Source organism: Quercus suber, unplaced genomic scaffold (assembly GCF_002906115.3).
Source record: "Quercus suber isolate HL8 unplaced genomic scaffold, Cork oak 2.0 scaffold_128, whole genome shotgun sequence".
NCBI classification, from domain to species: Eukaryota; Viridiplantae; Streptophyta; class Magnoliopsida; order Fagales; family Fagaceae; genus Quercus; species Quercus suber.
The window spans coordinates 745252-817340 of record NW_027069591.1 but is presented as its reverse complement, the minus strand read 5'-3'; the positions used below and the strand labels follow the sequence as shown (position 1 = coordinate 817340).

General features: G+C 32.9%; 1 protein-coding gene, 1 long non-coding RNA gene and 1 pseudogene across 2 annotated transcripts in view; all 3 read left to right on the top strand.

Annotated features, from left to right (window-relative positions):
* The window catches only part of LOC112009204 (probable LRR receptor-like serine/threonine-protein kinase At3g47570), a 32935-nt gene extending 24934 nt beyond the window's left edge, over positions 1-8001 (top strand). Inside the window, exons 2-5 of the mRNA XM_065776094.1 lie at positions 4348-4849; positions 6259-6834; positions 7106-7547; positions 7660-8001. Of these exons, the coding sequence (XP_065632166.1) occupies positions 4348-4849; positions 6259-6834; positions 7106-7547; positions 7660-7672 (1533 nt within the window). The 3' untranslated portion in view covers positions 7673-8001. The remainder of the gene's footprint in view (positions 1-4347; positions 4850-6258; positions 6835-7105; positions 7548-7659) is intronic.
* A 30962-nt stretch (positions 8002-38963) lies between these two features.
* Positions 38964-43465, top strand: LOC136068672 (uncharacterized). Its single transcript, XR_010629995.1, has 2 exons — positions 38964-41234; positions 43255-43465. It is a non-coding gene; the product is annotated as an uncharacterized LOC136068672 (long non-coding RNA).
* A 629-nt stretch (positions 43466-44094) lies between these two features.
* Positions 44095-46866, top strand: LOC112009203 (probable LRR receptor-like serine/threonine-protein kinase At3g47570; annotated as a pseudogene).
* Positions 46867-72089: the final 25223 nt, after the last annotated feature.

The window sequence follows — 72089 nt, the reverse complement described above, 5'->3', positions numbered from 1 at the left end:
TAAATTTTACTTCCAAATCCTTTCTATCAATCTAAATCTGACTTTTCTACTTTATAAATTGTAATGTTCTTTGGCTACTCCTGGACAATTCACAAGGAAATTTTCCTAGTTCTAGTTAGCAAGCACGGTCAGCATCAGTGTTGGGACTTGTAACTTCTACAACTTGTCTATGGCAATATTTTCTGTCTGGTACGTACGATTCCTCCTTTGATTTATAATACACATATCTTCCATAAATACACTATTTCTCCGTCAGTCAGAATTGACTGCACGGAAGCCTACAATCAGATCTTGGCCATAGTACTCTTCCTATACTTGAACTGTTTAATGGCAGTATTAAAAGTTTCACTGGACCTATTCCTTTGATCATCTGGTTAGCTAATTGATCAAAGACATTATTAAATGTTTGAAGGAGACTGCAAGAATGTATGTCATCCTAAACCCAGACTCTTCCTCCTATTGAAGGATTGAATCAATCATCCAAGATATCAATAATGTCATTGATGTCATTGCCATCCTAAACCCGGATTCTTCTTCCCATTGGCAGATTCAATCAGTCATCCAAAGATATAAATAGCGAGCCCATCGCAACCCAAGCCAGGATCTTCAGGTCCTGTGGGCTCGCCCAAATTTGATTGACATGGAGATGAAGGCTATAAATTGATGTCCCATGACATGAGGACAAGATTTGGAATTATATTAATTGACAATATATCATTCTAATAGTTAGGAATTATAATTTTGTTTGAAATTAAACTTTCTGCATCTAACCGTCAAAATGATGTTTTTACCCTTAAATTCTAAAATTATCTTTTTACCTTTAAATTTTAATTTTAAGTTAAATGACAGTTGAAAACTAGGGCACTACATGTATAAAGAAATTCATACGATATTTAAAACTTGCTACTTGTAAAATTCTAGCTTAACTGTATTCTAGAGGCAATATTTACCTTCAACCAAGTACGAGCAAATAATGTGTTAATAAAAACAACCATATCATGTCTTTAAGCTTACTTCAGTTCTCTGTTTTTCTACGATTTTGTCCTAATTTATCAAAAACAAGCTAGAAATGGGCCAACTATATAATGTTTGCAAATATTGCAAGGACAAAATTTAACTACAAACTTGATTATAGTTTAAGGCTACACTCACTCAATATCTTTTTGTTGGATATGAATTTTGACAAATCCGCTATTAGATTACATTTTCTTCTTATATTCTCTATGCTTGCAAAATTTTCTGAAGATTGAAAATCAACAGCTATGTCATCAATTGTTTAAATTGTATGTTTTTGTAGTTTAAAATTATGTATAAAAAATAGAGAAATGATATGTCCACAACATTTTACAACAAATCTTAAGTGGCATGTTGTTACTGGTTGTTATTATTGGGACAAAAAAGTAATCTTAGTGTTAGATTCAAACTTGAACCAATAACAACTAATCACCTATGATTTGTTGTGAAAATATTGTAAAAATGTTATGGGCGTAGCATTTCTCTAAAAAATAAGTTTATACTCCTATTGATACAAAATTTGACATGTATTTTAACTTTTAAGAACATTAAAAATATGCAACCAATGGTTAGATTTTAAAAATATGTAGTCATGTTAATTTTTTTTTAATGAAAATTGTAGCCTTAAGCTATGAGTAAATTTGTAGTCAAACTTTGTCCAACTTGAAAATGATATACTCTCATTTATATAACATCTTTCAAACACTATTTCTCCCTCAGTCAAAATTGACTATCTAAAAGCCTACAATCATAAATTAGCTTGTAAACTTCGGTGGGAACACTTTTCCCATCTTGAAGCATTAACGGGTTCGTCTAGTTGCATTGGAGGCCCAAAGAACTATCAAAATTGATTATCTTAACCTTGAAATGAATGTGGGCAGAATTAAAAGTTTCACATGACCTATTCTTGTGTCATTTTCTTTCTTGAATGTTCATCTTTCTTGATTTGCTTGCCCTCTTAACAAATATTATAGATTAATCCATTATAATAAAATAGAGATTACAACACTCAAGTTATACTCAAAACATTAGTTCACAATAAATTGGGAAAAGGCAATAATGCCTCTAGTAACAAATACAACCTCACCACAAAATTCAATAGCACTTCAACTCTCTGTAGTCATAGCACAAAAAAAAAAAAAAAAAAAAAAAATCCTCCTAGAGAAAACCTGCACAAAATCCAGTAGCATCTCTGTGGTTGTAGCACAAAAAGAATCCTCCTAGAGAAAACCCCAATTTATCTTCCTTGTGTGTGTCTTGAGCAAAAGAATAACTCACATTTTCTTTTTTCTCCTTGTGCCGCACAAAGCACTATTCTTTTTCCTTTCATTCGCCTTCAAATCGGTGTATTTCTCTCTCCATCTATCTTTTATCTATACGCTCACAATGCTTATATGTGTAAAGCTCCTGCAGCCTTACCCTATTCCAATATGAGTATCAATAACAGTAGGCAACAAACTCCTATTCCAACTTGAAATAGAATTCCATGTGGGCTGGACTTCATAGGTGTCATGCACCCCCAACATTTCTAGTGCATTCGATAAAAACTGTCTTCCGATTTAATTGTTCTATATTTTACTGCCTCTATAGTCTAGACTACCATAGAGATAGAGTTACCAATCCTTTGTCTTGGTTATCAAATTAGTGTTAAGAATCGACTATCTATTTAGCCAGAAATCCATAGCTCTTTCTGTCTATTTCTTGAACCTCACGTCCTCACAATTCCTATCGAACTAGGATAGCTTTTTGGTCAATGACATGTTGATTAGGAGTCCCCAAGTTCATGTGGTTTACAATACTACAACTTTTCAAACTAATCTAATTAGATGTGGGCTGGAGACTCAATACAAGCTAACTGCTTCAATCAAAGAAGAAGAAAAAAAATAAGAAAGAACTTTTATCAGACTCATAACTAGCTGGATAGCAGCATCTAAATTCTACATTCAATTCTTTCTGTTAGGTTCTAAAGACTTAGGATTTTATGTATTTAGAACTCTAATGTGTATTGTTGGCAAACCATGATCAAAACATGTTGTTAGTCTTATTTAGACTTGCTCAAAGTGTGGGCGTTTTATGTAAAGTTGGAATCGAGTGGTTGCACAAGTATTAGTGACTTTCGGCCTGGCTCGATCGATCGAAAATTAGACTCGATCAATCGAATCTCAGGCAGGATGTTTTTCTATAGAATTTTCCAACTCAGCCCAAGCCCATTAATGATTAGGGTTTCAGATCTACTTCTCCTACTATATAAAGGAAACCCTAACCACGTTTTTAGAGTAGCTCTGGATGCTCTTGTTGCTCATATTTTTGCGGTTTGTGTGAATCTCTTGTGAGATCCTTAAAGAGCTTTCCTTCACATAAACTTAGGGTTTTAAGGTATAGATTATATCAACATCTTGATGATCAACTCAGTTGCTGCCATTGGAGCTTAAAAAAACACAAGCGGGGGTGTTTGTATCTTGATTGGAGAATCCAAGAAAGAAGGAGTCCATAGATTCGGAGCTTGCACATAGTCGTGTCAGTAAGTTTTACTGGTGGGTAGCATTAGGAAGTCAAGCGGGGAGCTTGTAAGTCCTTTTGTATGAACTTCAATTCTTTCGTATGGTGGATTCAAGTTTACCTTGAGGATAGCTAGGTCAAATCCTTCCCAAATTTTTACCGTGTGGTTTCCTGAGTCATCATATCATTGTGTTATTTATTTTTCCGCTGCTTTATATTTTTGATATGATTGTTTGATTGTGATAACCTAGTTTTGAATAATTTGACTAAGTTAATCACTTGACTAATTAATTAGGTTAATCTATTTGGGTTAAGGGGTCTAAAACCGTACACTTTCCAAAGAAATTTTCAATTAACTTATCAAAGTCACAGTACCAGACACATTTTAACAGAATTGACAATCAAGTCATTGTTAAAATGGCCGTTTCTTATAAACCAAAATTATTCTCTTCTGGGTCATTCTTATCTGCATGATGTTCACTTTTTTGAATTTCCACAGAAAGTTGTGTCCTACTAACATATAATTTTGTTAACTCTAATTGAATTTTTTGTATTCCACAGAAAGGAAACATTGTTATTAGATTCTATCTTTCACTTCAAACTTGCTACCCCAACAAAATGACACAGACTTGTCCCAGCTACGAGTGGTTTTTCTTAATATTCTTTCATGGGATTCTTCTTATGTGTATGAGCTCATGTTTGAAATCAGCAACAATTCAGACTTTTGCAAATGAGACTGATTACCTAGCTTTACTTGACTTCAAGAATCGGATAACTCAAGACCCACTTCAAATCATGAGCTCATGGAATAACTCCATACATTTCTGCAACTAGTTAGGTGTTACATGTAGCCCCTCCAGTAAGCAAGTCATTGTTTTGGACTTGGAAGCTAAGAGATTGGTTGGCTTCATACCACCCTCTTTGGGAAACCTTACTCACCTCACAAGAATCAACCTACGAAACAATAGATTTTATGGAGAAATTCCTCAAGAAGTGGGACATCTACAGCACTTGCAGCATCTCGATTTGAGTGGGAATTCCTTTGGTGGTAAACTTCCACCTAATTTGAGCTACTGTACACAACTTAGAGTGCTTAATGTTACTTACAACAATCTTATTGGGCAGATTCCACACCACCTCAGCTCATTGTCAAAGTTGGTGTATCTATCTCTTGGTGTGAACAGCCTTACAGGAAATATCCCAGCTTGGATTGGAAACTTTTCTTCTTTGTATGGTCTTGGTCTTTCTAGGAACAATTTTCAAGGAAGCATACCTAGTGAACTTGGCTGTCTACCAAGCTTGGGACGTTTTCAGCTTTCTCAGAATTATCTATCTGGTACCATCCCTCCTCTGATCTTTAATATTTCATCCATATTATTTTTCTCTGTCACTCAAAACCAGCTACATGGAAGCCTTCCAACAGATGTCGGTCTTACTCTTCCTAACCTTCAAATATTTTATGGCGGTTTAAACAATTTCATAGGACCTATTCCCGTGTCACTATCAAATGCTTCTCAACTTCAAGTCCTTGAACTTCCTGATAATTTTCTAATCGGGACAGTGCCTAAAAATCTAGGAAGCTTGCAAGGATTGGTTTCACTTTATTTTGATACCAATAGTCTTGGATATGGGAAAGATGGCGACTTGAAATTCCTCAGTTTCTTGGCTAATTGTACTACTTTAGAGATCTTGGGTCTCTCTGTTAATTATTTTGGAGGAATATTGCCTAGCTCCATAGCCAACCTTTCCACCCAGCTACAAAGTCTTGCTTTGAGTGAGAATATGATCCATGGTGACATCCCTATTGGGATCGGGGACCTCGTTAACTTAAACGTTTTGGCATTAGAATATAACCATTTGGGAGGTACTTTTCCTAATGTTATTGGGAAGCTTCTAAAGTTAGAGGGATTATATTTGAGTAATAACAATTTTTTTGGGCCAATCCCTTCCTCCTGGGTAACTTAACTACACTGACAGAACTCTATATGCAGGGGAATAGATTTGAGGGAAGGATACCCCAAAGCCTAGGAAACTGTCGAAATTTGCTTTTATTGAACCTTTCTCATAACAATCTCTCTGGCACTATACCGAAACAGGTTATGAGTCTATCATCCCTCTCAATTTTTTTGGACTTGTCTTATAATTTTTTAATAGGAGCACTACCTTTTGAAGTGGGCAACTTAGTACATCTTGCCAAGTTAGATCTTTCAAACAATAGATTATCAGGAAAAATTCCCACCACCCTTGAGAATTGTATTAGTTTGGAGCACTTGCATTTGGACGGTAATTCATTTGAAGGAGAAATTCCTCAATTCTTGAAGAACTTAAGAGGTTTAGAAGATATAGATCTTTCTCGTAATAAATTGTCTGGGCATATTCCTGAATTTCTTAGCAAGCTTTTGGCACTTAAGCATCTCAATATTTCTTATAATGATTTTGAGGGTGAAGTGCCAAGTGATGGAATTTTTGCAAATGCAAGCGCAATTTCGATATTTGGAAACGATAAGTTATGCGGTGGTGTCCAAGGATTACATTTATCTACATGCTCAAGTAAAAATCCTAATTTTTCTCGGAAGCTTCTTGTACTCGGAATAATAATTCCTGTCACTAGTATAATCATATTTGTACTTCTTTTGTTGTATTTTTTCCCTACATGTTCTATTGTGAAAAATTCAAGGGATGGAGCTTTAACTGCTTCTTCTTTTGAAGTTTGGCAATTACCTATCTCTTATTCTGAACTCTTAGAATCAACAAACGGGTTTTCTGAGAACAACTTGATTGGTTCGGGTAGCTTTGGCTCTGTATACAAAGGAGTTCTTTCTAGAAATGGAGCAGTTGTTGCAGTTAAAGTATTAAACCTTCAACAACAAGGAGCTTTGAAGAGTTTTATTAATGAATGCAATGCTTTGAGAGATATACGTCATCGTAATCTCCTTAAAATTATCTCTGTTTGCTCGAGCGTGGATCATGAAGGGAATGATTTTAAGAGCTTAATTTTTGAGTTTATGTGCAATGGAAGTCTAGAGCAATGGTTGCATCCTAAAAGTGATGAGCAACATCAAAGGAAGAATTTGAGCTTCCTTCAAAGACTGAACATAGCTATCGATGTTGCTTATGCATTAGAATATCTTCATCACCATTCCCAATCGCCAATTGTACATTGTGATCTAAAGCCAAGCAATATACTCCTTGATGAAGATATGGTAGCCCACGTTGGTGATTTTGGATTAGTGAAATATATTTTTGAAGCATCAAAAAATCTCTCCAATACTCAAACCTTATCAAGTGGATTAAAGGGTTCCATTGGGTATATTCCTCCAGGTAATTTTTCAACCAAATGAAAGCTTACCTCATTTCTTGCATAACATTTAATTTAATATTAGACTAAAATAGGGATTCCATTAAAAAATTAATTATGCTGCTGTTTGATACCACTTCCTGACCAGGAAAAAAAATATTTGACACCATTGAACTTGAAATAAATGTCTGTTATGAAGGGCCATATGTGCAAACTGTGCATGATGCATTAGTGGCTATGTTCTAAGCTTATAATACTTCCATTTGTTACTAAAAATGTGTCAATGAATTGTAGAATATGGGATGGGTGGCCAAGTTTCTACACTTGGAGACATCTATAGCTATGGGATACTCTTGTTGGAGATGCTCATTGGGAAAAGACCTACCGATGAAGTGTTTAAAGATGGTCAGAACATTCACACGTTCATTGCAATGGCTTTGCCTGAACATGTCATCAATATAATTGACCCGTTAATGTTCTTTGAAGAGGATGAAGAAGAAGTTGATGATACAAGAAATGAAGAAGACGTAGAAGGAAGAGCAATAATCGAAGAAGAGAATCTGCATGTCAATGTAAGTAGCAGAATGATAGATTGCTTGATGTCAGTGTTCCAAATTGGATTGTCGTGTTCTGCAAGTTCACCAAATGAGCGGATTCCTATAAATGTTGTTGTCAACGAAATGAATGCAATTAGAGACATTGTTCATAAATTAAAGAAGGGGAGGAGAAGAGCTAGGTATGATAATTTGATTATGTTGCAAGAATTGTAATTACAATGGTTGCATTTTCCTTATCAATCACACCCTTGTAGGGTTATGAATTTATTCAATTGATTGTCTGTTTTGCAGAATGACTGGATAAGATGGAATCTCTATGTAATGACCCTTGATTGAGAAATATCTCCGAGGCTAGCTAGTGATGGCCACATACTATAAGGCTTGTGACATTCAACCATTTGTGCCATTGTTTTCCAGATCAAAGGTAATTTAGATCAATGGCTCACTGCTCACTGTTATCTGTCAATTAATGCCATTTTCTGTAACCATATTACTATATTCTTTTTATCATGGATTGTACTATCGCTTCTTTAATCGTAATATCTAATGGGTTTCATACACTATTCCTACCATCAGATATATTGGCTAGGTCTTGTGTCTTACTATTCGTGGGACCTATTTTTTGTCATTTTATTTTTTTTCTGGATTGTTTTTCTTAATTTTCCCTCTTTTTTATTATTTATTTCTTTATTTATTTTGAGAAGAGATTTGCTTTCCCTGGCCTCTTAATATAGCTAATTAATCAGTAATCACTAAAAAAATATCGTTTTTATGGAGCCATCCATAATAACTATATCTTTTGGTTTAATACCTCGATCTCTCACGCCCTTTATAATCGCATCAATACCTTTGAATCTCGAGTCAGCCCATTGCAATGCAAGCCAGGATCATCAGGTCCTGTGGTCGCACAATTGATGACCTGTGCACTCGATATATTGAGATAGTTAATTAATCTTTTCTGTTGTAATTTAGTTATGTTGGAAGCCATAAAGAGTGGCCCTTATACCAAATTTAAACACAAGGTAGTTTGAATGAATTATCATTCATACTAATCTGTTGAATGTTGTATGTATTGGATTTATAATTGAGGATATAAGGTGAAACATAAAACAGATAAAGATGACAATAATTCAAAATTGTCAACAGGACTAAATTACAAAGGATAAGATGAAGTAATTATCTTAATACAGGACAAGATCCACGTATATATGCTTGCATGAATTATTATGGAAAAGCCAGCCAATATGTGAAATGGTAAGTAATGGCCTGTTTTGCTAATTTTCAATTCAATTTTTGTTGCCAATTAAAACTCCGACCACCAACAGTAAAAGAAAATTTCACATAAATATCATTTATATATATATATATATAATATCTAAAAACTTTAGTATAGTATTTATTATTGTTACGCTTCTTAAGTCACATCAATGTAGTGTTTCAATTTACTTCAATTTATTTCGATCCACTTAGATCCAATTCGGTCCATTTGGTCTACTTAGGACCAATTCAATTTACTTCGGTCCACTTCAGTTCATTTGGTCAATTTCGGTCCATTATGCCAACTTCAATCCATAAGGTCTAATTCTGTCCAATTCATTCCTTTCTGTGCACTTCTATCCATTCGGTACACTCTGGTCCTGTTCAGTCCGCTTTGGTCTACTTTGGTCTTTTTGGTCCACTCTGGTTCACTTCGGTCTATTTCAGTCCACTTCGGTCCATTTCAATTCACTTCGGTTCTTTTGGTCCATTTCAATTCACTTTGGTCATGACATTTGTATTCATTTACCTTGTGATAAGATATCTCTTTTATATTCATTCATAACATTTTTTGGATTTCTAATTTTTTGAATAGTGGAGAAATGTTATTTAATTTTAGTGCATATGTATTATCACATTAAAAAAAAAAAAAAATTTAACACATCTTGTTGATTAGTGACTAGTATTGCATAAAATGTGAGTGAGTCACATTGTTTTGTTTTTCTTTTTGTTTGTTTGTTTGATTTTTTTTTTTTTTTTTTAATAGGAGGTGAAGGTTGGTTGTTTCTTTTGGGTTTGAGTAATAAACATGAAGGCTATTTCAAATCATTTCAGCCCAAGCCCATATAGTGATCACGTTAGTTAGGACATGCAAGCAAGGTTGCTTTCCCAGTCTCCCACATAAAAGAATTGCATACATAGGGCCAGGTTCGGATATATATATATATATATATATATTATGGAAAATCCAGCCAATAACTGATGGTAGATAGAAGAATGGCCAAGTTTTGCAAATTTTCACTTCAATTTTGTCCTTTGAAGCTTGATTTGGCTTATCTCATGGTCTGATGATCCGATTTCTGCTTTCAATATATCACTTCAATAGTTAGTAATTATGATTTTGTTTGTGAGTAAAATTTTTTTTGTAAATTAAAATTTTGTTCATTTAACAATTAATGATGTTTTTACCCTTATATTGTAAAATTATCATTTTACCCTTAAATTTTTGTTAAAGTAACCTTGAAAAATGGTGTTACACATGTATATAGAGAGAAATTCATAGGATTTGGTATTTCAATCTTTTCAGCATGAAAAATATTTTAAATCATTTCCGGGCCCAAGCCCATCTAGTGATCACATTGGGACTTGGGACACGCAAGCAGGATTGCTCTCCCACATAAAAGAAGTGCATACATGTAAGGATTGAGATCATCATTTCCTGTGAGATCACCCAAATTTGATTGGTCTATCACAAAATATTTCTCCCTTAGTCAAAACTGACTACTTTAAAGTCAATGGGAACTTCGTTCCTATCTTGAAGCAATAACGTGTTGGTCTAGTTACCATTGGAGTCGCAAATGTATCTAAGATTTTAAGTTGATTACTCGATAACCTTGAAATGATTGTAAGCAGAATTGAAAGTTTCACATGACCTATTGTTGTGTCATTTTCTATCTTGGGATGTCTTTCTTGGTTTGCTTTCCCACCTAACACAGCTAATAACTAAATTACTACTGTATTTCTAGAGCATTATTCGATAATAACTATCATCCAATTTAATTGCTCGATAACTATCATCCAATCCTTGTGTCATGATTATCAATTTTAGTTTTAAAAACATAAGGCTATGGTAGTTGATTTTATACAAGGTGAATTAAACATAATTGTCGTTGGGGTTTTTTCTTTGTGTCATAACGTGTCAAATCTAGATTGGCTTCTCTTTTTGATAGGCCACAATCTGAATGATCCCTTGTGATTAAACCTAATTAATTAATTAGTCAAATTGTTAATTAATCAATTAATCATGCAATTGTGTGAAAGCACAAACAAATCACCAAAAACTAAATATGCAGCGGAAATTAAATAACATGGTGATTTGTTTACGAATGGGGAAAACCCTAACGGCAAAAACCCCACCGGGTGATTTTCAGGTCACCACTCCCAAAACTCCACTATTATCAAATCAAGCGGTTACAAGTAAAGGAATCCCAAGTACCTTACCAACCTACAGTTGAACCCTTACCAATACCCAATTGGACTTGATCTGTAGCGACAGTTCCCACCTTTGATGCACGGCTCCCAAGTACGTGACTAACCAATGCGCGGATCCCAGTACGCGACTTCAACACCAACTTAGAAGGAGAGGTTGGCTGCAAAGTTCTTCAGTTCATCCTATACGATGAATAACAGGAAGATGCTTGGTTACAAAACCCTTTGGTGCAAATACACAGCAACTTCTTCAGAGAAGATGAACTAGGTCAAGAACTTCGTCTTTTGATCACAATTCGCTTGAACAGAGATTGCTCAATACTTTTACAACTTGTGTACAATTTGACGGCTCTTAAAACAATCATTTTATATGTTTAGGGTTAGAAGAAAAGAAGACCCAAAAGCATATTCACGGATCCCAAGAAAATCAGATTGGAAAATCTGAAATTATAAATCTCGACAGATAGCAGATGTCGAGGTAGCTATCAAGCAGGTGTCGAGCTTTAATGAAATTGCACTTCAGCTTGCTTTTTCTTGGACAGACTTGATGACTTCAACACTTGACCTTGAAACCTTGTTTCTTGAAGTATTAAAAATACACTAATAAACAAAAGGGGTTAAAGGAAACAATACAACAAGCAATAACGATTGGCTTTAAAATATGACAAAAGAGAGAATTTAGAGTGATTTGGTAGGGGAGAGAGGGAGGATTTTCACATGTGGTCAAGAACCCAAAAAATTTGTTTTGGCCTATGCTGTATGTGGCACAAGAACGTTGTGTTTTTTCGTGGAGAAATAGTAAATGAAGGGAGTTTAAGGTTGGTGGAGTTTATTTTTTTAATTTTTTTTTAATGTTTCCACCCACTTGGCATTTATAGAGGCATCTAGATCTAAGGATGTCTAAAATCCCTAGGCACTGTTCTTTATGTAATGGTTCTTTTGAGTTTTGGTAATTTTAAGGAGTGACTTTCATCATAGGGCAGTACAATTGGTTTGGCTTAGTGTTGATTTTAGGTAATTTAATTATTTGGCCAGCTTTCTTTAAGGATTTTTTGCCTAATGATACTGTTGAATTTAGGGGATTATGTTAGTGTCATTAACGTTGATAAGGTGAAACGAGCATGAAACATGAGGTGAAATAAGAGATGTGTAGCAGAAAATCTTTTATCGGCTTTTTGACTCACATATAAGACACTTGTGGGCTCATGGAAGTGTATGTGCTCCAAGCCCACATGCTTATTTTTCCTTTGAGCTCGAAAGCGCAAAAAATTCTTTCTTGGGCCCTCTAAACCACATCTTCACAAAATTCTCCGAAAAGAAATCCCTTCAAGTAGACTTAGCCACGTGGGATACGAATGAGATAAAATAAAAAAGACATGGGCCTGATCTTGCTTCGACTATTTTGCTGACTGGTCTCTAATTGAGCCTTTGCAAGAATTTGGTCCTCAACAATTGTTAATTGCTTAACTTATTAAAGGGAAAAAAAATGAAATGAACATTTATCAGGCTCACAAACTATCTGGACAACAGCATCTGAATTCTATTTTCAAAGTCACAGTACAGAACTTACAAGTGATTGAGGTTGTTTACAGCGAGCATATTGGGCATATTCCAGACAAACTCATTTCATGGTCCAAGTTTAATAAGTTATTGGGGTTGTGGTGCAAACTTAGAGGAACTGTCACCAGTATGTGGCTTTACTCTTCCTAATTTTGAAATATTTGCCGGTATTGTTAAATGTTCTAATCGTCAACATTGCTTGTTTGAACTGAACTAAATAAACTGTCAGTTCATTGTAAAAATGACTTTCGTTCGTATAAGCCACAAGTCTTCTCTTCTGGGTCCTTCTTAGTTACGCTAATGTGATGTTAACTCTTATGATGAGTAATATACAACATGTGGTCTAGAGCGTAGTACATTTTCAATGTCGTCCATGTTCTTCAAAGAGATATGTTCGATACAGATTTTAAGAAAACTAAACTACTGATTTATTCGTCCAAGTAAAATTTCTTATCCACAAAAGAAAATCCGTGGTATTATTTCATTATCTATAGGTGAGGCTAGAGTTTGACTTCTAATTGCATCTACCTTTTATCATAATCTATATTTATATATATCTAAAAGTTGAAACGTAACATTTGTTGTTGCTACGCTCCTGTTAAGCCACCTCATCCTTCACGTCATTGCCACATCATTATTGTTTTTCATATTTATTTTTTACCTTTAATTTTTTTTGACAATATTAAATATATAAATACATTGGCTTTACAAATTCATCTTAAACGGTTTTAACTTTACATATTTACCTATTTTAATTTTGATGTTATAACCAAATATTGTCTATATATATTCCTCTTAGATGGTTTTAACTATACATATAATTTTGTCCATTTATCTTCCTTTATTTTGACTTTTTTTATTCTCATCTTCTTACTATAAATTTGTCATTCTCTCCCATTTTGTGCATATTTTCTCATAGAAAAAGGTTATTTCTCGCCCCCTCTCTCTTTTTTTATCTTTTCATATTTTGTTGGATTTTTTTATGAGGTTTGTACTCCCATTGTCTTATTATTAACTAATTTATATGTGTTACTTAATGCAAGTATTTTTTTTTTATCATTTTATTTACAACACAAAATAGTTTTAATGTCGTTGACCAGATTAGGGAAAAATAATATTATAATATGTCCATATTTTGTGTTGTTGTCAAGTTTTAATTTATTTGGAAAACAGCAAGATAATTTGGACAATATGATAAAGAATAGTTAATGCAATTGAAGAAGATGATAGTTTCCTTTCATTATTTGTAAATATTTTGTTTAACAAATTAGCAGCAAATTGTTATGTTTTTATTATATGATATTTTTAGATACTTGAGTAATTGTTTTAAGCACTTATGAATATTTTTTATTGCTCATATTCCTTATCTCATTTGTGTATTCTTTGAGATTTTTAAGAAAAAAAAATTCAATTTTGTGTTTAAAATTATTTATTTATCTACTCATTTTTCATATGTTGAATTAGGTGTTAGATTAGATTATGATGGTATTAACACAATACTTTTTATTTTTACAAAAAAAATTTCTCTAAATTTCCCCTTTGTACTCTTGGTTACAATCATTATATATAAAGTTATAACCAACACTTTTTTTCTTGGGAATAACGACATATTTCTATTGTGTCACTTCAAAATCTTATTAAAAATTTTGAATTTGATTATGCATTGGATATTTGGCTTGCTCACATCACGTTTGAAATGTTTTACATATTCGGAAGAAGGAGTTTGACTTTGATGTGATTTTTATTTTTCCCTTTCTTTTTTTGAATTGTAATTTTTGTTGATTTTTTTAAAATAAGTTTTTTGGTGTTTTTTATTGTACACTACATACAATTGGATTTGAAAAAGTTTTTTTAAAACTAAAAAAAATAATTTTCAAATTTTATATACTTTTTAATGATATACAAAATGTTATGAATAATTTTTATTAAAAATTTAATATTTTTGCTACCTTTTGAATTCTTGAGAAAAATTGTATTGTTTTCAAATTGGTACGACAAAACTTATATATATTATATTTGTGATTGTTCCTATAATAAATGAAAATATGATTATGAAATACATTACTATTTATTAAATTAGTCTAAACTGCAAAAAATAAATTTAATGAGATCATCCTAAAAATATTATTATGCGCAACACGCATGTCCGCAACTGTTAGGACATATATGTTTTAACTTGATTAAAAACATATGTCACTTATTTATGTAAATTGGCTAATCTTTTGACAAAACGCACTCTACTTGTAATTGGGTAGTTCTAGGTGTTTTTAATACTTCAAGAAACAATGTTTCAAGGTCAAGTGTTGAAGTCATCAGGTCTGTCCAAGAAAAAGCAAGCTGAAGTGCAAAGTTTTTAAAGCTCGACACTTGCTCGATAGCTACCTCAACACCTGCTATCTGTCGAAATTTAAAATTTCAGATTTCTAATCTGATTTTCTTGGGATCCGTGAATATGTTTTTGGGCTTTCTTTTCTTCTAATCCTAAACATATAAAAGGATTATTTTAAAAGCCGTCAAGTGTGACACAAGTTGCATTAGCATTGAGCAATCTCTGTTCAAGCAAATTGTGATCAAAAGACGAAGTTCTTGACCTAGTTCATCTTCCATCAAGAAGTTGCTGTGTATTTGCACCGTAGGGTTTTGTAACCAAGCATCTTCCTGCTATTCATCATAAAGGATGAACTAAAGAACTTTGAAGCCAACCATTCTTCCTTAGTTGGTGTTCTAAAGTCGCGTACTTGGATCCGCGCATTGGTTAGTCACGTACTTGGGAGCCGTGCATCAAAGGTGGGAACTGTCGCTACAGATCAAGTCCAATTGGGTATTGGGGTAAAGGTTCAACTGTAGGTTGGTAAGGTACTTGGGATTCCTTTACTTGTAACCGCTTGATTTAATAATAGTGGAGTTTCGGGAGTAGTGACCTGAAAATCACCCAGTGGGGTTTTTGCCATTAGGGTTTTCCCCATTCGTAAACAAATCACCATGTTATTTATTTTCCACTGCATATTTAGTTGTTGGTGATTTGTTTGTGCTTCCATAAAATTGCATGATTAATTGATTAATTAATTACTTGGCTAAATTAATTAATTAGGGTTAATCACTAGGGGTCATTCAGATTGTGACCTATCAGCAACTAGAAAAAATAAAACTCTAGACAAAAAGTTAGATGAAATGGAGCCATCCATTAATATACTCTTTTGCAATAGGTACTACTTATTTCTATAAACTCTAATTCAAAATGTTAGGTTCTAAGGCTTTAGGAACTTGTAAGGTTGAATTTAATCAACCATCTTGTTGACTTTATTCTGTGCCAAATTTGCTTGTAATTTAGCAATTACTAACCCTGTATTTAGGTGAGAATCATGTAAGGGTAGTGAGTGAGATAGTGTGAAGAAATGCTCAAGATTGTGCAAGGATGTAGAGATTCGCGGCTGGGACTCGCGGGTAACTCGCAATTGGCAAGCCGCTAACTGCAGCATACGAGTGAAGCGTGCGAGAAGATGAACAGTCGCGCCAGCTGGAGCATTACAGGATAAAAAGTCCAGCCTAGCCATTCTGTTAGCTCGCGACTCAGTCAAGTCGCGAGGCCAAGCTGCCAGCCAACTCTTTTTTGAAAAACCTGAATCTTCGTATTCTACTCTCACCCTAGTATAAATACCCCTTATACCCACGAAATATAGAGAGCTTCCAGAGAGAATTTTAAGAGAGAAATCTTAGAGAAAAACAAGATTGATTCATCCACAATATTTACATAGAGACTCTTCAAATTCCTTTACTCTCACCCTCTCCATTGTTACATCCTTGAGAGGTTCTTACCTAAATCATTTTCTCACCATACCCATATCTGTGAGAAGGCTATTTGGTGTTTTGGGAAGCAGTTAAAAAGGGACCAATGGTTATTAGTTGATGTTATGGGCTATAGCGGAATCCAGTAAGCTAAAGAAGACAAAGATTCAGCGTAACCTTGTTGGAGCAAGAAGCTTAGAGGGCTTAGGTACATTAGATAGATTAGGCTTAGAGGGTCTTCAGATGTTCATTTATCCCAACTTTATTCTTTAGTGGATTATTGACTGCTTAGAGGGTAGCGGAGAGGTTTTACGCCAAGGGTTTCAGTTTCCTCTTCGATAACATATCATTGTGTTGTCCTTGTGTTTGCATCTCTCTTCCCTTAATATTTGCCATTTAATTTCTGCTGTGGATGTGATTTTATTTGGTTTAGATTATTTATCAATTTTGTTATAAGCTTATGTTCATTTTCCGCACATACATTGTTTGATATTAAGCGTGAATTGGTCATTTGTAAATTGGGAGTCTAAACGTTCATAGTGTTATATACACTATTTGAACATTCAATTGGTATCAGAGCGGGTACATTTGTTGTGGTTTAAATACCTAAGTGTGATCCTTGACCCCTTGTATTATTTACCATAGATGTTGCGTTGTATGCCTCTTTGTATGATTTGGTTAATGATGAATGTAACATGCCATGTGTTTGTAAAAATGCCTCTATGAGTGATAATTCTCATAATTGTGATGCTATGTTACATGAATCCATGGGTGTTGTTGATATTCCTAACATTAAACTCTTGAAGAAAAAGGCTAAGAAGTTTCATAAGTGAACGGTTTTAGACCCCTTAAACACACACAGATTGCGTAGCCTAGATTAATTAGCCAAGTTGATACTTAGTCAAATTAAGCAATTCTAGGTTAAAACAATCAAACAATCATATCAAGAATAATAATGCAATAATATAGCTAATCTACGTAATCTTTCTTGGGACATTGTCGATCTTAGATATGATTTTATTAATTTTGATTTTGAAAAACTTCTTTCTGCAGAAGCTACTGTAATAGGTATTGTTAGTAAAATTCTATAAGCAATGCATGTATTTGGAAATGAATCTAATATTTTTATATAATTTAATATGTCAATTGGAGTACAATATTTTATTTGTAAAATTTCTTTTAAAACTGTTAACTCTAAAAATAAATCTAAACCATTAATATCATAATAAACATCATGTTTGAGACTCAATTAATTTCTTTTCTTTTCTTGGGTTTTTCATATCTAGATGCATATTTTCTAGTAGACATTTCTAATCAAATAATATATTTATAAAGACTAAAATAAAAATAACTTTCAAGTGTAGAGCAAATGAGAAATAGAACCAAAAAGTATTGTTGTAATTTCACTGATAATAACAAGTTTTTAGCAATTTCAACCTGCATAAATAAAGATTTATTCATTATGTATGGGCCCAAATTGAACTCCTGGCCCAAAAAGAACACGGACCTAAGCCCAAATAGCCCAAAGTAATAAATTTGTAGAGTGCAGGTTGAAGAACTGGGCTTTAGTGATTTATGCAATGATCCAATAGGTTTTAATGATGAAGAGAAAAGGATAACAGACGTTTATTAAAGAAGTAACGTCCTCAGATAAATCTGAGGAGACTGATTCTAGTCTCTTGCTGTTGAAATTTGCTTATAGGTTTGATTCTAGATAGCTACAATATTTTTCTCCTCTTTCTCATTTTTCTACTCATGGAAGGTCTCTTTCCTTATATAGGTCCCTCTTGGTGATCTTGGCCCTTCACTTGTTGATCATCCAGGCTACCACTTGAGTAACCGTCTCATCAGATACCCCTTCTGGTTTTCTGTGAGTTGCGATGGCCAAGGAAACATTATTCAGAGGTCTTCTCCACATAAATACGGCCAGAAAAGTTGCTGCAGTGTATTTAATTTGGAGGTGGTAGCCTTTCCTTAGATGTTTCTGGGTTCCTTTCTTTCTCGTGTGCTTATAATGCAAATTGACTAATTAAATTTTTGTATTCAAGTTCTTCTAACATCTCATTTTCAATCTATAATATAGCTAATCTACGTAATCTTTCTTGGGACATTGTCGATCTTAGATATGATTTTATTAATTTTGATTTTGAAAAACTTCTTTCTGCAGAAGCTACTGTAATAGGTATTGTTAATAAAATTCTATAAGCAATGCATGTATTTGGAAATGAATCTAATATTTTTATATAATTTAGTATGTCAATTGGAGTATAATATTTTATTTGAAAATTTTCTTTTAAAACCGTTAACTCTAAAAATAAATCTAAACCATCAATATCATAATAAACATCATGTTTGAGACTCAATTAATTTCTCTTCTTTTTTTAGGTTTTTCATATCCAAATGCATATTTTCTAGTAGACATTTCTAATCAAATAATATATTTATAAAGACTAAAATAAAAAATAACTTTCAAGTATAGAGCAAATGAGAAATAGAACCAAAAAGTATTGTTGTAATTTCACTGATAATAACAAGTTTTTAGCAATTTCAACCTACATAAATAAAGATTTATTCATTATGTATGGACCCAAATTGAACTCCTGGCCCAAAAAGAACACGGACCTAAGCCCAAATAGCCCAAATAGCCCAAAGCAATAAATTTGTAAAGTGCAGGTTGAAGAACTGGACTTTAGTGATTTAAGCAATGATCCAATAGGTTTTAATGATGAAGAGAAAAGGATAACAGACGTTTATTAAAGAAGTAACGTCCTCAGATAAATCTGAGGAGATTGATTCTAGTCTCTTGCTGCTGAAATTTGCTTATAGGTTTGATTCTAGACAGCTACAATATTTTTCTCCTCTTTCTCATTTTTCTACTCATGGAAGGTCTCTTTCCTTATATAGGTCCCTCTTGGTGATCTTGGCCCTCCACTTGTAGATCATCCAGGCCACCACTTGAGTATCCGTCTCATCAGACACCCCTTCTGACTTTCTGTGAGTTGTGATGGCCAAGGAAACATTATTCAGAGGTCTTCTCCACATAAATACGGCCAGAAAAGTTGCTGCAGTTCATTTAATGTGGAGGTGGCTGCCTTTCCTTAGATGTTTCTAGGTTCCCTTCTTTCTCGTGTGCTTATAAGGCACGCTCCTGACACCAGAATTTCTATGGAGGTTGTCCTTGTCGATGGAACATGTATCTGAGCTATATTTGCCATGGTCGAGGAGTAATTGCTCCTTGGACCACCATTCATCCCCTTACTCATGGGGCCCATGAATTGGAAGCCCTCAAAATTTATTCGTTTCTCCTCGAACCTACTGACATCCTCGGCTAAGGCCCAAGACCCAATATACGATTTTTGGTCCCTTGTCCCTACACATTATATTACCAATAACTAAAAAAAAATATAAAAACACAATATTAAAATTAAAAAAAAAAATTAAGCACAACCATAACAAAAACAAGCCCAACCCAACCAAGAGGATGTCTGCCAAGACCCACCCACAAAAAACATAAAACAAATCCTATTACACCTAGAACCAAAAAAAAAAAAAAAAAAAAAAAAGAGAGAGAGAGAGAGAGAGAGAGAGAGAGAGCTGCTAGTATAGTGCTGGAACGTTCTTGAATGAGGGAGAAAAAGAAAATAAAAGAAGGGAGGAGGGATAGAGATAAGGACAGCATGTGTGGAGGAGAAAAACAAGAAAAAAAATACATATGGATGAAATGAAATTAGAGAAATGAGAAATTATATAAAGAATAACAAATCCTAATTAAGAAATGTTACTATAATATTTTCACAATAAATTCTAAGTAACAGATTGTTATTAGTTAATATTAGTAAGTAAAAAAATAATTTCAATGATGGGTTCAAATTAGAACTAGTAACAACTTTCCACATAAATTTTGTTGTGAAAATATTGCGAAAAATGTTGTGGACGTAACACTTCTCATTAAAAAATATAATTGTTGGTAAATTTTATATTATTTAATGTGTACAAATAAATATGTTTCTTATATATTATAAACTACATTTTCTATCCTCTCACTTTCCTTTTCAACCAAATAAAAGAGTTTTCCACCCTCCCACTTTTCCATCCCTTCAACCAAACACACACGAGGGAAAACTAAATATTTTCTATCCTCCTATTTTTCATCCTCTTACTAATTTTTCATCCTCCCACTTTTTCACTCCTCCAACTAAACGGACCCTTAGAATAACAAAAGACGGAATGATATTGTTATCATAATGGAGAGGGGGTGAACATTTTGCCAAGAGCTTCCCTTCTTTTTTGGATAAGTAGGTTGATGAGCAGTAATCAAGGACAGAAACCGACCTATATATGTGTGTCTGTGTCCATGTGATAAATTAACTAATAAAATCACATTGATGCCATATTTGAAACTTTCAATTTATATAACTTGTTAGACTATGAGCATCGATCTAAGTTACCTGAAACTACTTGAATGAAAGTAAGAATATATACTACATTTGAGAAAGGATAGGCTAAAAACCTTATACGTACGGCATGTGAGAAAGGTGTTGTACATGTATGCATATGTTATATCATAAAGGACCTAGCTAGTTACTGGATACAATCATCACACAGAACACAAAGCTTATGTGGGGAGGGTGGACTGAATTTCAGAATCTGCCCAACGTGGGGTCCAAGACATGTGGCCTCTGATGTATTCATATTATTCATTATTGAGCAACTTTAAATCCTAAATGTCGGGAAAAAAAAGTCTATAAAATGCTTGTGGGATTAACATTTCAATTGGAAGAGAGTATAAGATGGAGAAAGGCATACAGTAATATATATAGGTAGTTAGGTAAAATACGATAGGCTTAAATGCCTCTAAAGGTTTTGTAAGTAGTCGCTTTTCGTCGGCAAAGTCCATCCAAAATTGTGGAGAATGCTGTTTTCCATGTGTGTGAATATATAAGGCTGGGTTCAAATTACACTTAGTGTAATTCTAAGTAATGTTATACCGCTCAATATTTTTTAATTAGATGCAAATTTTGACAAATCTGCTATTAGATTACATTATCTTCGTATATTATCCATGCTTGCAAAATTTCGAAGTAATCAAAGATTAATTGTCATGTCATCAATCAATTTTTTAAATTCAAGTTTTCGTAGTTTAAAATAATGCATAAAAGATGAATTTATGGATCAAATGATAAATAATATCCAATTGACATGAAAATTAGCATGATTGTTAAGAATATATAGAACATGTAATTCAACGATGAGATTTTCAAAATATGAATTTTATAATAAGTTATTAGGTGATGTAACATTACTTAGAATTACACCAGTGTAACTTGAACACAATCTATATATATATATATATATTAATTACTTGTAAACGTGCCGGTGTTTGCTATTGCAATGTTTAAACATCCAGTTTTTAGTACTTTTGATTATGGAGAAAGTAGTACCATAAAAAGTCATATTCTTTGGGCCTCTTAACTAATTTTTTATGAGTAAAGAGATAATGTGGGGAGATAAAGTTGAAGCCCACTTTTGTATAGGGAGTGGAGTGACCCATGAATGGGTCGATCCAAGACATGTTGATGTTGCAAAAGCCTGAAGAAAGTACATATGTTTTTTTATAGAACGAAAACTAAATTGTTAGTTTCTAGTAGTAAATTTCGAATCCACGAAAAGTTTATTGAATCCACAAAGGTGATAGGTCTAGAATCCACAAGAGAAAACAATAGGCAAAGTCTGTATTTTATTAATATGAAAAATTGATTTTCCTTTGGAGGTTACAATGCATTTAAATAGTAAAAATAAAATTTAGGGTGGCTAGAAAACCTAGGACAGCTAGGAAAGCTTACAAAATCCTAATTTGACTAAACAACATTAAAAACACCTAAAAACAAGGAAATAAATATCATAAACCTAAAATAACATAAATTACATAAAATACCAAAATTAATATATTATAAATATTAAATTGTAGATTCTGTCCTACATCACGTGCACATAAAACAACCGAATAGACTAGCATCCCCATTTAGCCAATGAGCCCCCAATGGCCAAGGAACCATGTTTCGTGAGACCTTTGCTCAGGGACTCCTCAGCCTACTCTTTAGGCTACTAAGCAAGGAAAGATTGAGGATCACCCGAACTGGAAAGTTCAATCAAGTCGAGGAAAGGTAGCAAGTGCAAAGGAGACACCAACCAACAATCACTTAGCATTAAATGTTGAATGACCCATTTGAATAATGGAACAACCTACTTCAAGCTTATGCCCTTCCCTAAAAATTGGCAGAAGGACAAGTGATGGGTCTTATGCCCACTACTTCATCCTTTTTTTTGGAAGGCAGTCTAGGATGATATAGATACCCCCTTTACTCCTACAAGGGGAGGACTTTTCCTTTTAAAAGGAAAGGAGGGGGGGGGGGGGGGGGGGGTCACAAGAGAGGGATCAAGAGAAAAAGGAAACTTTAGGAAGAAATCGAGGGAATGGGGAAATCTCTAGGGAATGGAAGATTGGTTGTTGTAGTTATAGATCGATTTCTCGAGTCTCATTGTGGTTTTTTCACATCAATTAAATTAATTGAGTGTAATTGTTATTAATCTTGACCCACTACAAATAAGATTTTTATTTGAAAGAAACAAAAGAAGGGTTTAATCCCCCCCCCCCCCCTTTTTTAATTTCAAGGCAGAAGACCTAAGAGGTTTATAGAGATGGGAATAAGACATTCATGGTTACAAAAGCTTGTGAGCCAAAAAAATTGATATTGGTACTTAATTACATAATTGTAATCGGATTGTTTCATTCCCTTTTCATCTGCTTGGAGTATTCAACTTCTTCTAATTTCCTTAATTTTTGAAATGACAATGTTTTCTTCTTAAATAAAAATTTTGCACATTATAACGCATTTATGTTCCCTTAACCACAACAAATCTATAATGACCTATAATGGTAGTTTTGAAACCACCGATTTTAAACTACCGTAATAGGTCAACCTATTGTGAAAGTTACCAAAAGTGCCTTATAGTGGCAGTTTTTTGTAGTAAAGAGAACATGTTTTTTGTAGTAACCTCATAATATTGTGCTATGTAAGCTTTGAGATCTCGCAATTTTACAATTACTATTCTAAATTTATAATGTATTTTTTAATTGAATTTAAATTTTATTCTATATTTAAACCCTCAAATAAAATCTTGGTATATCATATTTTCTTTAAATAGTAAATATATATATATATATATATGAATTGGGTTTAAGGTACACATTTTTTAAACCATTGGATTTAAGAAGATCCAACGATTAAAAAAAAAACCTTCATTCATGCTAATATTCTANAATAAACTAATAAAATCACATTGATGCCATATTTGAAACTTTCAATTTATATAACTTGTTAGACTATGAGCATCGATCTAAGTTACCTGAAACTACTTGAATGAAAGTAAGAATATATACTACATTTGAGAAAGGATAGGCTAAAAACCTTATACGTACGGCATGTGAGAAAGGTGTTGTACATGTATGCATATGTTATATCATAAAGGACCTAGCTAGTTACTGGATACAATCATCACACAGAACACAAAGCTTATGTGGGGAGGGTGGACTGAATTTCAGAATCTGCCCAACGTGGGGTCCAAGACATGTGGCCTCTGATGTATTCATATTATTCATTATTGAGCAACTTTAAATCCTAAATGTCGGGAAAAAAAAGTCTATAAAATGCTTGTGGGATTAACATTTCAATTGGAAGAGAGTATAAGATGGAGAAAGGCATACAGTAATATATATAGGTAGTTAGGTAAAATACGATAGGCTTAAATGCCTCTAAAGGTTTTGTAAGTAGTCGCTTTTCGTCGGCAAAGTCCATCCAAAATTGTGGAGAATGCTGTTTTCCATGTGTGTGAATATATAAGGCTGGGTTCAAATTACACTTAGTGTAATTCTAAGTAATGTTATACCGCTCAATATTTTTTAATTAGATGCAAATTTTGACAAATCTGCTATTAGATTACATTATCTTCGTATATTATCCATGCTTGCAAAATTTCGAAGTAATCAAAGATTAATTGTCATGTCATCAATCAATTTTTTAAATTCAAGTTTTCGTAGTTTAAAATAATGCATAAAAGATGAATTTATGGATCAAATGATAAATAATATCCAATTGACATGAAAATTAGCATGATTGTTAAGAATATATAGAACATGTAATTCAACGATGAGATTTTCAAAATATGAATTTTATAATAAGTTATTAGGTGATGTAACATTACTTAGAATTACACCAGTGTAACTTGAACACAATCTATATATATATATATATATTAATTACTTGTAAACGTGCCGGTGTTTGCTATTGCAATGTTTAAACATCCAGTTTTTAGTACTTTTGATTATGGAGAAAGTAGTACCATAAAAAGTCATATTCTTTGGGCCTCTTAACTAATTTTTTATGAGTAAAGAGATAATGTGGGGAGATAAAGTTGAAGCCCACTTTTGTATAGGGAGTGGAGTGACCCATGAATGGGTCGATCCAAGACATGTTGATGTTGCAAAAGCCTGAAGAAAGTACATATGTTTTTTTATAGAACGAAAACTAAATTGTTAGTTTCTAGTAGTAAATTTCGAATCCACGAAAAGTTTATTGAATCCACAAAGGTGATAGGTCTAGAATCCACAAGAGAAAACAATAGGCAAAGTCTGTATTTTATTAATATGAAAAATTGATTTTTCCTTTGGAGGTTACAATGCATTTAAATAGTAAAAATAAAATTTAGGGTGGCTAGAAAACCTAGGACAGCTAGGAAAGCTTACAAAATCCTAATTTGACTAAACAACATTAAAAACACCTAAAAACAAGGAAATAAATATCATAAACCTAAAATAACATAAATTACATAAAATACCAAAATTAATATATTATAAATATTAAATTGTAGATTCTGTCCTACATCACGTGCACATAAAACAACCGAATAGACTAGCATCCCCAATTTAGCCAATGAGCCCCCAATGGCCAAGGAACCATGTTTCGTGAGACCTTTGCTCAGGGACTCCTCAGCCTACTCTTTAGGCTACTAAGCAAGGAAAGATTGAGGATCACCCGAACTGGAAAGTTCAATCAAGTCGAGGAAAGGTAGCAAGTGCAAAGGAGACACCAACCAACAATCACTTAGCATTAAATGTTGAATGACCCATTTGAATAATGGAACAACCTACTTCAAGCTTATGCCCTTCCCTAAAAATTGGCAGAAGGACAAGTGATGGGTCTTATGCCCACTACTTCATCCTTTTTTTTGGAAGGCAGTCTAGGATGATATAGATACCCCCTTTACTCCTACAAGGGGAGGACTTTTCCTTTTAAAAGGAAAAGGAGGGGGGGGGGGGGGGGGGTCACAAGAGAGGGATCAAGAGAAAAGGAAACTTTAGGAAGAAATCGAGGGAATGGGGAAATCTCTAGGGAATGGAAGATTGGTTGTTGTAGTTATAGATCGATTTCTCGAGTCTCATTGTGGTTTTTTCACATCAATTAAATTAATTGAGTGTAATTGTTATTAATCTTGACCCACTACAAATAAGATTTTTATTTGAAAGAAACAAAAGAAGGGTTTAATCCCCCCCCCCCCCCTTTTTTAATTTCAAGGCAGAAGACCTAAGAGGTTTATAGAGATGGGAATAAGACATTCATGGTTACAAAAGCTTGTGAGCCAAAAAAATTGATATTGGTACTTAATTACATAATTGTAATCGGATTGTTTCATTCCCTTTTCATCTGCTTGGAGTATTCAACTTCTTCTAATTTCCTTAATTTTTGAAATGACAATGTTTTCTTCTTAAATAAAAATTTTGCACATTATAACGCATTTATGTTCCCTTAACCACAACAAATCTATAATGACCTATAATGGTAGTTTTGAAACCACCGATTTTAAACTACCGTAATAGGTCAACCTATTGTGAAAGTTACCAAAAGTGCCTTATAGTGGCAGTTTTTTGTAGTAAAGAGAACATGTTTTTTGTAGTAACCTCATAATATTGTGCTATGTAAGCTTTGAGATCTCGCAATTTTACAATTACTATTCTAAATTTATAATGTATTTTTTAATTGAATTTAAATTTTATTCTATATTTAAACCCTCAAATAAAATCTTGGTATATCATATTTTCTTTAAATAGTAAATATATATATATATATATGAATTGGGTTTAAGGTACACATTTTTTAAACCATTGGATTTAAGAAGATCCAACGATTAAAAAAAAACCTTCATTCATGCTAATATTCTAATTGATCCCATTTATTATTCCTTATTTAATACATTACATACTTATTTCTAAACCCAAAAAAATTTATAGCTCTCTCTCTCTCTCTCTCTCTCTCTCTCTCTCTCTCTCTCTCTCTCTCTCTCTGCACGTTTCTCTTTCTATCTCTTCTATGGCTCTTCCACCTCCATGCAAGGCCAGCCCTTCCACTAGGCCAATTAGGTAATTGCCTAAGGCCCCCAAGTGGAAGGGGAGCCCCAAAATTTTAGAAAAGAATGGGTAGTAGGGAAAAAATTTTGGTTTCAAGTGAATCTAAAACAATCCAGCACATCCTTTTAACCAAAAAAACAAAATTTCTATTATACCCAATTAAACATTGGTAGCACAAAAGAAATTTTGTTCTAAATAAAATCAATTGTCCCAAAAATAACATCATTATCCTCTAGACAAACCAAAATTTAAAAAGATAAACTACAAATCCAATCTAAGAAATTAGCTGCAAAACAAATAAAAAATCCCTAAAAATTTTACCATCTCTTTCTCATTCTTGCTCTGCTTTTTTCTCTCAACTCTTCCTTTCCACCTGTCTCATTCTTTCTCTCCACTGTTGCTGGCTACCTAGCTCAAGCTTCCTCCAATCTAAATCATCTGATCGCATCAGCCGATTGCCTTCTTTTTTATCGCTGCTACCATGCTGCGTTTTGATTCTGGCATTCTGCACTCTACAAAATGGGTCTTTACTTTTGAGGTAAAACTTAAGGCTTGGCTTTCTACTTTAGATTTGTTAAGACTAATGGGGCTAGGCTGTGGCTGGACGTTTCACGTTTAGGCCTTCAATTTTTTTTTTTTTTTTTTCTCTAGCTCTTGATCTCTATTTTTTTTTTACTTGATTCCAGAACATTCGTCCCCAACGCAGTCCAGATGGGTCATCTTCGTCCCAAAGCAATTGGCCCAGCCTGAAGCCGTCACTTATCTTCGTCCCTAATGCAGTCCAGATGGGTCAGATGGCTTTTGTCTTCTGTCTTTTGTCTTTTGTCTTTTTTTTTTTTTTGTTATGATTTGATTAATTTTAAAATAGTGTTTTTGAGTTTGTATTTTGATAATCTGGTTATGCTTGAGTTTTTAGAGATGTTTGAGAGAAAGATTGTTGTGTTTGTAGCTATGAGAGGATAGAGAAATGGGGTATTTGTGTAAAAGTGTCGTGACAGCACTTCTCTCTCCAACTCTTCCTTCTGATTTGAGAGGATAAAAAATGTGGGCTAGGGTGAGAAAACTTTCTCCCGAGTTTTCTGTCTTTCCCATTTTCCTTTCCTAACCAAATAGTGGAAAACAGTGTTTTCCACCCTATTTTCCTCTATTTATTTTTCATCTTTCCTGTTTTCACTCAAACCAAACAACAGTATCATACATAAAATAAGAGGACTAATTAATTAGAAAGTTCTAATCAGACTGATTGGATTGTTACAGTTGGATAACCACTTATACAGATTAATTATCATTTATATTAAATTTTACGAATTAAGATGAATTTGGTCATTTAGCTTTAGGTTGGCAGAAACTTGTGATTGTGATGCCCAACAAAATCTCTCTTTGAATGGATTTTCATGTTTGTTGCTGAATGCTTTTCTAAGTATCATTGGTGGGTACGTAAGTCAAAAAGTAACAAATTATATGATAATCCATTTATTACTTTAATATGCAACTGAACGCGACTTTACGGAATTTGATTTACTTTGGAAATTGCCCCTTTTGTAGACTCATGGCTGCTCTATACCTTTCTTCTCCTCTTTGAGTCTTTGACGGGTCTAATAATGACTTCGAGCGTATAATTAATAATAAATATGCATAATTTCAGATACTAAATATGTATGTGCATGCAAAAATTATTTAATACTCAAGAATGATATTTACTTCTCTCACATATAAGGAGAATAACTAGTTGTGATCTGTGAGAGATAAAGCGAGAGTTATGTGGCAGCTAAATAGATTTAATTTGGTAGTGATTTGTCACGAGGGTCATGAAGATCAAAATAAGGCGTGTTACCATGAATGCATATGATCTTTCAGCAATGGCAAACAATTGTGGCCTTTATTGATTTCTGCCAACCAAGTAGGTGGCAGCTGCCTTCTAGCTAGGGCTGAAAGACTTTGAAAGTAGACTTGTGGGTAAAGCTTATCTTATACATAAGATTAAGACATGTAACCAACTGAAATGGCAATGATTAATAGCGGTGTTTTAATTTTCTGTTTCAAAAGTTTGTAAGTACATCGTCATTTGTTTTGTCTATTTCTTTTCCTCTTATCTCTCTCTCTCTCTCTCTCATTAGTTATGATTAAGGCATAATTGAAGTACATATTTTTCATCAAAGTTTTCGTTCTCAATTAATTTCCTCACACACTGCAAATATGTGATTTCATAACAAAAACCGTATCGAAATGAGACGTAAATTAAAAAAAAAAAAAAAAAACTTAAATTAATGATAAAAATTAACATGAAATATCATATTCTGTTTTTTATTTTTATTTTATTTACATGAAGTATCATATTCAATTTGGTGGGAGATAGTTCCTAATTTCACAATTTATAGCTATATAGTGGATTCAGACCTTGGGACAAACCAGCAGGATCATAATATGAGGAGATGAATCAAATGAGCAAGAAGAGCAACATCTACAAGGCTTGGTATAGGGCATCTACATCCACAAAAAGAGAGGAATTACCGCTATGGTTGCAGTTATCTCATAATCTCACCATAGATTTCAGGGGCATGTCAAAAAGAATACGAGATTGAGATTTGAGCCCCCTGAAGGGTGGCTCTTTTTTCTCCAAGGTGAAATCTAACTTTGAGAAAGTTTGACCTGTAAGGACCGAACAAATACCGAATATCCCGAGAGGCATTTGGTAATATAAATTGATTTATGGTAATAAGTGTTTGCCACCGATTGATAGACATTCCAGGATCTCTTTTATTTGCTCAGTATATAGGTTGTGTCATGTGAGATGCGCATGATTAAAAAAATGTAACAGTCACATTAAATGAGAATTATTAGTTATACATATTGTGAATAATGGTGCAGTGTGCAGTAATGATTTATAATTGATTGAAAGATGACTTCAGTTGAGAAAGACACATGAACTCAAAGAAGAAGATAATTAAGATGGTATCCCTATAGAGTATAGACCCTAGACTAACCCAGCAGCGCTAACAATATTGATGCGTGGACAATTTATAATCACAAATATCAACATGCATGGATGGATAGCACATAAGCAGACAAGTTTCTATTGGTTGGCACTTGGCAGGCCCCTCTTGTAATTCTAGGTTTAACTTGTTATTCACAAACTATTTTATATAGGCTTTTAAAAACAACCGAAGTTGTGAAGTCACAACTTTAATTGTTTCAGAAAAAGTATGTAAAACAGTTCTACTCGTCTTTCTAATCTTTCATCCATCCCGTCTCCATCCCTTCATGTCTTATCAATCCTCTCGTAAAGAAGTACTTTGATTCCAACTTTTCAACCTTACTTTCCACAAGCGAATCAATGCCACAAAGATAAAAACATAATTTGACCAACAGGCAATAGGTATTGATATTGTCCTATACCATGCATATTTCCTCTCCACAATGCCAATTGCATGTTCCATCTATCTCATGAATTCATTTCTTCTTATATTACTGTTTAATGTTCTTACATTTATTTGTGTGTATTCCATTGAGCTACAGTTCTTCTAACATATGATTATATGACAACCTCCTGCAGCAACCTGAAATTATGAGCTTCACATGTAGATCTCTATATATTATTGTTTTATATATATACATACATACATATATGTGGGTGTGTGGGTGTGCGCGCCATGGTCGTTTTACTTTTCTCATATAGAAGTTGACCCACAAGAGTTATATCTGACCCACCTTGTGGAAACACAGTTTGGAATGGGTAAAAGTTAAGTTATATATGATGAATTTGGAAGGAAATTCAAAAGCTCACTCTTATTAATTAGTTTCTCACTATCTCGAAAGGAGAAAAATTTGAAAGCCATATGGCTTATATTCTTTGTTCACTCCGCAAGCAAACCCCACGAGGAAAAATCAACTATATATGCAAAGTCCCAATAAATTTAAAAAAAAAAAGAAAAAAAGAAAAGAAAAGATAAAAAAAAAATTTCAAAAAGATAAAGGAAGACCACAATCTTAGAGTCAGATGTTCACACTTATATAACACTCTTTTTTGTTCGTCAACAAATTAGGTGAAACACATCACATTGAAAGAGATTGAACATTAATTAAGTCTTACCTCGCTTGATCTGGTCGGTGCCTGCTCTCTGCTCTGCTGTTGCCAATTTCTGGTTAGCTCCTCCAGGCTCCAGAGTTGAGTTATATGTATGTATAGTTGATGAAGATAAGAATGCTAGTACTACCAAAAGAAATATAATTAATTCTTCATACATATTATTATATATATATATAGAGGCATGCAAGAAGTTGTAGGTGTTGAGGGGAATGAAGCCTGGTCCGAAATCATTCAGATGGTAGCCTTGAGTGCTAGCTTAATTTGCATGAATGATCTCGAACCAGACGACATTCCCCTCAACTTTTCATATATGAGAAAGAGAGTCTGGGTCGGCCTTGGAGTTGTTGATATGGCCATGCATTATTTTTCATGGGGTCCGGTCCTTATATATACGTAAGGATGAGAAGGATTCTTTATGGGGTCACATGACACAGAGTCCACTTTCAACATTACCCCTAACTTGCTTTTCACACCTAGGTATATAATTTATTAGAAAGGCTTCCAATTTCTACCATCTAAAGTTTATTTATTTATTTTTTTTGGGCTCTTCAAAATGATATACATTTGCTAATATATGCTATACGTTTGATATTCTAATAGTAAGGTCAACCCAAATGCTAAATTTATACACCATGGAATATCAAAATAACCAGATATTATAATCTGCTTTATCTTTATCTTTATCTTTTTTGGTTGGGTAGAGATCTCTGAAACTGCACCCAAGAGAGTCTTCATTAATTAGTGGAGCATATTACTAGTTTTTTAGGGTCTGACTTCTTTTGTCAAGGATCTTGACCCTGTGTTTATTCTGAGCTCTCAAGTAAAGGATATGTCTTTTGCTTGCCACTAGGGTAAAGGGAAGGTGGGAGGAGGAGAGAACCTTCATCAATGATAGCATTTGCAGCTGTGATGCCAAGCTTCAATTTGAAGGTTAACACAGATTGGCCTGTGAAAGCTACAACAGGACCAGCAAATTTAGAAAAGAAATAAAAAGTTACTAGATGTGCTTAAGGACTTGTTAATTACCCTTTACTAGTTCAACATGAACAAGTTTTTGTTTTGTTTATAAACTGAACACACACACACACACACACACACATATATATATAAAGTTTCTTTTTGGACATGAGAATTAGTAATAAAGTAATCACCACAACCACATACCAATGACACACAGGAATATATCTACAAGGTTTCTAGAAAATATGTATAGGGAGATCAATAAGTAGTAATAATTTCGAAATATAGCCTTGTAATGTTCTCACCATCCTCAAGATTAAACTAAATTAAATCCAAATGCTATAGCTTCAGTGTTAAATTTTCAGATCCATTAATTATTTGTTCAGAGAGCCACATTTTCCCATTATTTTAGGAGATTTTTCTATGGGAGTTTCTGTATCAATCTATATCTTCATCCTTCGTAACTCTCTTGCCAACATCATTCGTCAGTGGAATTTGGCTGTACGTTTCAACCCAATGAGTAAAAAAAAAAAAAAACCTTACTCTCAGATGATTGAAAAAATTTCAATCCAACCCTTAATTTTCCAAACACCAAAAAGGGTGTGGACAAGCACATAAACACTGGCTCACCTCACCCACAGGCCACAGTTAAATTAGAGGACAAGGGAAAGTGGGCAGTACGGACACACAGACTGAAAACTTCGCGCAGCCAATTTCCAAATGATCATAATAAACTTTACAATTAATTTGGTTGGTACTTGGTACTGCCTGCTGCATACATTCATGAGTCCTTGAACTTCTTAAGTTTATGATTGCAGGCATGGACTAGTATTAGATCTCAAGTACCAAATAAACTCGTGCGATAAAAATAAAGATCGGGGCAGAATCACTCATATAACAAAAGAAATCCAATATTCTTGTGGGGTTGCTGAGTTCAAATCAAGTTACTCTCTATTGCGTTTTATTTATATGGCACTTTTACTGCCCAGAAAAAAAAGAAAAAGAAAAAAGAACCGGCCTAGACAAGTTGAGATCAAGAAAATCAACTTACCCCACCAAATTAAAAAAAAGAAAAAAAAGAAAAAAAAGAAAAAAGCAAACATTTGTATAATGATATATAAAACTCATTTTGAAGAAAATTTTTCTATAAATTAAATAAATGCACAAAAACCTTAATTATGACGTCAAATATATAATGGCCTAGCTAGCTAAAGGCCTCCAGCCTCCAGGCCTTCATCAAATCAATAATCCTAAAGCTAAAAAGTTTTGAATTTGATGCGAACCATCCATATAATTGCACCATCGAATCTTGCTTTTAAAGTGATAACTAAAATGCATGCAATTTTGCATTTAGATTTTAACAATCTCCGATGAAGTGGAAATTTTAATTTGCAAACTGGACTTGATTAATTTCACAGTAGTTTAGAGTAGTGATGTATGTACCAAATTATATATATATATATATATATTATGATATCGTGTCTTAATCTAGCAGTAGGACGATGGTGTGGATTAGATAAGACTAGACAAATTAAAGTTAACACAATTATATATATATATATATATATAGATATATAGATATGAATTGAGATCCAGCTAAGGAAAATCTGTACCATCACAAATGATATTTGTGTGTGTGGACAGTGGACACTAGTCCTCGTGGTTTTCCACCATGAAACTCAATATCAACAAGAAAAGTGAGAAAGAACTTGTCAGCAACAGCGCGTAATACGGCCAAATCATATGCTTGGCCCAGAAATCTATATATTCCGAAGGAAAACATTCACAGCAAGCAAGGAAATAATTAAAATAAAAGTTGTGCGTTATTGGAAAATCCCTAGTCAAAATGAGCTTTTTGGGCCCTAAATGCTGGCAGAATAAAGCTCTTATGATATTACTTCCAACAACAATAGATCAAATTTATCACCAATCAAACTAGACATAAAAAGCAAATGGAATCATGACCAATATATATATATATATATATAAATGCAATTGCAAATTCAATATATTATGGCATAGAAGTAGCCTAAAAGTCAAGGCAACTTTTCGAATGGCATTCTGTTTCCACATTTCAAGCATGTTCTCCACAAAAAAGTGTTGTCCTTTATTGTTTGTTTGGTAGAGATGTATAATTTGATAATTTTTCTTACCAAACAAAAAAAAAGGGTGTATAATTGAAAACATTTCTGTGAGGGAATGGTACACGTCATTGTCAACCTCCAAAGGCATCTTCTTCTTTTTGTTCGTACAACTTCCTATGGTTAGGGGTGCCCCAATTACAACCTAATAATAAATTCTATCATAATTAATATTTCCCCAAAAAGTGAATCTACCCTAATAAAATACGTCTTGATGGGGAAGTAATAATAATGCATAATTGTGGCTTTATTGATTCATGGAAAAAATAAATCTTGGAAAATAATGTGGTATTATATATAGGTGAGATGTGTCCAATTGATCAGGACATTGATATGATTAATACCAAAGTATTTGCATACTTAGAGCTGTATGAGACATAGACAACCCTCCTATCTCCTTGGAAATTGGAAAGCAGTTATCTATGTATAAAATATGGTAGGATGATTTCTCATGAACCATTGCCCATATCTTCTCTCTATCCATGACCTCAATTCATGAAAATCATATGCGTAATTTCACTTTTGATATATCGATAGTTGGAGATAAGAGGATTTGAATCTTAAATATCTTTATTAGAAATGTCAAGATGTGCTAACTTATTGAGCTATAAGGCTCTTAGCATCACATTCATATATAATTTAAGTGAATGTTTATGTTAATAATATGTGCCTATGCATAATTTGTCTTCTTCTTTCTTTCTTTTTTTGGCTGAAAAAGATTTTTTATTTTAAAAAAAAGGTTGCATTTGGTTTTGAGGATATAAACTTATGGAATTTAAAAAATAATTACTAGTATAAATTGCTCTATATAAATATAATACATGATGATGAGAAATCTAGATATTTTACTCAAAAAGAATCATGTGTGATATGATGGATTTGAAATGATATGTTACATCCCGTCATTTGAAACTCACATATTAATAAAAGCTAAAAAATCCTTCTATAAATTTCATCAATTGAAGAAAAATTGTCATTTTAAACAATGTTGAAGTTATTTAAATTAATTTTTCTAAAAACAATGAAGTTATTTAAATTAATGATTGAAATTCAAATCATTTTGAATTCCTTCATCCAAAAATATCATTAGAAATCTCATTGTATGTTTATGTACTTGTAGTGCAAATTCTGCAATCCCAATGGTAGTCCATGTGAGTAACTATAATTTGGGGTCTATTCTAAAAATTGAGATCTTAATAGTAAAAACGTAGTTGTTTAGGATTTTTACTGTGAATATGGGCTAATAGGCCACACCATATTAATTATGTTTCCGCTTTCTATTTCTCCTTTCTTTCTTTCTCTCTTCTTTTTTTTTTTTTTTTTTTTGGTTGTCATTGTTTTTGTTGTTGTCGTCGTCTCAATCATTCACAATCCCAACAAAAATTTAAAATTTTTATTAGAAAAATAAAAGCAGGATCCATCTCCTTCTCCATGGGATAGATCCAACAAAGTTACTAAGGGATGCCAAGCAGCAGTAATATTTTGTCGGACAAAGAATTTTCCAAACGACTAGTAATACGCTAATACTATGTACTGTTTTTCATGGAGTATTACACAAGCTATTGTATCCTTACCTAAAAAGTCAGGTGCTTAGAGCATTTACCAAGTGCGATAAAAAATTTAGTTTTTAGCAATTCAAAGTCACTTTATTTATTTTAACACACCACACTTTACAATACACCAAACATTGAATACTCTATTATTTTACCACTTTATTTAAATATATTTTCTTTATTCATTTTTTATTCTTTCTTTTACCACTCAATTCTCTCTCTCTAAATTTCATTTAAATAATGTTTTTTGTGTTTAACATCTAGTTACAATAAATAAACTACTAGAGATGACAGCTTAATGTAGCTAGGTGCTAAAAAATTATAAGTTTGACACATTTTAGCAAATTTGATGTGAATGTTCTAGTCTTATTAGTCTAAACAAACAAAACAACTATGAACAAACCTATAATGCATTATCATTGTTGTCGTAAATATCATTCTTGGTGATGTTGCATTCTGAAAAGAGAAAACTTACATGACTCGATCGCAAAATCCATATAATTCATTCTGCTCAGACTTTTCAAGAATTTATTTTTTGAAAAAAAAAAAAAAAAAAAAAAGGGGGGGGGGGGGGGGGGGGGGGGTGTGTGCTTGTTTTAACTTTGATCTATTCGGTCATTCTTATTGTCAAATTATTGTGTGTGGGATGGGATATTATCTAATTCAGATGTGAAAAATGAGTTCCTCCCAGACTTTAAATCTTTATTTTATTGGAACAGAAGCGCGCGATCTTATTTCCAGTATTAGATTTCAAGGCTTTGTTCTTAACTTCAAAGTTCACGCTTCCCCAAGAAATATTGTAACTTTTCGGGAGTAACACAAAGTCTTAGGTTGGGTTTGGATCAACGTTTTCGTGCGATCACGTTTTGCGTTTTTCACTTTTGTTTTTTTAACCGCCCTTTTTGACTTTTCAGCAATTTTTCAGCCACACCAGTGAGTTTTATGTATTGTTTATGAGACTCACAAACTCCACTTTTTAACAATTTTTTCATTAAAAATAGGTCCTACGGCACTATTTACATATTTAAAAATTATTTTACTACATTATTTTTAATTTTCAACAAAAATAAGTTGTATCTAAACGAACCCTTAATAAGTTGCTTTAGTACAACTTATCTCACTAGTTTATATTTTTGTGGTTTTGACCTTAACTTCTATTGTACACTTTGATTGGATTCCTAAGAATTCTAGGCATTATGTGGCGCTATTCTATAGTATAAGAAAGGCAAAATTCAACAAATTGCTAATGGCCAAAAAAAATATTGCTATGAACGGACTATTGCCAATCAGGATAAAGCAAAGCAAATTGCGAAGCCCACTGAAAGAGAAAACTTTCCAGTACTGTCTGCTTACTTTAACATCAAACATATTGCTAACTTATTTGACTTGCATATCTAGCAATTTCTTCACCTAATTTTGACTTCAATTTCAACTTACTGTGAAATTCAACGTATTAATTGCCGACCTATAGCTAGATAGCCTGGTGCTATGGCTAAAGAAGACTTCAAATTTCAGTGTTGGTTAGATCTTTGTGAGAGTATTGAGTGTTGATGTAGGAGTTTCAAATACATAATACATTAATTAAGAGGATAAATTGCAATAAGACGTTGAGATAGATTGGCTTGAGTTCTAGTCCTAGTCCCAGAATCCAAAGCATTAACAAATAGAAGATTTTGGCTTCGGAAAGGTGAATAGGAAACCTTTCAATTAATAGTTAAAATAGTGACATGCATGAGTGTGACATAGATGGGGGCCGGTTTGAAAGGTAAATTGCTGAATGGCTATGCTTTATTTGGTTACAAATAGCATCGGTTTCAGCTAGCGTTGGACTTCTCTCACAAACAAAAACAAAACAATTGGGCATGAATGGAGAAGCTCATTGATGGCAAGGCAAACACACAGTAGTACATATGGACCACGGTACGCGGTTTCAAAAGGCATAACAAGAAGAAATCAATTTTTTATTCCCATATCCAAGACGTCACACCGGTACATTGTATTGAGTTATTTTGTGTCAGAGCAAAAACTTTTTCTCCAAAATCAATAGTCGCCTAGTGAATTTCTTGACTATCTATTGACTATTATTACTCACTGCAGTTTTCATTTTCAATTTTACTATGAAATCTCATCCAGATGCAAAGTGATAAAAAAAACATATGACTATTATTGGTAACTCCTAGACCTAGTCCTAGTAAAAACCAGATACAGGGCAAACTTCCTCAACGGCTTTTATGACGAAGCAAGCGGGAAAAACTGGGGGCAACAGGAAACCACCAACAAGAGATCAAAGGCCCATTTTGCCTGCAATACCCAATAGCCAATGGGCACATGAACAACTCTATATTTGCTCACCCAACTAAAAGCTGCAGCTGCCCCCCATTTGTTTGGCATGGCAATTTCGTGAAGAAAAATCATGATTTTAGACGACTTTTACAAATAGGCATGATCGATCGAAATACACGTGCAACAAGTAAATTGAATTATACTAATACTGTGGCTGGTTGGTTGCCCTTGCTGGACAAATTAAATACAATAGATGCAATCATCAACCCTCACCTCAGGCTCAGATCACCATTAGCTGATGGTTCAACTTCAATCAACATTAATAAATGGTTTGTGCCTTGCTCACTTCATCACTTCATTTGGTATCTTAATATACTTTCAGGAAGGACTGGAATTAGACCCTCAATCCACTAAAAATGGATGACGGGCCAACAAGCCCAAAACAATATACTTGTTAGAGAGCAAATTTTACAGGTAAAAAACTCAGCAAATCAAGTACGGGTCACAATAGATTGGATTCGTGCTAAGAAGATAAGAAACCACAATTTGAAATAAATAACACTCCCCGTTCAAGTCCGAGGATGAAGTGTTCTTATAATCACTCAAGTTTATCTAATTATAAGGTGTTTCTTCTTTTATTCTTTTCTTCTCAGATTACCTGCCCAATTTTTCATGAGGGCCTTTCCCTTATATGGTTCTGTCATTTTCAATCTTAGTCCTTCACTTGTTGATCACGTAGGTGACCTCTTGGATGTTTGTCCCATCAGAAACCTCCTGGAAACTTTGTGAGTAGTTGTGAATTAAAATATCTTTGCCCAGGGGTCATTTGCATATATGGATTTCGTCGCTAAAATTACAAAAATTTAGCGATGAAATATGGATTTCGTTGCTAATAATGAAAAAAATTATAACATTTAGTGATGAAAAGTAATTTTCCTCGCTATTGTTGATTTGAACAAGGGCACCAACGGGGAAAAACTAGGTGTGAACTTAATTTATAGCGACAAAATATTTCTTCACTAAAAGTTGAGATTTTTAGTGACGAAATATTTTGTTGCTATAGATGTTGCTTTGAACAGTATTAGCGATGAAACTCATTTCGTCGCCAAAGGTAACCAATAGTGACAAAACTAAATCGTCGCCAAAAGTCCAATGCATATAAACCGGCAGCTTTAGTGACGAAATCATAATTCGTAACAAAAAAGTTAGAAACAATGACGAAATAAATTTCGTCACTAAAGAGTACAGTTTAAATGGGTTAAATTTCAGCAAAAATTTTTTCCTTTCCCACATAAAATTTCATTTCTCCCACCCATTCACTTAAAAAATTTTCAGCCCTCCCTCTCTCATTATCACTCACTCCCTAACACAAACACACTCAAATACAAACACAAACATCCCTCTCTCTCTCTCTCTACCAAATCTCTCCTCCCTCTTGGTCTCTTAGTTAGCTTCTACTAGATTTTCAGTCATCAAAATCTTATCCAAGGTTTGACTTCTCCTAACATGAATCTAAGGTAAAATCTCCATGTCCCACCTTCTAATATCTTTGGGTTTTTATCCTATATTGTTAGGATTGCTCTTTATGTTGTGGGTTTGGTTTTAGAAGTAGTTTGTTGTGTTTGTTGGTACATTTAAAATCTTATTGGAGGTTTTTAATTTAATGGAGTGAAATGGATTTTGTTGTTTGGCAACTATGTGAGTTGGGTTTCTTAAGAAATCATTTGTTTTTTTTATTTATATGGGAGATTGGGTTAATTTTAGAAAAATGGTTTCCTTGCATTTTGAAATGACTTTGGCATATGTGGTTGTGATTGTGGCGTTAAATATAAATTTGTGCAAGTAATATAAGCATGTGTCTTTTGCTTACCAAGTGTTTGACAAATTGCTTATATGAGTTACGAAATGGATTTTGTTGTTTGGCAACCATGTGAGTTGGGTTTCTTGAGAAATCATTTGAGTTTTGATTCATATGGGAGATTGGATTAATTTTAGAAAAAAGGGTTTCCTTACATTTTGAAATGTCTTCCGCATATGTGGTTGTGATTGTGATGTTAAATATAAATCTGTGCAAATAATATGAGCATGTGTCTTTTACTTTTCAAGTGTTTGACAAATTGTCTATGTGAGTTATGAAATGAATTTTGTTGTTTGGCAACCATGTGAGTTGGGTTTTTTGAGAAATCATTTGGGTTTCTGATTTATATAGGAGATTGGCTTAATTTTAGAAAAAGGGTTTCCTTGCATTTTGAAATGACTTTGGTATATGTGGTTGTAATTGTGGTGTTAACTATAAATTTGTGCAAGTAATATGAGCATGTGTCTTTTGCTTACCAAGTGTTTGATAAATTGTCTATATAAGTTATGAGATTGAATTTCTTGACTTGTGTTGTGATGATTGTTATATGAGATTATGGGTTGTAATCCTAGTTGTTTATATGTACTAACACATGTAGCTTTAAGGTTTAATCAAGTCTCAAAGCTTTTGGCATAGGGTTAAAATTATAGCATTTTTCTTTTGTTAATTTATACAGATTTGAGTCAGATGCACTACATGATTTTTAATAAATTATAGAAAAATTATTTTGAACTAAATTTTTTATGATATATACTAGACATATAAGGGCTTCTCCCTATTTAATTTCAAGATTTTTGGATAAAACTAAGTGGACCAAACGAATTTTAAAAGGGAGCTGACCTGTTGCAAATTTAATCAGAAAATATGATTAGAATGTTGAGACTATAAGGAATTTACTACAAGCTTTTGTTGTGTGGTCTATCTTGTAAGTTCATATGTGCTTTCTTTGACAAGTGTTTTACTTTTGCTAATTTTATCATGGTTTGATAATGACATGTTTTGTATTAAGTTGGTAAATGCACATTGTTTGTGGTAGGGAAGTAAAATGTTTGGTTGTGTTAAAGCCTATAAGTTTCTTGTATGCTTGCTTGGTTCTCGTTTAGGTAGGGGTATTCGTCTTAGGATGGTAAAGTTAGACTTTAGGGCCTTAGGTTTTGATTGAGTTATATTTGTTGATTACTTCTTTTTTTTTCAATACTTGAAGCATTTGGAGGTCTTGGTGGTGTGGAGAGGTGAGTATATGATATTTGGATAGTTTGTGTGCTATGAACTTGTTTTAAAACAAATGGGTAATGAAGTGTTAACCATGAAAGTTTAAGTTCTTTGAGGTTTTGCTTTTTGCATAAAAAGTGTTTGATATATTACCTCAATGAGTTATGAAGTTGGGTTTAATTGTTTGTTTTTGATTATTTAATTTGAAGTTGGACTATGTGATATATATATATATATGTATGTATGTATGTATGTATAAAGTTTGTGAAATCTGAAATTTTGTTTAAATTATTTTGCTCTAGAGGTGAGTATGTGATACTTTGATGGTTTGGGTGCTATGAACTTGTTTTAAAATGAATGAGTAATGAAGTGTTAACCTAAAAATTTAAGTGCCTTGTAGTGTCTCTTCTTTCTCTTGACCTTCTAGTTTCTTGCAATGGGATATTCAGCAATTAACCTGCCCTACAAAACTTTTGCCTTCTCCCAACATGATTCCAAGGTAATTTTCCTTGATTATTTGTCTCTATGGTTTATGAGTTTTGGTTTCTTGATTTGTTGTTGTGGTATTTGTTTATATGAGATAAGGGGTTTCATTCCATGTTTTTAATATTCTTTAACATGTAGTTTTAATGTGAATAAAGTCTCAAAACATTTGGGCTAGTTTTAAAACTATAGCAATTTTCTTTTGGGAACCTAAATTTGTCAAGGGGAAATTTGAGTCAGTTGAAATACATAATTTTTAATAAATTATAGAAAAATTATTTTGAGTTGAATTTTTTATGGTACATACTAAACATATAAGATCTTATCCCTATTTAATTTCAAGTATATTAGATAACTTTTTATGGACCAAACGATTTTTACAAAATGGCTGAAAGTATAACGAGTATGTTGGGATTTTATGGAATTTACTTGAAACCTTTGTTGAGTGAGTTGGCTTGTAAATTCCTGTGTTTTCCTCCACATGTGTTTTATTTAGCTAATTTTAATAATGGTTTGATTTAATCATTTGTAGTAGTGTATTAAAATGCTTTGGTTGTGTTATGGTCCTTTTGATCACTTTTTTTTTTTTATTTTTTATTTTTTTTTGGTGGCAATTGATTCTGTTTTAAATTTGAAATTTGTTGCTTTTGTGTCATTTTGATTGACTTAGATTTGATGGGTCATTGTGTTAAAGCTTGAATTTTGCTTTGTATTGATGTTTATCTGAGAATTTAGTTTAAGTTCTTGAATTGTGTTAGATCTAGTAATTGAGACTATTTTTGATTTGTCTTTGTAGTCTATGGCTCTATGCATTAATGCCCAAATTGGGTTTTTGTTGTTTACTTTGATTGAATTATAGAGTAAATGATTTAGTTCTAGTAAATATGTGGTAATTGAATTATGCAATGTGAGGTTGACAGCCAAATTGGGTTTGAAGTTTGTGTCTAAGATGAACACACACACATATATATATATATATATACACACACACAAAGATTTAGTAGAGATGTTTCTTATAACATAGTTAATGTTTTTACTTTACAATTTTAATGTAGTATTGTTTTTACATTTGTGCAGATTTCTTATTGGTGGCTTTTAGAGTATTTTCTTTTGGCACTACTTGAAGACGTTTGAGGACATCTTCTTTTAGCCCTTAGTATTTTATGTTATTGTATGTTATAAAACATCTAGTATTATTGTATGTTTTGGAAACAATTTGTATGGATGGATTGAATAGAATACTTGTTTTATTTTTACATTTAGAATGTATGGATCATTTTCTTATAAATGTGTAGTTGACATTAGGACAGAGCAATGGACCTGGCCCACCCGAAATCCCGACTGACCTGACAGGTTTTGGGCGGGTTTGAGAATATTCGGTCGGGTTTCGGGTCTTATTTTCGGGTTCAGGTCGGCATCGGGTCATATAAATACTCTGGTTTGAACCCAATTTTTTTTGTTGTTGAAAAAAACCCTACTCTTTGTTGGTCTCTCTTCGCCTCCCTCAGCTTTCTCTTTATTCCTCAAACCTCATCCTTACAAGCCATCCCCTTTCGCTCAATTTAAAGCTTTATCTCTATGTAAGTCATCCTTCTTTGTGTAAGTCATACAATAAACAGCTAAACCCGTTTCTTGTTAATTTAGTTGGGTTTTTAATACTTTCAGATTTTGGGTTTTTTTTCTATGTGAATATCCTGTTTGGGTTTGATTTTTTTTTTTTTTTTTTATCTGGTAATTGGGACTTTTTTTTTTTTTTTTAATCTTTGTAGTCTATGGCTCCATGCATTAATGCCCAAATTGGGTTTTTGTTGTTTACTTTGATTGAATTATAGAGTAAATGATTTAGTTCTAGCAAATATGTGGTAATTGAATTATGCAATGTAAGGTTAACAACCAAATTGGGTTTGAAGTTTGTATCTTGGATGAACATATATATATATATATACACGCAAATATTCAATAGATATGTTTCTTATAACATAGTTAATGTTTTTACTTTACAATTTTAATGTAGTAATGTTTTTACATTTGTGTAGATTTCTTATTGGTGGCTTTTAGGGCATTTTCTTTTGGCACTACTTGAAGACGTTTGAGGACATCTTCTTTTAGCCCTTAGTATTTTATGTTATTGTATGTTATAAAACATCTTATATTATTGTATGTGTTGGAAACAATTTGTATGGATGGATTGAATGGAATACTTGTTTTATTTTTACATTTGGAATGTATGGATCATTTTCTTATAAATGTGTAGTTGACATAAATGTGTTATTCAAGTGTGAGGAGTTAATCATGTAATGACAGGTTATATATAGGAAAAAAATGAAAACAGATAATTAGCTTTAGTGACGAATTTTTCCATCACATTTAGCTACATTTATTGATGAAATTTTTCATCACTAAATGTAACTGAATTTATAAAAAACACTTTTAGGGACGAAAATTTTTGTCGCTAAATATAGCGGAATTTTTCAGACAATAGTTTTAGTGACAAAAATATTCGTCACTATAAGTACCTGAATATTCTTAAAAAAAGTTTTAGCGACGAAAATATTTTGTCGCTAAAAATTATCTAATAAAATAAGGTACATGTAGTGACGAAATAGTTTCATCGTTGAATAGTATTTTTAACGAGGAAAACATTTAGCGACGAAATTTGTTGAAAGTTTTCGTCGCTAATACTTTTAGCGACGGAGCTATAGTGACGAAACGAATTTCGTCACTAAAGGTACTATGTGAAGAAATAATGGACTTTTAGTGACGAAAATTTTCCTCACTAAAAATACATTTTGTTGTAGTGGATGTTGATCTTACTCTTCCTAACCTTCAAATATTTGCTGGTGTTGTTAATAGTTTTACAGGAACTATTCCTGCATCATTGCCAAATGCTTCTCAACTTCAGGTTCTTGACTTTTCTCAAAGTAATTTGACTGGGACTGTGCCTTAAAATCTAGTAAGTTTGCAAGGCTTGGTCTGACTTAATTTTGAAGACAACGGACTTGGAAAGAGGAAAGATGGTGACTTGAATTTTCTTAGTCTCTTTGCTAATTGTACTAGTATGGAGGTCTTGAGTTTTGCTCAAAATCAATTTGGAGGGGTATTGCCTAGCTCTATAACCAACCTTTCCACCCAGCTCCATATTTTTGCTATGAGTCAAAATATGATTTGGGGTGGCATCCCTTTTGGGTCAGGAACCTTGTTAAATTAAACAAACTGGAATTTGAAGGTAACTATTTGGGAGGTCCTCTACTAGATATTCTTGGGAAGCTTCAAAACTTAGAAGGATTAGTATTGAATGATAATGAATTTTCAGGGCTAATCCCTTCCTCCTTGGGTAACTTAACTGCATTAACAATTCTCCATTTGCAAGAAAACAAATTTGAGGGTAGTATACCCCCAACCCTTGGAAACTGCAAAAGATTGCTTATACTAAACCTTTCTAGTAACTATCTCCATGGCATGATACCAAAACAAGTTATTGGTCTTTCTTCCCTTTCAATTTCTTTGGTCATGTCTCATAATTTTTTGATATGTGCATTGCCGTTTGAAGTGGGCAACTTAAGACTTCTTGGTGAGTTAGATCTCTCAATGAATAGATTATCAGGTGAAATTCCCACCACCCTTGAGACTTGTCTTAGTTTGAAGCACTTGTATTTGGAGGATAATTCATTTGAGGAAGCAATTCTTGAATCTTTGAAGACATTAAGAGGTTTAGAAGATATAAATCTTTCGCATAATAACTTGTCTGGACATAGTCCTGAATTTCTCAGCAAGCTTTTGTTACTTAAGCATCTCAATATTTCTTATAATAATTTTGAAGGTGAAGTGCCAAATGAAGGAATTTTTGCAAACGCAAGTGCAATTTCAATCTTCAAAAATGAAAAGCTATGTGGTGGTTTCAAAGAATTACATTTATCTACATGCCCAAGGAAAAATCATCATTTGCATGGGAAGCTTCTTGCACTTAAAATATTAATTCCCGTCACTAGTATAATCATATTTGTACTTTTTCTATTGTATTTTTTTCGTACATGTTTTGTTGTAAAAAGTTTAAGAGAGAGAGCATCAACTACATCTTCCTTTGAAGATTGGCAATTACCCATATCTTATGCAAAACTCCTAGATTCATCAAATGGGTTTTCAGAGAACAATTTGATTGGTTCGGGTAGCTTTGGCACTGTATACAAAGGAGTTCTTTCTAGAAATGGAGAAATTGTTACAGTTAAAGTATTAAGCCTTCAACAACAAGGAGCTTTCAAGAGTTTCATTAACGAATGCAATGTTTTGAGAAGTATACGTCATCCTAATCTCCTCAAGATTATCTATGCTTGCTCGAAGATAGATCATAAAGGGGGATGTCTTTAAGAGCTTAATTTTTGAGTTCTTGTGCAATGGAAGTCTAGATGAATGGTTGCATCCTAAAAATGATGAACAATGTCAAAAAAAGATATTGAGCTTTATTCAAAGACTGAACATAGCCATTGATGTTGCTTATGCATTAGAATATCTCCATCACCATTGCCAAACACCAATTGTCCATTGTGATCTAAAGCCAAGCAATATACTCCTTGATTAAGATATGGTAGCCCATGTTGGTGATTTCGGATTGGCAAAATTCCTCTTTGAAGCATTAAACAATCCCTACGGAACTCAAACCTTATCATGTGGGCTAAAGGGTTCCATCGGGTACATTCCTCGAGGTAATTTTTTAAACAAATGAATCACACCACAATTATTGCATAGCATTTAAAGTTAAACTAAACTAGGATTCTTTAAAAAGTAATTATGCTCCTGTTTGACACAAAATTCTGCCCTAGAAAAAAATGTTTGACACCATTGATCACTTGAAATAAATGTGACTTATGAAGGGCCAGAAATGCAAACTGTGCATGATGCATTAGTGGATAAATTTTAACCTCATAGGACCCCTGTTTGTTACTAATAATGTATTAATGAATTGTAAAGTATGGGACGGGTGGCCAAGTTTCAACACTAGGAGACATTTACAGTTATTGGATACTCTTGTTGGAAATGTTCACTAGAAAAAGACCTACTAATGAAATGTCTAAAGATGGTTTGAACATTCACATGTTCATTGCAATGGCTTTGCCTGAACATGTCACTAATATAATTGACCCGTTGATGTTTTTAGAGGAGGACGAAGAAGATGCTAACGATAAGAAAAATGAAGATGACATAGAAGAAATACTCCCTCGGTCCTACTTTTTTTGTCCTCTATTCTATTTTGAGATGTCCCAAAATATTGTCATATTTCTAAAAATAAAAGTCATTAATTTACTAATGTTCCTATTATACCCCTATTAATTTACTAATTCAATTTTTTGATAAATTTTTTTAAGGGCAGTTTTGGAAACTTATAAATTTTTAAAAGGTAGACAAGACAATAAATGATGTTTCCTTAAAAAATTTAACTTTTAAAACAGGACAAAAAAAGTGAGACGGAGGGAGTATCAATAATCAAAGAAAATGATCCACGTGTCAATGTTAGTAGCAAAATGATAGATTGCTTGGTGTCAGTGTTCCAAATTGGATTATCGTGTTTTACAACATCACCAAATGAGCGGATGTGTATAAATGTTGTCGTCAACAAAATGAATGCAATTAGAGACGCTGTTCTTAAATTTTAGAAGGGGCTAGAAAAGAAGAAAGCTAGGTATTTTGACTCATTTTATTTGATTAATGGACCTACAAATCGGTCACTTCTTTTTAAGAGAATAAAAACATAAATCTAAAATTGAGAGAAAAAAAGATCTACATGTTACTATTTTTTAACACTAATGGAATAAAGCCAATATAAATATATAATTGCTGTCAAGTTTGTTCATGTTGTTGCGAGAAAGAATTACAATGGTTGCATTTCTTCTAATTCTATCAATCATGCAATTGTTGCGTTATTAATAAATTCATGTGACTGTTTGTTTTGTAGCATGATCAGACAGGATCGATGGAATCTCTATGTAATGACCCTTGATTGAGTAACATCTCCGAGGCTAGTGATGGCCATAAATTATAGGCTCGTGAAATTCAATTGTGCGATTTTTACAATTTGCTCATATGCTGCCTCAACCATTTATGTCATTATTTTCCAAATCAAAGGTAATTTAGATCGATGGCTCGGTGTTATTTATCAATTATCAATGACATTTTCTTAAACCACACTACTATAATATGGATTGTGCTATCCCTCCTTTGATTTGTAATATATATTCAGTGCCATACACTTTGGCCTTGGCCTTCTTCTTAACTTAGAAATGTTTGGGCAGGTATTATATTAATAGTTTCACTGGAACTATTCCTTTATCATTTTCTTTTCTTCATTGTTTTTCTTAATTTTCTTTCACTTTTAATATAGCTAATTAATCATTAAAAAATAACCGTTTTATCAAGCAATCCATAATATATAACTATTGTTTGCTTTAATTCCTCAATCTCTCATACCCTTAATACTAACATAGACTTATCAATCCTTTTGGACTCAAGTCAAGCCCATCACAATGCACGCAAAATGAATATATATCATTTGTCTCATTTTTTGTATTTCACTTTATATTTCACTAATTTGTCATATAATTTATTTCACTTTTCATATAAAATAAATAAAGTTTAAAATGAAAAAAAAAAAAAAAAAAAAAAAAAAAAAAAAAAAAAAAAAAAAAAAAAAAAACATATCACAATTGATAAAACGTAAAGTAGAAGGTCTGGTTATTATGCATGGTGCAGGCATGCATGCAGTATATTGAGATAGTTACCTAATCTTATCTATTGTAATTTAGTTCTGCTGGAAGTCATAAAGGTCGAGTGGCTCGATCTATACCAAATTGAAACATACGGTAGTTCGGATGAATTATCACTCTGTAATCTTTTGAATGTTGTATGTATTAGATTTATAATTGAGGATACAACTTGAAATATAAAACAGAAAGATAACAAGAATTCAAAAATAGCAACAAAACTAAATTACAACGGATTAGATTTAAGTAACTATCTCAATAGACAGTACAAGATCCACAAATGCTTGCTTGAATTATTATGGAAAAGCCAGCCAATAAGTGATGGTACGTAATTGCAAGTTTTGCAAATTTGTAATCCATTTTTTGTTGCCTTCGAAAACTCCGACAACCAGTACAAGAAAATTCCACACAAATATCTTGGTAGACTGGTAGTTTATCCATAATTAAATAAAAATAAAATAAAATTCTAAACTCTTTTTTTTTTTTTCCTGAGGTCCGCCATAAGGTTGGAGATCCCCATAGGTCAAAGTGCCAATGCCAACTACTAAGCTCCTTAGTAACACATACTTAGTCCTTAACACTTCTCCATAAGCTTATTGAAGTTACAGAAAACTCATTTAGTAACCAACAAATTCCAAGTTTTAGTAGTGAAAAAAAAATGTAAGCATACAAAATTATGGGAAAAAATGTGTTAAGTAAAAAGAAAAGAATATCAATAGCTTCTATTAGGATTGTCAAGTCCGCATGTTACTGCTTATTAACACTAATGGAATTCATGGAATACAATTTCTGTTTGTTGACGTTAGTCTGTCATACGCTTGTTGCGTTAATTAATATATGTAGTTTTTTGCTTATAGAACTAGCCTCTCTCGTGCTTATAAAAATAAAAATAATAAAACTCTTCCCTGACAAATTATTCATCAAGAAATGGTTTGTCGCCTACTGCACTTTTACAGTACCTGAATTTGACTTCCAATTCCTTTCTTAACAAATTAACAATTCTAATTTGATTTTCAATTCCAATCCAACTTAGTTGGCGTACCGTGTACTTAGGTCTTGAAGCTACAGGAACTATCCGAGTTTTAATACCACACTTTCTTTTCTCTAAATTGTAATTTTTTTTTTCTTAAAATCCTGGACAATTCATAAGGAAGCTCTCCTAGTCGTCCTAGTTAGTAAGCCTCGGGTACAATTTTGTTCAAGAATGAGATTTTAATTTCTTGGTTATGAAATCAGAAATAGAGTGTCTACAATGCCTCAACTTGTATTTCTAAATAATTTATTTATAATACAGTAACTAAATTTTATGTCATTCATTAATATATAGCAATTCTTCCCTATTTTTTGGACCTCGGACCAGCAGTATACCAACCTTTGTTGCCTTTACACAATCAGTCGTTGTAAATAAACATGTGTGAAGGGAATATGCACAAAATTCCCAGATCAGGGAGATGCAAAAATAGAGAAAAATTAAAATATATGCTAAAGAAAAAAATTAATCACACAAAGGAAAATATTTACGTGATTCAGCAATTTGCCTACGTTCACAAAGTTGCAAAGATTTCACTATTCTTAGGAAAAAATACAAGATGCAGCAGTACAATTTTCTCTCTCAAAATAACATTAAAACCCTAATCTCCAAAACAATAGGATATAGCACAGGATTCACAATAGGCTACAAAATGGACCAAAAACCTATCAGCCCAAGCCTCCACTCCATTGACGAAACCTTAGAAAATCTCCTATTAAAAACCGTAACAATATTATTTCGGGTCGGGTCGTAATCCGGATAAAAAACAACTAAACTTCACAAAGTGCAACACATGTGAACTAACCACTTTCATAATTTTCAAAAATAAATAAATAAATAAATAAAGCATCTTTAATTTGCTGATGGAAATTATTCCACAAGAAATGGGTCATCACCTACCGCACTAATAGCGTCTAGATCTTTTTCCAATACCTCTCTATCAATTCTATTGACTTTAAATTCCGCATCAACTCAGTTGGTGTACCAGGGTCTTGATGGAGACGACCTTACGGCAACGTTGATGGTTTACCCTTTTCTTTTGTATAAATTGTAACGTTCTTTGGCTTCTCCTGGACAATTCACAAGGAAGCTTTCCTAATTCCTAGTCCTAGTTAGCAAATATTGCCATCATCAGTGTTAAATTTAACAACATTAAAATTTTACTTCCAATTCCTTTCTATCAATTCTAATCTGACTTTCAATTCCACTTCCACACCAACTCAGTTGGTGGACCTTTCGGGTACTATCCTGCCTTTGATAGTCCACTTTTCTTCTTTATAAATTGAAATGTTCTTTAGCTACTTCTAGACAATTCACAAGGAAACTCTCCTAGTTCTAGTTAGCAAGCACGGTCAGCATCAGTGTTGGGACTTGTAACTTCTTCAACTAGTCTTTGGCAATATTGTCTGTCTGGTACGTACGATTCCTCCTTTGATTTATAATACATATATCTTCCATAAATATACTATTTCACCATCAGCCAGAATCACTGGCGGAGCCAGAGGGGGGCGAGGGGGGGCACTTGCCCCCCCCCTGACTCCTCAAAATTTTTAGTAATAGGAGTCTAAAGTAGTTATATACTGACATGGAGGAAACCAAAAAAAAAAAAAAATGAAAAAAAGACTTTTACTTGTTGAAAGTGACCAAACCATTGCTTTTGTCTTGTCCTACTACAACTTGCACCTATCTCACTATTTTTTATTTTTTATTTTATATCATTATTTACACCATTTTTACTATTTATGATACTTTTCATAGCATTTTATCCTTGAATGAAGCTAGAAATACTACAAATTTTACAACTTATGTCTTACAAATTGACATGTCACAAATCACAAAAAAATCATTTCAAACATTTATTTATTATATTTTTTAAGTAACACTAACTACATTCTTACTCCATCAGTTGTAAATTTTTTAGTAGCTATGAATTGGTTATTTTTGTTTATTTATTTTAATAATATGAAATATATTCATATTTGCTTACAATTGTTTATTTATTTTTTTTGTTTATTTATTTTGTTATTATTGTTGATTAATATTTTTTTAGATTAATTTCACTTTTAATATCAACTTTTAATTTTGCCCCCTTTAAACTACAATCCTGGCTCCGCCACTGGCCAGAATAGACTGCATGGAAGCCTACAATCATACCTTGGCCATAGTACTCTTCCTATACTTGAAATGTTTGATGGCGGTATTAAAAGTTTCACTGGACCTATTCCTTGATCATCTGGTTTGCTAAATTGATCAATGATATTATTAAATGTTTGGAGGAGACTGCAAGAATGCATGTCATCCTAAACCCAGACTCTTCCTCCTATCGGAGGATTCAATCAATCATCCAAGATATCAATAATGTCATTGATGTCAATGTCATCCTAAACCCAGATTCTTTTTCCCATTGGCAGATTCAATCAATCAATCATCCAAGATATCAATAGCTCCAATAAGTGCACTAAGTGTGTGTTAGCATGGCTTAAAAAGTCAACTTTTTTTATTATTTAATTTATTTTTTTTACTATTCATGACTCAACTACATTTTTTGATGTTATTTATAGATCTTACTATACTATTGCAGTTACTTTTTAGTTTTATTTACAACATTTTCAGCAAAAAAATTTCAATTTCAACTGAATAAACTGTTCCCAAAAAGTGCTGCCCAATATGTTTGAAGCGGGGTCACCACTTGAACGTGGTCTTGGGCAAGACCCACTTAAGCCGAATCTTGACCCTGAGGACTCGTTTAAACTTTAAAGGCCCATTGGGCTTTGACCTTAAGGGTTTTTCCTATTGGGCCTATTCCCATCTCATTAACTCCCAACTGGGTTCTGTGTTAGGATTGAGATAAGCTGGTCCCCATAATTGTATTTTGGGCTTGTATCAATACAAATCTTTCGATCATATTTTTATTTTTATTTTTTGGATGAAATCTTAATCATTTTTTAATATATAAAAGAAGTAGACTTATTGTACAACAGTTCGTATAGATGAAGACTTGTTGTCAATCATTTATCTTCAATGAATCTTGTTTTTAACAACGTACAGGCAAGGCCGCCAGGTATAAAATGAACAAATGAATAAGAATGATATATATATATATATATATAGAGAGAGAGAGAGAGAGAGAGAGAGAGAGAGAGAAGGTTTGGGTACAATGCATAGGAAACTCTAAATCAATTGAGATATTGACATATATTAAATATTTGTCCGGTGTCAACATCTCAATCTGGTGCTTCTATACACTAGATCCAATATTAAATATTTGTCAGGTGTCAACATCTCAATAAATCTAGTGCTTCTATAAACTGGATCCAATCCTTCCCCCATGTGTATGTGTGTGTCTATATATATATATATATATATATATATATAACACTTATACAAATAGAAGTGTGTCCATGAAATGGGGCCGTATCTCACGAAGCAAGTTCCATGAACCATACTCTTAGGGCGTGTGAGTCTCATTGTTTTTTAGGGTTGGTTTGAGTAATAAACATGAAAGCTATTTCAAATCATTTCGGCCAAGCCTATATAAAGAACATGTTAAGAGTCCCCATCTCCCACATAAAAGAAGTGCATACATGGGTTAGGTTTGGCCTTTTTTGCTAAATATGTTGGGTTATAGATTGATCCCAGTTAATTAATTCAATTATTCAAGTTGATTAATTAGGTTAAATTACATGCAAATCATGGAGGCATCAACAAATCATCAAATAAACTAAGTGCAACGGAAATTAAATTGATACAGTGATTTGTTGACGAATGGGAAAAACTACTCACAAGGCAAAAACCCTACTGAGTGAATTTCAGGTCATCACTCTCAAGAATCTACTAATCAAGAACAAACTGTTACAAATATAAGGAATCTTACCACTACTAGGCTTATCCCAAAATACCAACCTACAATTGAACCTTTACTCCAATCTCCAATTAGACTTGATCTTGTAGAGACTTCTTACTTTGCAAGGATTCCAGTACGTGACTAACACCTTTGCATGAATCCAAGTACGTAACTAATTCCATAGCAACTATTTGATTGTTGTTGATTTGCAACACCTTCATATAGAAACACTAATAAGATCTTCAATGTTGATGCTAGAGACTTCGCTTGGTTACAGAACCCAAAGACGCACAAGAAACATAGCCATTTCTCTTTCTTCTATAAAAGGAGGCTAGAGTTTCAAAAAGAAAACCTTATGAAGCTTCTAGGGTTAGGGTTTTCTTTATCCACCTCCTTATTTAAATAGGAGTTTAATGGGCCTTTTAAATGGGCTCTCCTATTCCAATTAGGTTTAACTTAGGTTTTCTAATCCTATTAGGATTATACAAACCCATAAACAAATAACCTCTTAGAATAAAACGTTGCTAGCTATATTCTAAAATCCATCAGCTCGATAGATCGAGAGATGTCGAGCATGTGTCGAGAATTCTTCATTAAGTCTCGATAGATGCTAGTGTCAAGACTAGTGTCCAGCTTCACTAAATCAGCTTTTTTCACTTGTTTCTTGGTTCAATCTTCATGTCTTTAATGATGCCACTTATAAAGTAAACTTCACATACTTTTTGATACATTAAACCTAACTTAGATCTACCCAATTACAAGTAAAGTGTATTTTGTCAAATGATATGCCAATACATAGAAAATATGACCCTAATAGAATAGCATAATTTTAGGAAATTTTTAGGAAAAATGCATCATGTCAAACTTATTTAGTTATCTAACATTTTTTTTTTTTTTTGAACTCAAATTTGTCAAACTCGAGGTTGGACCTCAAATTTGTTAAACTCGAGTTTCAAAAAAAGTGTTACATAACTAAATAAGTTTAGTAATGTACTATTTAGAAAATTTTTCCAAAAATTATGTTATTTAGCAAATTTTTTCAATTAAGTTTGAACAGAGCGAGCCCATAGCAACGCAAGATGGGGTTGCCCAAATTTGATTGACACGGAGATGAAGACTACAAATTGATGACCCATGCACATGAGGACAAGATTTGGTATTTCAGCTTGATTAGGTTATTATGGTGCATGCATGCTGCACGCAGTACAAGATCTACAAAAGCTTGCATGAATTATTATGGAAAAGCTAGCCATTAAGTGATGCTAGCATATAGTAGCATATGCAAGTTTTACAAATTTTCACTTCAATTTTATCTTTTGAAACTCGACTTGGCACCGATGGTTTGATTTTTGCACTCAATATATCGTTTTAATTGTTAGGAATTACAATTTCGTTTGAAATTAAAATTTTGTTCATCTAAAAGTCAAAATAATGTTTTTATCCTTAAATTCTAAAATTATCTTTTTACCTTTAAGTTTTATTGTTAGGTTAAACGATGGTTGAAAAATAAAATAGGGTAGTACATAAATATAAAGATATATATTTATACAATTTTTATAATTTGGTACTTGTAAAATTCTAGCTTAACTGTATTCTAGAGAATATAATATTTGCACAAATTGTAAATGATATGCTCCCATTTGCATAACATCTTGCTAGAGATGTTCATTGGGGAAAAACCTATCAATGAAATGTTCATAGATGGTTTGAGCATTCACAAATTCACTTCAATGGCTTTGCCTGAACATGTAATGGATATAGTGGACCATCAATGTTCTTTAAGGAGGATGAAAAAGATGTTGATGATAAGAGAAACAAAGATGACATTGAAGACAGAGAAACAACTAAAGAAGAGCGCCATCTCAATGTTAGTAGCAGAATAAAAGATTGGTTGATATCAGTGTTCAAAATTGGATTGTTGTGTTCTACAACATCACCTAATGAGCGGATGCCAACAAACGTTGTTGTCAATGAAATGAATGCAATTAGAGGCACATATCTTAAATTGAAGAAGGGAAACAAAAGAAGAATGAACTAGGTATGTTAACTCATTTGATTTTATTAATGGGCATACATATTTTTCACTTCTTTGTAAAAGAACAATAATAATATAAAATAACAACATAAATGAGAAAATGAGAAAATGAGAAAATTTGAAAAGAATATCAATCTCCTTAGTATAACAACAAAATGTCACAACATTTTTATAACAAGTGAGATATCATTCCACCATAATTCGAAATAAATTGAAATAAAATAAGATAAAGATTTTAATGGGACCTATCACAACTCAAAACAAAAATATTGTTAAAATATTGTAAGATTTTGTTGTCTCAATCTCCAGTCCCTAAACTTTTCTGTACTTTTATTTAACACTGGAATAGAATTACTGTTTGTTCAAGAAAGTAATTACAGTTCTTTCATTCTTTCATTCTTCACTATTTCTGTCAGTGACGTAGCTGTTCCGTTATTAATTAATTTATGTGATTGTTTTTTAGAATGACCGTATTGGATGGAGTTGATCGAAGTAATGAACCCCCTAGATTGGGTAATACTTCTGATCCTCGTGATGGCTACAAATTATAGGCTTGTGACATTCTACTGTGTTCTTTACAGTGTACACATATGCTGCCTCAGCCATTGTCATTGCTTTCCATGTCAAAGGTAATTTAGATCAATGGCTTCCTGTTATTTGTCAATGACATTTCTTAAACCATATTACTATATTTATTGTTTTTATAATGGATTGTACGATTGCTCCTTTTATTGTGATATGTGTTTCATACTTTATTCCTTACTGTTCGTCTTAACTTAGAAATGTTTGAGGGCAGGATAGCAGGTAATAACAATTTATGGGACCTATTTTTTTGTTATTTTCCTTTCTGGATTGTTTTTCTTAATTTGCTTTCCATCTTAATATAACTTTTTAAGCACTAAAAAATTACCATTTTTATAGAGCCATCCATAATGTATAACTATCTTTTGATCTAAGTCCTCGATCTCTCATGCCCTTTGCACTCACATAGACTTATCAATTTTGCAATGCAAGCGAGGATCATCAGGTCCTTTGGGCTCATAGAAATTTGATTAATAGGGAAATGGATGGTCTATTTGGGATCTGCTTATTTTGCTGAAAGTACTGTACATAAAGGTAAAAGTTAGTTGAAATAGTACAGGGAGACCTATGAATAGTACCAAAAAGTGCAGTGAGACCCATGAATAGTAGCAAAAATAAGCTAATTTTTTAATTTTTGCAAACACACACAGAGGCTATAAACTTATGACTAGTTTACTTGAGATCAAGATTTGGTATACTCATATTAAGTCATATCAACATAGCATTTTAGTCCAGTTCGGTCCAATTCACTCCACTTTGGTCTAGGTTTGGTTTACTCTAATGTAGTCTATTCGGTCTAGTTCAATCTATTTTGGTCCATTTGGTTCACTTCGCTCAATTCGGCTCATTTTAGTCTATTTGGTCTACTTTGTTCCTTTAAGTCCACTTCGGTTCATTTTGGTCCACTTAGGTCCATTTGGGGATAACATTTGTATTCATTTTTTTTTTTTTTTTGAAAGCACACTTGTATTCATTTAATCTGTGATATATAACTATAAGAGATCTCTTTTGTATTGATTCATAACATTTTTTTTCTTCTAATCTTTTGGATTGAAGCTTAACCCCTTCCCTTCAAGTTCATTTCCCTACTTCCAAAGATCCATCAATCGAGTTGTCACTCACAGAGGATTTTCCTGCCACCATTTTTAAATGAGTCTGGCGTTTGTGTTCTTTTCTTCTAACCAATATGTTACATTTCCTATTCTCAAAAAAAATATGTTACATTTCCTCCTCTTTCTGCGTTGCTAGAGCTTAATGGGTTTTGACCATAAATTGGTGAAATTTACCATTCTGAAATCCAGTTGAACTAATCGAGTTCGGTTAAACCTCATCAAACCTCAATAGGGTATATGACAATACTAGTGAATTTGTCCCCAGTAATAGGTTTCTATTTTTTTGGCAAATCAGAACCTTCATTCAATAATAGCAAAAACAGCAACAATTAAATACAAGCTATACATTGGTGACACATTGGGCTAGATGTTGGTGTCGGTACATTCAATGTGGAAAAAGGCAAAAAAGCAAGGCAAAAATAGTCAAATACCATTATAATTCTAGTTTAAGAAAATCGAGTACCATAAAAATGCCACACCGAACTCAAGTTCCACATTATGTGGAATATGTTGACTGTGTGAGTGCAATCACACAGCCACAATTGTGGCTGTGGGTTTCTCTTTTTGGGAAAAGGCAGTGAAAAAGGTAGTACAAGACTATGAAACATAGACAATAACATGGAGCTTAGTTCTATAAACTCAAGTTCCAAGTAAACTTTTTTAAGAAATTTGATTTTTGTAAACTCGAGTTCTACGTCAAACTCGAGTTTCAAAAAAGTGATATATTACTAAATATTTTTCAAATAGTGATAAAGCACTAATAATTTCAAAAAATAGTAGTATTTGGCTATTTTTGCTTGCAAAACACATTGCACCATCAGTCTATCAGAGACAGAGAGGATAGACATCATACAGTGCTTTGATTTTTTCCAAAATGGGCCCGCGGCCCCGGGGGCATGGCTCCCCTCTGCCCCAACGTGGGTCCGTCTTTGGATGCCGTGTCCAGCCAGTTTTCATTTCTTGATTTTTTTTTCTCTTTCGACTGAACTAAAATGTGTCTCCATAGGAGTTGTGATTTGTCAAAAAAGACTCTTAATCAATCATGTCATTGACAAAAAAGATTACCTAGTTTAATAGGAATTGTGGTTTGTGAGAGGTGGGGTTCAAGAAATAGGCAGCAATTAATAGCTAAGGATTTCTGGCTAAATGCTGGAGTCTCACATGCAAATACCGCTTTCTTCAAATCAAATATTTTGGACCAGATCATTTTCCACCGTGTTAGACACTTTGCCAGATATTTTCTGCCCTGTTTGCCACTTTTTCTTTTCCATATTCGATGAACTTTGGACCATGATAAATTTTCCACCGTGTTTAACACTCCAAGATTTTTTTTTTTAAATAAATTTTCCGCCCTGTTTGTCACTTTGTTTTTTTGGCGAAAATAGCTAAATATCACTATTTTTTGAAATTATTAGTGCTTTATCATTATTTAAAAAATATCTAGTAATGAATTATTTTTTTGAAACTCGAGTTTGACATAGAACTCGAGTTTACAAAAATCAAATTTCTTAAAAAAGTTTACTTGGAACTTGAGTTTATGGAACTAAGCTCCATGTTATTGTCTGTGTTTCATAGTCTTTCACTACCTTTTTCACTGCCTTTTCCCAAAAAGAGAAACCCACAGCCACAATTGTGGCTGTGTGATTGCACTCACACAGTCAACATATTCCACATAATGTGGAACTTGAGTTCGGTGTGACATTTTTATGGTACTTGATTTTCTTAAACTTGAGTTCTATGTCAAACTCAAGTTTCAAAAATTCAAGTTTTAAGAAAGTAGTAGATTTCTAAATATTTTTCAAACAGTGATAAAACATTAATAATTTTGAAAAATAGTGGTATTTGACTATTTTTGCCTTGCTTTTTTGCCTTTTTCCACATTGAATGTACCGACACCAACATCTAGCCCAATGTGTCACCAATGAATAGCTTGTATTTAGTTGTTGCTGCTTTTGCTATTATTGAAGGAAGGTTCTGATGTGCCAAGAAAATAAAAACCTATTACTGGGGACAAATTCACTAGTATTGTCATATACCCAAATTGTTAGATGAACAAAAGTTTAATTATAAACAATATCATAATTCCTAACTATTAGAATGATATATTGAGTGCAAAAATTGAACCATCATCAGTACCAAATCAAGTTTCAAAGACAAAATTGAAGTGAAAATTTGTAACACATTTTGGCACATATGAAACAACCATTTTTACAATAACCTGATTGTCAATTCTGCTAAAACGTGTCCAATACTACTGTGACTTTGATAAGTCATTGGAAATTTCTGTGGGCATAGAATTCAGATGCCGTTGTCCAGCCGATTTTCATATCTTAATTTTTTTCTCTTTTGACTTAACTGAAACGAGTCTCCATAGGAGTTGTGATTTGTCAAAAAAGACTCTTAAATCAATCATGTCATTGACAAAAAAGATAACCTAGTTTAATAGGAATTGTGATTTGTGAGAGGTGGTGTTCAAGAAATAGGCAGCAATTAATAGCTAAGGATTTCTGGCTAAATGCTGGAGTCTCACATGCAAATACCGCTTTCTTCAAATCAAATATTTTGGACCAGATCATTTTCCACCGTGTTAGATACTTTGCCAGATATTTTCTGCCCTGTTTGCCACTTTTTCTTTTCCATATTCGATGAACTTTGGACCATGATAAATTTTCCACCGTGTTTAACACTCCAAGATTTTTTTAAAAAATAATTTTTCCGCCCTGTTTGTCACTTTGCTTTTTTGGCCAAAATGACCAAATACCACAATTTTTTGAGATTTTTAGTAAAAAATCACTGTTTCAGAAATAAATGGCAATCTACCACTTTTTCTAGTACTCGAGTTTGGTGAACTCAAGTACCCTATTTTATAATTCCACCATGACTGTTGAGCTGGAAATTGGCGATTAAAAAAAAATAAAGTGGTACTCGAGCTTGGTAAACTCGAGTACCATGCAACACAGTACTTGAGTATAGCAGGATCAAGTACCATTTATAAAAAAAATACAGAAAATTTTTTTTCTACAGTACTCGAGTTTACCAAACTCAAGTACTGTGTAATTTTTTTTTTTTTTTTGCTTGAGGATAATTGACAAATAAACAGAAAGATAAAAATAAGTAGCTTTTCTATGTTTTTATTTATTTAAATAGAAGCATTGTAAGATATAGAGATTTTAATTTCGAAATACGAATTTAATTTCTACATTGATTAAAATTGTTCATTGTTTTCTCATAAAAATTGTTCACTATTTTCTGTATAAAATATTTCTACGATTTTATGTAGAAATAGTTTATACAGAAAATAGTGAACAATTTTTATGAGAAAACAATGAACAATTTTAATCAATGTAGAAATTAAATTCGTATTTCGAAATTAAAATCTCTATATCTTACAATGCTTCTATTTAAATGGGGTAGAGTGACATCTTGTTTAAGTCTCTTAAATCTTTCACATCACCCAATGCGAATTTTTTTTGTCTAATTTAATATAAAACTTATATTTCTTATTTTACGTAATCACTTTTAAAAAATGTTGAGAGAAATTACAAAGAGGTGGTGTTTGACATTTTAGACAACGGCAAATCACTAACTCATGATGGCCCACTTGGTGGAACAAAGTTGCATGCCGCAGTAATTTGGAATGATAATGATAATACCTATTTATTTTTTCAACATTCCAATGGTAATGTATGGTTTACTAAAGAGAGTAATAATGCCATAAAGTTTGTTGTGTTAACCGGCCTGTGCAACATACTAGAAAATTTAATAAAATATATTTAATTAATAAATACTAACAAAGTGATCTTATCTCTTCTTATTTTTATTGTGACCAAACAAAGTGATGGTATGATTTTTTTTAATTATTAGACCAATTTATTAGGAAAAAAAAATCACACACACGATATCAAATAATTGGTCACAAGCATGATAGAAGCAACCAAAAAAAATTACCCACAGTTTCAAACTGAATCACTGGCAAAATTGAGATAAAAACATCCGATTCTAGGTTTAGCACAAAGAATTGATATAAAATAACTGTATAATTGATTAATTTCCATTACTTGTCAATGAGACTTTAATACATTTTTGTTTTATTTGGCCACTTCAAACGAAACAAACGAAAGGTAAACAGTAATGTTTCTATTACTTTTAACTTTTAAGTCAAGTGTGAGCAAGTTGTAAACCACTAGCCTAGAAGATATACTAATTTTTAACCTTTTACCAGCTTATGGAAACAACTACATGCAGAACCAAATCGTATAGCTCAGGTAAAAGACTTAATAGTAAGTAGTAGTTACTATCAGGCCAAAATGGCCAAATACCACAATTTTTTGAAACTTTTAGCAAAAAATACTGTTTCGAAAATAAATGGTAATCTACCACTTTTTCTAGTACTCGAGTTTGGTGAACTTGAGTACTCTATTTTATAGTTCCTTCGTGGCTGCTGAGCTGGAAATTGGCGATTAAAAAAAATAAAGTGGTACTCGAGCTTGGTAAACTCGAGTACCATGCAACACAATACTCAAGTATACCAGGCTCGAGTACCTTTTATAAAAAAAAAAATACACAATTTTTTTTTTCTACAATACTCGATTTTACCAAACTCGAGTGTTGTGTAATTTTTTTTTTTTTGCTTGAGGATAATTGAAAAATAAACATAAGGATAAAAATAAGTAGCTTTTCTATGTTTTTATTTATTTAAATAGAAGCATTGTAAGATATAGAGATTTTAATTTCGAAATACGAATTTAATTTCTACATTGATTAAAATTGTTCATTGTTTTCTCATAAAAATTGTTCACTATTTTCTGTATAAACTATTTCTACATAAAATCGTAGAAATAGTTTATACAGAAAATAGTGAACAATTTTTATGAGAAAACAATGAACAATTTTAATCAATGTAGAAATTAAATTCGTATTTCGAAATTAAAATCTCTATATTTTACAATGCTTCTATTTAAATAAATAAAAACATAGAAAAGCTACTTATTTTTATCTTTCTGTTTATTTGTCAATTATCCTCAAGCAAAAAAAAAACAAAAAAACAAAAATTACACAGTACTCGAGTTTGGTAAACTTGAGTACTGTAGAAAAAAAATTTTCTGTATTTTTTTTATAAATGGTACTCGATCCTGCTATACTCGAGTACTGTGTTGCATGGTACTCGAGTTTACCAAGCTCGAGTACCACTTTATTTTTTTTAATCTTCAATTTCCAGCTCAACAGCCACAGTGGAACTATAAAATAGGGTACTCGAGTTCACCAAACTCGAGTACTAAAAAAAGTGGTAGATTGCCATTTATTTCCGAAACAGTGATTTTTTGCTAAAAATCTCAAAAAATTGTGGTATTTGGCCATTTTGGCCTTTATAGAGTATGAAGAGTGTAATTGATCAAGTTTTCTTTGAGTTTGACGCCTCCATTATCAAAAATATACCACTATGCAGGTCTATTCAAGATGATGTCATGATTTGGCCCTTCAATCCGAATGGAGAATACACAGTCAAATATGGATATAAGTTTTTATAGGAAGAGAGCAATCGCCGACAACCAGGTCCGTCTGATGTTGACTTGTTGAGGTTGATGTGGAGTAAAATTTGGGGATTTCATGTTCCAAATAAAATTAAGCACCTAGTATCACTACAACAAAAGTGGGCTATGGTGACAAAATCTTTCGTCACAATATGTCCTTATTTCATCACTGAATACATATGGTGAGGAAACAGCATTTGTCACCTAAGCTCCGTCACAGAATGTATTGGTGATGAAAATGTTTCGTCACCAATAAAAAAAAAAAATGATAGGTGACGAAATTTTTTCGTCACCTAATATTTTGGTCACTAAACCTTATTTTCAGTGACGGAATATTTTGTCACCAAATTTTTTTTTTTTTTTCCAATTTCAATATGTTAGGTGACGAATTTTTGCATCACCGATTTTTTTTTTTTTTTAATTTTAATAGATCAGGTGATGAATTATTTCGTCACCAATTTCTGCTTATAGTTAGATATGGCGAGGAAAATTATCGTCACCAATTTTTTTTTTAATTAATATTCTTTACATTTACTTGCCATTACATTAACCTGTTCATTTCTAACCAAATCCATTAAAAAAAAAAACAAAAACAAAAACACACCCATTCATTTCTAACCAAATCCATACAAATAACATCCATACAATCTAAAAATGCAATAAAGATGTTCACAAAGTAATTACAACCATTTATATATAAATGATGTCTTAGCTTCCAAACTTTACAAAAAATTATTTGAGTTCAAGTAGTCCCACAAAAGCTGTCTTTTTGCCACCAATCCCATATTTGCACAAGTATAAAGGAAAGTGCATCAATGACAAACTAGACTGCAAACCTATATCCCTGATAAGATGTACTACAACCAAAAAAAGAGGCATTATTATTAGTTAGACAATGCAAAAAATGTCCAAATAAAACCCAATAGCAAACTAGACAAAATAATCATAATGCAACATCATATGAAGCCAAACTATTAAAAAAAGAAGACCCACAACATTCTCATCAAAATAAAAACCAAACTAACATTACAAACCATGGACAAATCATAAAGAATGCAGAAAAATCTCAATTTAAAACAAAAAAATAAAGTGAAATCCAAAACAAAAACTCAGCCACCATCATAAACACAAACCCAACCACCACAACAAATAAAAAATCCAGCCAACTCTATTTTAAAAAAAAAAAAAAAAAAGCCACCACCATTTACACAAAACCCAACCACCACCATAAACAAAAAACCCACCACCACCATTAAACAAAAACAACAGCCACCACCATTAATACAAAAACCTAGCCACCACCATTAATACAAAAACCTAGCCACTACCATAAATAAAAAACTCATTCATCACAATAAACAAAAAACGCACCACCACCATTAAACAAAAAATATAGCCACCACCATTAATACAAAAAACCCAACCACCACCGTTAAACAAAAAACACAGCTACCGCCATTAACACAAAAAACCCACCACCACCATTAAACAAAAAACACAGCCACCGCCATTAACATAAAAACCCAGCCACTGCCATAAACAAAAAACCCACCACCAACATTAAACAAAATACTCCGCCACCACCATAAACAAAAAACCCACCCCCACCATTAAACAAAAAACACAGTCACCACCATTAACACAAAAACACAACCACTACCATAAACAAAAAAACCCAGCCATCACAATAAACAAATAATCCACCACCAACATTAAACAAAAAACCCAGCCACCACCATAAACACAAAAACATAACCACATAATAAACAAAAAATCCAGCCACGATCATTAATACAAAACCCACCACCACCATTAAACAAAAAACATAATTGTAGTACAATTGTGCTACAATATCCTCACACATATAAGAGGTTACTATAGCACAATTGTAAAAAATTTTACAATTAAGAGATCTGATAATGCTTGTTTTTGTGTTTTTATGCTAAAATATAGCACATATACCAGATACAAGCCTCAATATTAATGCTCTTAGGCAAGAAAATAAAATACTAACCAAGGTGTGTTCTAGTTAGTAAATGAGCTCCCCCCACTGCCACAAATGTCACTATCACCCTTGCTCCTCAAATATTGTATGATGCAATCCATCTTTTCCTTTAGCCTAAAGTTTGCATCCTGGAGCTCTTCTACTCAACCCTCGAGTCGTTGAATATACTGAGTTGAGGAAGATGAGACAGAAGTCCTAAGAGATGAGGAAGGCCTCATGCCAAGTCCCTTCACATAGCCAAATCTCTGCTAAAGAACCATCATAGATATCTCCTCTTCGGTTAAAGGCTGTGCTTTAGGAGTGCAATGCTCATCTTATACTCTCAACATCTCTTGCTGTCATTTCAAATAATAGAAACCATCAAAAATACATATGTTCTAGTTTTGCAAACATATATAGAATAGAAATACATATATTTTAGTTTTGCAAACTTAAGGCATGTACTGATATACATACATATGTATGTTCGCAATCAGGATGTACCTACTGTTTTGTCTTTGAATTGAAGCGTGTATCATAGTAGAGTTGTGCCAGCTTAGAAATATGACCTTCATTTTTTCGTCTTTGATTAGTTTACTTTCCAATGTTAGAAGACAAGTTAATTAATTACAACAAGTAATATACTAAGCTTTTAAAAATTGAAATAACACACCACCTCATCCACCCTAACTGCAAGCGACTTCTTTCTACATTTGTGAATGTATTTGTCAACCATTCCCTCTTTATTTATGTTTCTAGCGTTTCTTTCTGAGAATTTCTATAAAGAATAAAGACCAAGAAAATATTAGAGTTTTGACTTAAGTTATATATATATATATATATTACAATATAAATCTACTCCACCTTCCAAATAAGTATTAATCTAACAAATTTGATAGAACGAATAATCTAGTAGACATGACAACACAATAAGATCTACATAAAACATTAATCCAACGCATATATAGGTAGGTATTATCTAGGTGAAAGGTGAGAACATACTTCACTTGTAATTAAAATTTTCAAAGTATTAAATACCAGCCAATCTTCGTCGCTCCACTTTTCATCAATTAGTTCAATCCATTTTTCTTGTGTGATTTTTTTCGTGGGTGGTTTCTTGCATATGTGCTTCATCATTTACAAGTTTTTTATATTTTGCAAACAACCTATTGTAGTGGTTGCTCAATAATCTACCATACTTTGTATTTAGAGATTTGTTCACAATTACAGATTCTCCTTGTATATCAAATTGATCCTGCAAAGTGAAGTATGTATAAAGAAAATATTATTCCTTGAATTCAATATGCTTAGTAACAACATCAACAATAAACTATAAAATACAGCATAAAGTATAAAGCAATGTAATGAAAACAACAAAATCAAGCTCATGGACAACTAAAAACATTTAAAGTACCGCCACATTTTGAATAATTGCCTCTTTTTCACCGCTATCAATATTCTTTCAACTATAAGAATTCATAGTGGAGAAGTTCATATGCACTTGTATACTAATTTGGCTAGCAAACTTCCCTGTATGTTCACCAACAGGAGCACAAAACTCTGGGGTAATGTGGACTAGTAGCTTCCCATGTTTCTCAACAAGTTCTTATACCCCTAATACACGCGTCATGCCACGGGCACGTCTATTATTCGATGCTATTAAAACATAATATAAATTAAATCAACAAGTAAACCAAATATAGTGTGATTACAAAATCAACTAATAAAACTTAAATATCTCACCATTCGTGGTAAACGGTGTGCCCACAAGCTGTGCCTCTACGTTGGTAGAAATTTGGGCAAGAGAATCTCCACCAAGATATGTGCTCGACAATGGGCCGGTATGTTGGACTGCTGAGGCTGATTCCTCACACCTATAATGAGCCATCTGTATCATGCAAAAGTATATAAAGATATCTAAATTCATTACAAGTTAAGATATAAACATGTTATTTCTTCATTTAAAATATCTTTAATTGATGATTTTCATTGATCATTCCAAGCACAATATTACAAAGTATCTCAAGCACCAAATTATGTATATAGTACCTCAAAATCTCCACCAAGAAGTAGGCTTGAAAATGGGCTCTTATGTTGGACTGTTGGGGTAAATTCCTCACGATGTAAACGAGTGCTACGTCCTGGTGCCATCTATATCATACCAAAATATGTATAGATTTTTAAATTCATATAAAAAAAAAAGTTATTTAATCATAATATTACAAAGTACGAAATATCGCATGCACCAAATCATATATATAGTACCTCACTATTTAAAGAACTAGATAACTCATCATCACCAACAGCTGGAACATAGTTGTCGTCATCTACCTAAACACGTACTCTCTTTCTTCCCACATTTGCACATTTAGGCAGAAAAGTTGACAAATGCTTCATTCCCAAAGCATTTATTCTCTCTTGGTTTTGCTTGATTCTCTGTGCTCTTTTCATCTCATATTTTGTTATTTTATTATGAGTGTCTTTGCCCTTTTTGGCCATTTCTACAACTATAACTATAGATTTACATAGAAAATAAAATATAATGTCTATTCATTACAAATTCTTCCCAAGTACGAAACATAAATTGGAATATCAAATAGAAATATACATGAACAAATAATAGGGAATCAAAAATTACTAAACACACGTTTCCATATACAAAGGAAAAAAGTGAAATTTACATATCATAATCCATATCAAAATCCATATCAGAATCAGGTATGCTATGCACTTCATCTTCATTGTTATCCCCTTGCTCTCTCAAACCTTCTGGAATATTCTCAACTTCAATACCACCTTTACAATATTGAACATTATCTTCAACATCAATAGGGACAACATCGCTAATGGCTTCTTGTTGGAATGCCTCATTAGCTTCTGTTTGATCATTGGATTCTCCATCACCCACCTCTGGCACATCAAACACTCCCCTATATTGTATGCATTGCACAACATGCCAAGGTTCACCCCATTTGGTATCACAAAGGTAGAAAACTTGTTTCGCCTAAGTAGGTAATATGAAAGGGTCATTTTGATACCACTGACTTTGCACATTGATACTTGTGCAATGTGTCTCAGTTCGTATCGTTCTCCTTTGACCGGTCTTATTACCAGTATTGTATCATTCATACTAAAACAAAACAACTTTATATTGATACATATACTCCAATTCCCAAATTTTGCACACATGACCATAAAAGTCGTGTATTTGTCCATCATGGTCCCCTTCTGTAGATACACTGCTATTTTGGGTTACACAACAATTGTCCAAGTCTTTTGTATGGAACCTTACACCATTGACCATGCAGACTGAGTACTCTTTCACTAGCAACTTAGGACTATTTGCTAATGACCACATTTGTGTTGTAACTTTTGATGAGTCATTCTCTTTCAATCTATACATCTATAATGACATGCAAAATGTGACATTAGTAGTGAGAAAACTATATAATTGCTTAATACTGTTTAATGTGTCACAAGATTCAAAATTTCTTACACGTTCTTTGAACCACTTAGAAAACTCTCGTCATTGTATTTGAGTTATGTCTTCTCCAGTTGGATTATGTAATGTGTTTTTGTGTTCACTATTAAACAAGTGCTTTATATTCAGTTAAGAAATGCAAATAATATTAAGGACAATTCAAGAATAATCAAAATACCACATCACATACTCTAAATACGGCTCCAACTTAGGACGATTATATAACAAATACCATTGAGCAATATCACGCAATTCACATGACATCCCCACATCATTCCGCCTAGACCCAATGGGTCGAGCTATTTGTGAGAAAACTGACAGCTCTTGATCATATTCACCACAATCTGCATTTCTTTCCCTTCGATTATGCACGGTTTCAATTCCATCAGGATATAATGATGAGAATGTAATACACTCCTTAAGAATGTAAGCCTCTACAATTGAACCTTCTGGTCAAGCTCAGTTGGAAACGTATATTTTCAACGTTCCAAGAAACCTTCAAGGAAAAATGAATTGGGAGTATGACTACATATGCAATATAATTTGCTTAAAATAAACATTCGGCAAATCCATAATTAATGGATGGAGGGAGTTACCTTTCAATTGGATACATCCATCTATATTGCACTGGTCCTCTAAGAATGGCTTCACGAGGTAGGTGAACAGCAAGATGAACCATTACATCAAAGAAGGCTGGAGGAAAGTACCTCTCAAGTTTGCATAGTATGAGAAGTGTATGCCCTTCTAATTTCTTCAACACTCTTCCTTAGGGTCCTAGAGCATAAATCTTGAAAGAAGCTACCCTACTCAAACAATACTGTACAAATGTCCTTATCAGCAAAACCCTACATCCCAATTGGAAGAATCCACTATAATAGCACATGACAGTCATGGCTTTTCAAATTTAATAGTCTACCATTTCTTGCGTTCACCGACCTCGATATGTTTGCTGCATAGCCATTTGGATACTTAACTGATTTCAAAAATTCATAAAAACCATCATTTTCTTCAAAATACAATGAAAAGAAGGCACGATACTTATCAAATGATCTATCAGGACGTTCTTTGAGGTGCAAAACACTCCTTATGCCCGTATTTTTCAAGTCCTTGCATGCCTTGTTTGTGCCCTTGTTTTTCCCCTAAATTCCCAACAAATTTCCAAATGTATTCTTACTAATATTTTTCTCAACATGCATGACATCAATGTTGTGTTTAAGCTTCTTATTCCTCCAGTATGGTAGCTTGTATAGGATACTTTCATTTGACCAATTCGGTTCCCCAATAATTGGATGCTTTTTCTTATTGTTTGGATCCTTTCCTAAAATTATATTTGGCATTCAGTCTAATTGCTCATTTATCTTTTCCACCGGTAACTCCAAGGATTCATCCGTTTCTCAACTTTACCATTGAATGACCAACTCCTTCGCTAAGGGTGGTCATAGGCAAGTAGTCTCGATGGTTAGTGTATCCAATTTTACTTTCCAATGTCTCCAAATATGGTTCATCATTGCAAGTGTAATAAGCATGATAACCCTTTGTCCTCCACCCAGACACATTACCAAATCCAAGATAGTCATGTATTGTCCACAACAAAGCGGCATGCATCTAAAAATGCATACCATAAGATGCATCGTAAGTGTGTGCACCATCTTCCAACAACTACTTCAACTCATCAACCAATGGCCTCAAGAAAACATCAAGCTCATTTCCTGGTTGATTGGGTCTAGGAATAAGTAAGGACATCATAAAATAAGGCTCTTTCATAACTAACCAAGGCAGTAGGTTATAGGGAATGCGTATGACAGGCCACATACTATAGTTGTTGTTCATATTCCCAAAATGGTTAAAACCATCTGTAGCCAACCATAACCTCACATTGCGAGGTTCTTCGGCAAACTCACAATGTTTTAATCAAACTCCTTCCACTCCTGACTATCAGCTAGATGCCTTAATATCTCATTATTCACACGTTTTTCTATATATCATCTCATGTCTTCAATTCTTTTTGTAGACATGTATAATCTCCGCAACCTCAGTGTCAATGGGAAGTAGCACAATACTTTTTGAACAATCTTCTTACCACCTATTCTATTATCCTTGTATCTAGGCGCCTGACACACCGGATCGAAGAAGCAAACATTTTAAACATTTAAAGGTAATACTTTGAGTTTGAGGCAAAAACGTTTTTGCCTCAAACACATACGCAGATTGAGGCAAAAACTATACTTTGAGGCAAAAACATTTTTAATAATAAGTCATACAAAATTTGAAGAAGCAAACATTTTAAACATTTAATACGCAAATTGAGACAAATATAGTTTTTGCAATAATCTATAAATAACTAAAGGGCATAATGAAAAGGTAATAATTTCTTTTTCTTTTCTTTTTTTTAGCGCTCCATTTATTTCATTGAAAAACTTTATGTAAAAATAGTTTTCCAATTTTTCAGTATTAGACAGTGTAAAAACAAAATAGGTCAAATGAAAATTTTATTTAGTTAACGGAAAACTTTGTTAAGATATGACTTCTTATTTTTAAGAGATTGTTTTCCAATAAAATTTGTTGGAAAACAATCTATCTCACTCTCACGCCCACGAAACAAAGGGTTTGAAGCTACTGATGTCTACTGAGAACTAAGTAGAGTCTAGTATCATGAATATGAACTAAATTGTATTACTTCTTTTCATATAGTCCGTTTCTTTATTAGGATAGAAGAGGTATATCCTTGACGTGTTATTTGGCTTCTACATTAGATTTTCAGTTCGTTACCAAGTTTGGTGCTCTTGAGCTTGCACTACAAAAAAACTGGTCTACAACTGCATTTTTAAAACTCCTAAAAACGCAAGTATAGGTCCATTTTTTCTACAGCTGCGTTTTTAAGTGTGGCCTACACGCTGTGGCAATAGACCAATTGGTCTATAGTCGCATTTTTAAAAGCGTTGGCATAGGTCTTTAAACAGGAGGACTAGGCTCCCTTGGACCCCACCTAAGTCCATCCCTGACATCATCACACTTATAATATATGAATTTTACGAGTTAGTCATATACATACATTATGAGAGTGATTTTGAATGTAAATATATGATTTTTTTTTTTAAATTCCTATGAGGCAGGAAAGACTCACGAGGACGGACTTAATAATTTCCACATGCGAAAACAAGAAGAAAATAATGCATTTTGCGACCACTTTATAGTCTCTGCTTAATGTCTTCTTTAGTCGGCTTGAAATATGATGGTCAGAAAGAATGTACGTAAAGCGGCACAAATTTGTTTACCGCTGCTCTTATTTGTCTTAGGCATTCCATTCATCGCGTGTTGCACGGTAGCCTATTGAAAGCAATTGTTGAGACCATTCTAGAAGATTAGACATTGTATTATTATTATTTTTTTCTTTATTAACATAGTAAGCAAGATAAATTTGTTCCGCATTTTGGATCTTCCAGAACCGTAGATGATTTGTCAATGACCTTAATGGACAGAGCCACTCTTGGACAATGGGGGCAATCCCCTTCCCCCCCCCCCCCCCCCCCCCCCCCCCCCCCCCAAAAAAAAACAAATTTGTTATAAATAAATTTATTAGTAAATTATAGGTATTGATTTTAGCAATTTTATTCTACAAAATTACAATTTTCTCTCTTAACAATTTTTTTAATTCTTTTAAGAGTAATGCTATAGTCACAAAATTTTCTACAATATTTTTACGAACAGTTGAAGTAACAAATTTTTATTGGTTTGTATCTAAAACCACAACTTACATTACTTTTTTACATAAAAATAACCACTAACCACATCAACAATTTATAAAAACATTTGTAGCACTAGCATTTTTCTCATTTTAAAGACTATAAAAAAAAGTTTATAAATCTAAAATCTAAAACAAAATATACAAGCTCAAAAAAAAAAGCACAGTAACAAAAATTACCAATAACAAAAATATAATATATATATATATATATATCACCCAAAACAAACATCCTAACCTTTTAAAAAAATTTAACAAAATAATTTTGTCCTTACCTAGAAATACATATCAAAAACACTAAAAAAATAATAAATAAATAAATAAAACCTCAGTGGCTATCACAGTAGAGTTGGATGCCAAAGCCATCGCATGTAGCTAGCATCAAAGTCACCCCCTAATTCCAAATCCTGGTTCCATCCCTAACACCTCCTTTGAGGTACTAAGTATGGGTGAGCACGGTCTCCGAGACATAAGATGGCAAGAGTGTGGGATAGATTTAGGAATTTCTAACCATGATTAAAAAAACAAACCTCATTAGATGATTTTAATTATGTCCATATATTCTTGATTTAGGAACAATAAGTCAAGATACAAACTATTTTTTTTTCATAACAATTAACGTGACTTTATACGCTAGTGTATGATAAATATATATTTGACATTTTTTTTTTAAATAGTTACAATATGCTGCTAACCCCGAAACTCAAAACCTTTCTTCTCTAGATTCCTAAGCATTTTATGTATGAAAATGTGTCAATTCAGCTACAAGACCATTAGC